General features: G+C 38.9%; 1 protein-coding gene and 1 pseudogene across 1 annotated transcript; one reads left to right on the forward strand and one right to left on the reverse strand.

Moving 5' to 3' along the window:
* Positions 1–806: 806 nt before the first annotated feature.
* On the reverse strand, positions 807–38,252 carry SMC3 (structural maintenance of chromosomes 3). The gene is made up of 29 exons (XM_088019807.1): positions 38,119–38,252; positions 36,986–37,061; positions 31,122–31,160; positions 28,435–28,502; positions 26,931–27,002; positions 26,485–26,564; positions 25,930–26,008; positions 23,061–23,178; positions 21,344–21,519; positions 20,697–20,777; positions 20,297–20,461; positions 19,876–19,997; positions 18,669–18,882; positions 16,134–16,237; positions 15,340–15,439; positions 14,758–14,918; positions 14,275–14,416; positions 11,741–11,891; positions 9,240–9,392; positions 7,443–7,594; positions 6,519–6,677; positions 5,654–5,761; positions 4,700–4,808; positions 3,913–4,160; positions 3,614–3,826; positions 3,080–3,271; positions 2,751–2,928; positions 1,805–1,911; positions 807–1,198 (listed from the first exon to the last, which is right to left on the reverse strand). The coding sequence occupies exons 1-29, from the start codon at positions 38,131–38,133 to the stop codon at positions 1,127–1,129; spliced, it is 3,654 nt and encodes a 1,217-aa protein (XP_087875933.1). The 5' UTR covers positions 38,134–38,252; the 3' UTR covers positions 807–1,126.
* Positions 38,253–61,178: 22,926 nt separating this feature from the next.
* LOC114202907 (5S ribosomal RNA) lies at positions 61,179–61,297 on the forward strand (annotated as a pseudogene).
* Positions 61,298–72,089: the final 10,792 nt, after the last annotated feature.

Here is a 72,089-nt window from a genome sequence, read left to right on the forward strand (position 1 = left end):
TCCAGAACAGGCAAATCCACAGTATGAGACACAAACTAGATTTATAGCTGCCAAGGGATAAGGGAGGCGGGAGATACAGAGGGAGTGCTAATAGGTACAGGGTTTCTTTTTGGAGTAATGAAAATATTCTAAAATTAGACTGTAGAGATGATTTCACAATTCTGTGTATATACTAAAAAAGTACTGAACTGCATAATTTTAACAGGTGGATATTATGGTCTATGAATTAAATTCTCAATAAAGTGATTTAATAAACATAATAAACAAACAAAGACCTCATCTGAGGGGGGAAAAAAGTTTCAACAATAAAGTTTTCCAAACTTTTAATCAGAAAAACAAGGAAACTTTATGACTCAATTTTTTGGCTTAGTGTTCTTAGCTACTCTTAAAACTATCTTCCTAAATTCTAGTAAATACACTGCTCTCTTAAAATTAAAACTACTTTTAAAGAACGATTACAATGAGTTAAAGCCAGGGTTCTAATCCTTAGCAACGGTCATAATTACCTGGGGGAACTTAAGAACTAGCAACAACCAGAACCCCACTCCATAAAGATTTTGATTCAACTGGTCTAGGGAAAAATACACCAGCAGTTTAAAGCTCCCCCCATGGATTTAAGCACGCAGCCAGGACTGGGAATCGTGGATGTATTTCAAAAGAATATGAAGCCACGTTTAAAGAATCTTTTTAGGTAAAGGCAGACCTTTTCTTAGGCAAAACAAAAAGCAGATTATTTAAGAAAACTTTGTTTCTAATCATACAACTATAAATAAAAAGCCACATAAAATACTAAATTAGTCATAAACCAATTATTTAATTGAAGCTATAAAAAAAGGCATTATAATTGATAAAATAATTAGGAAAGAATATTTAGCATGTTTCAAAAGATTTAAAACAGGAGGACACTTTACAAAAAGTTGTGTGGGAAATAAAATTCTTAAACTATAAGTAGAAATGTAACATTACAGAGTATCTTATAAAATACAATGACAGAAATATAAAAAGACTATGTATGCTCTAAGTCTGAAAACTATTAGTAGTGACTACATATTTAAATGTACAGTTCCTGGGTATGAGATTCATATTACTATACACAACTTCCAAACCAGTGGACAATATTTTCCGTTTAACCATGAGTAGTATCATCTTCTACAAAGTCTTTGGCCATCTCTGCTGTGATCACGTCAATATGACTAACCTGAAGAAAAAAATGTTAAAAACTGTGTTAAACCTTAAAAAAATATCAGTGTTCTCACTGTTCAGAGTAATATTTTAAAAATATGGCCAATCACCTATAAATTTTACATATCAAGTCAAATGAGTCTAAAACACTGATGGATAAGACCTTTATAATGTTGTTTGTTGAAAGCATGAGTTTAAAAAATATTCTGCATTTTAGAACTCTGAAGATCTGGGTAAGTACTAATGTCTAAATATCAAACCATGTTTTTTTAGTTTTTATTATTTTGCTATTTCAAAGAATCTTAAGGCTGAAGACATCAGGAAGAGATGTATGGCCCAGCCAAATAGAAATAACCGTATGGAACTGTTAAAGACTGTGCACTAAATAGACCAGACAGGAAGATATTGTCTCTTAATGACAATGAAAATAAAACCAATGCAACGAATGCCACAAAAAAACTAAACTTCACAGGCATTTGAAAGTTTTGTTTTTTTTTTCTTTACAAATTCATAAGATAAGCAACAAATTTCTAAGTTTTCCTTTATGATTTAAGTAACATAAAACAAAAATTTGACAAATACAATACAAACTTAAACTCGATGTAAAAAAAATTTTTTTTACCTTATTTCTAAACTTTACACCATAGAATTTGTCAGCTGACTCAAGCAGTTCAGGCCTAAAAGTAGTTGTAATAAATTGTGCATGTACAGCAAGTTCCATAATCATATCTATAAAAAGAAATAGTAATTTAATAAAACCATTTTCTGAGGAGATCTGAACATTTAAAAAGCAACTATCTTCACTTACCTAAAATTCAAAACAGCCTGTGACTTTATTTTTCATGCATATATGCAAAATTACCAACTTACTCTCTTATATTAGGGATAGACCTTTTACCCAGTATCTTAAAGTTACAGAATATGAAGTAGCGGCTACTTATAACACAGCATTAAAATTGTCAGAGCAAAACAACTTTTCTCACACACAAAACAAGAACAACCCTCCCCTGCTATGCACATCCCCAAAGATCTTTTGAATTTACTAAAGATCAAATATAGATTCTTTATTTATTTTTAAAGATTTTATTTATTTGAGAGAGAGAGCATGAGTAGTGGGGAGAGGCAGAGGGAGAAGCAGGCTCCCCGCTGAGCAGGGAACCCCACTCAGGGCTTGATCCCAGGACTCTGGGATCATGACCTGAGCCGAAGGCAGATGCTTAACTGACTGAGCCACGCATGCATCCCCAAATATAGATTCTTTAAATACAGAATCAACATTTAATGTCAGGGGCTATTCAACCATTGAGAAAAACAAGTTTTAAAAAGAGAGACTTCTGTGTAAAAGTTTAACTGAAGGATTTTCAATTGACAAACACATCGACCTCTCACAGAATTAAACTTTGTAGTCTAATGCTAAATTCTAAAAAACTTACTAAAAGAAATTTTATTTACAGAATATACACCCTGTCTAGTCCCCCCAAATATCTTAGGCAACAAGAATTCACTACCAAAGAGGCAAGTTATCATTTTTAAGCAAGTTCTCATTGTTAAATACAAACCCAAACTACCTGACACAGCCTTTCTGTGCTGGGCATCCAGAGCCTGGTCAATCTCATCAAACAGGTAAAAAGGAGCTGGGTCACATTTCTGAATAGCAAAAATCAGAGCAAGAGCTACCAAGGATTTCTGTCCACCAGAAAGCTGTTGCATTTCTCTCATTTCACCCTGTTTTCCTGTAAATGACACCTAAGAGAACATTTAACTGAGTTAATACCCAAAAGGGGTAGAATCACCATCACCTCTTAAATCACATACAATGCACCAATTTAATATGTAAAATATTCTACAAATGCCACTACGGTAATACTGGGGAAAATTGGATATAAAGGTATTTTACCCTAATTCCAACTCCAGTGAACTGGTCAACTGATGGGACACTGCTTTGTGACCCAGAACCCCTCTCACTTTCACCACTTCCTTCTCCTTCATCCTGAGACTGACTGCCCTCCACATCTCCTTTCTTCATCACCAAAGTAGCTTTGCCACCAGGTACCAACTTCTGGAATACTTCACTGAAGTTCTTGGATACCTTTAAAAAGAATGAATGAACGAACAAATGAATAAATTACACGGTGATTCAAATATAAATTCTGCTTAGGTGGCATTGCACATATTATTTCTTAAGGCAAAGACAAATATTTAAAAGCAATCACAAATATTTTAACCAGAGCAACAGACTGAATCCTTTTAAGAGCTGTGTAGGATATTCTAATTAGTGTGTTAGAAAACTATATGCTGGATTTGTTCACTTGTATTAGATCCAACTATCAGTGGGGAAAAAAACTTAAAAACCTTTACAAAGTGAGTAATAAACTGAGTAACAGCCAAAGCTTTTGTCTTGTGTATGCATTAAATACAAACAGAAACCTACCTGCTTGAAAGTTAACTGAATAGCTTCATATTTTCGAAGTTCAAGTACATTCATCAGTTCCATGATTGATTTGTACCCCCTATCCAACTCTTCTTGTCGTTTTATTAACTTTTCTTTCTGCTCAGAGAAATTTACAAACTGATCTAAAGCTTTTTTGTTAACATGGCTGTACTTCTTCAATTCTGTGTTGCACTGTTCAAGTTTTCGAAACAACTACAAAGAGAAAAATAAATGTATAACTAAATTCACATGAAGAGAAATTTGCATTAAGATTTCAAATTTAAAACTACACAATTTACCTGTTTGAGGCTCAGTGTCTGGTACTTTTCAAATGCTTCCTGGGGAAGTGATCCAAGTTCTCGAATTTTCTTCATACACTCTTCTTTCTTCTTCAGTAGCATGCCTTGTCGATTTGTCATCTTTTCTAGTTCTTTAGTATCATGATTTATAGCATCCATGTGTTCTTTTTCCATATTTTTCCAGCGTTCCATACTCTTCTGAAGCTCCTTAATTCCAGCTTCTGTTTTATCAATGGAATTGTCCAAATCTAAAATACGGGGGAAAAAACAAATTAAGCCATAATGCCTATTTTAAAGCTAGAGTACTAGTTGAAGATTTTAATGGCCAAGTAGATCAAAATAAATAGGTTTTAGGTTTTTTCTCTTTGTTTAAATTGTACTGTGTAAAACCATGAAACATTTAATTCAGGACAAAAATAGGAGTGTACATTAGTCAAGTATATATTTCTCTTTATTAAATGTTTATAAAAAATTTAAAAAATTTTCTTCTTAGCAACTAGGTGATAAGAAACTTAATTCAGCTATTTCACACTTTTGGAAACAAAATTAGTAATTATGGTCTCTCATAAAATTGTCACAAACATTTCAACAAAACAAAGGTTACTATTTATAATCAACCCACTAAACTACATTCATCATAAATTATTTATGGTGATGGAAAACACAAAATCGTTAGTGCATGCTTTTGCCTATTTGGGTATTTCATTTTGTAGTAAACAATTTTATCAAATAAATAAGTTAACTTTTAACAAAATACAAAAAAAATTTTTACTAAATAAAACTTCACCTTCTGATCGTGCCATAGTATCTTTTACTCTTTTATTGATTGCTTCAAGTTCTGAGGTTGTAGCAGTGAGAACAGTACCCCCTTCTGTCTCTCTCAGTTCATTAAGTTCCTGCAAGATAAAAGAAACTTAAGATAACATTAAACCACAGAATATGAATTTTGTTAGTTTCAAAATATTACATCAACAGTTTCCAATAGCTGTTACTTTTTTTGCATTAATATATAAAAATTTAATCATCCAATTGTTGATATACATTTGTATGGTTTTTAGTTTTTGACTATTATAAATAATGCTATGAATATTCTTGTTTTTTTAATCAACCTCAATGAAGTATAATTTACAACTAATAAAATGAGCCAATTTTAAGTACAGAGCTCAGTGAGCTGTGATAATGTATACACCCACATAACTACCACTACAATGAAGATACAGTTTTTCATTAAACCAAGAAGTTCCCTTGTGCCTCTCTATAATCAGTTCCCTCTACTCATGGCCCCAGAAAACTATCATTCAGCTTTCTATTGCTATAGATTACTTTTCCCAATAGCTGTTATTTTGAATAAACATTCAAGAGAGAAAGTACACTCTGTATAATTGCAAATATTTAAAGTATCCATTAAAGGGGAAAAAAAGGTAACGATATAATAACTAAAAAATTTCTCAGCGACTGACATACTGAGAAAACATGAGTTACTAACACTGAGTACCTAGAATTGGCCAGGATAATCATACAACACAGGTTTTACTGTTATGCTCAGTTTTCACAAGAGGAAACTGAGGCTTAGGAATAATACATTACTTGCACAAGATCGTACACTAGATGGCAGTGCCAGAACTCCAACTCAGGGTATGTGCTTTCTGTCCCCAAAGCCCATGCTGTCTATCAAAGCCACTCGTGTTTAAGTTCTTTCAAAAGGTTATAGTCATCAACAAACGCACAAAAAAGAACATACCTGTTCTACTTGGTCCAAGCGTTTCCTCAAATTCTCATTTAGGTATGTCTCTACTCGAGTAATGATACCTTCTAATTTAATTCTTTCATTCAGCAACTGTCTGTTTTCCTAAAAGACAAGAAAATTATTTGTCTACATAGGCATGCACATTTCACACAGGAATGCCTTTAATCTGTCCTCTCCATTACTTGTGTTCAAAGGACCTGCAATAGAAAGCCCTATATTTTCTTCATTTTCTGTCTTACCTATTCAGAATGCTAAGTTTGTGTGCTTGATTCTTTTTATAAGACATGCCGCCAAAAATATTTACCTATTTTTCATTTTTTGGACTTAGTATTTACGTCTCTGTAATACAAAAATCAAATGTTTAACCAAGGGGTGTCTGGGTGGCTCAGTCCATTTAGCATCCAACTCTTGATTTTGGCTTGTGTCATGATCTCAGGGTCCTGGGACTGAGACCCAGGTCAGGCTCTATGCTCGGCATGGAGTCTGCTTGACCCTCTCACCCTGGCTCCTCCCCCCACTCATGCTCTAATAAATAAAATCTTTAAAAAAAAGTTTAATCAAAAACAGTATTAATTATATAAAGGTAGAATGATCAAAAGAGACAGCAAAGCTAACAAGCTCAATCTTACTAGTAATAAAAGTGCATTAAAGAAGATGAAGAAAATGAAGACTTCTTGTATAATCCTAACATACCCAGAATGGTGTAGAAAAACTTACTTACTCTTACAGATATGAGAAGTTCAAGTCTCATTTTTCTATTTTCTCAAAGTTCCCTTCTTTTGCATTCCCTTAGTAGCAAGAAACTTTTTACAACAGTCAATTATAAATGAAAATTTATACTTATATAAATTGTACTTGCCTGCTGAAGTTGACGAATTTCATCATTCAGGGCATCTACTCTCTTCTGATCTTCCAGACTAAGTTGTGAAAGCAAATCAGTTCCCAGTTCTGCTTTCAACGATTCTCTGGTGGACTCCATAGCATGCAAACTTGCCTCCAAACTTTGTAAGCTACGTTGCTATGTGACAGATCATCCATTTATTAATAAACGTGTTAGTCACTGTATTACTTACTAATAGTGAAAAATTGAGAACAATCTATTTGATATTAAAGTGAACTGAATCATATCAACTCAAGTAACTATTAGGTATCCACTTAATTTGATAATTAGAACTAAGTAGCAGTAAGAAAAATACTTATGATACAATACTATCAGGGCATGTGGGACCAATCATATTCCATGACTGAATCATATAAAAATCTTCTTACATATTAAATATTAGTAAGAACAAAAAGAGAAGACTGCTAGAACGTGTTAGGGTGGTATAGTTGGGCAATTAAAAACTATTGTTTTAGTACTACTGATGAACTAAACAGTTTTTGTTAAAGCTTATGAGACTAATGTATTACTTGTAATTTAGCAATAATAGTTCGGCTTCTACCTGTTTAACAGAATTTGGATAAAATATTTAAACAACTCCATAAAAAGTGCTTAACAGACAAAAATGATTACTAACAAATTAATGATCATCAGAAAATACTATTATGCTATAGCTCAAAATGCCTACTTGTTCACTGAAGCTGGACAATCTGAATGTGGACTACAAAATGAGACTTTGGTTACCCATGGGTGTAAGTACAGTATAGATAGGGGAAGTCCAAAAGTATAGGTCTACAAAAAATGGAACATATAAACTCCAGATAATAACCTATGTAACATACGGTCCATCCCAATTCTAAATAATTAAAATAGATCTGTAACAAAAGGGACATACTTACGAACCTTTGGCATAAAGGTTTTCTCTGACTGCTGCCTCTTCTCTTTTAACATCTTCATTTCTGATAATATGCTATCTCGAGATGCTTTAAATTTCCTTTGCTGGGTCTCTATCTGCTGCATTTGGTTCATCAACTGATCAATTTCATTATTAATCCATATACAAGGCTAAGGAAAATTCTCTCTAGTTCTTTTAAAAACATGTGTATCCCCTCCCTTCCTTTTCTTTACCTCCAAATAAAAGTTATTTCCTGAAATTTATGGACCATAACAACGCTAAATTAAATACTACACTGTGCTATATCATAAAGAAGCTTAAAACATTTTACCCCACCATTTCTCTCAAAATAACATATATTTTACTTAAAGCTATATAAAAACAAAAATTCTTGGGAAACCCTAAGAGAATCTGAATGAGGTATATATTTTTTTGTATCTTTTCAAGAAATATTTACTGTGTAATCTATTATGCTTAAAGCACTATAGAAGGTAGTTATGTATGAAGAGGAGGTCTTGTCCAATGTAGCAAAATAATACCACCTAGCTGGATTATTAAATACAGGAAGGTAGTTGATGTATGCTGTCAATATCCTTTTTCTTAGTGTTTCCCAATGTTTTCTTTGCGCCAACATCTTGCCAAATTTGGGCAGTTCTAAATATGCTCTGCAGACCCCTGCAAAATCAAAACTAACATGTTTATTTACCTTTTGCTCTGTGCTGCTGCTTGCACTGATGGCACAGAAGCTATAAACCCACTTAAAAAAAAAATTTGCCACTTTCAATTAAGAATATCCCAGGGGTGCCTGAGTGGCTCAGTCGGTTAAGTATCTGCCTTTGGCTCAGGTCACAATCCTGTGGTCCTGGGATCGAGCCCCACGTCAGGCTCCTTGCTCAGGAGGGAGCCTGTTTTTCCCTCTCCCTCTCCTCCCCTGTTCCTGCTCTCTAGCTCACTATCTCCAAAAAAAAAAAAAAAAAAAAAAAATCATTAAGAATATTCCAACGACTCAGTAAAAATGGTTTTTCTTGATGCTTGAGTACCTATTAGGTAATCTTGGCACCCAATGTGGGGCTTAAACTCATGACCCAGAAATCAAGAGTTGGATGCTCTACCGACTGAGCATGGTAGGTACCCCCCTCAAGTATCTACATTTTTTAAATTGTGTGATGTAATTCAAAGTATACATAAAACACTTTTGCCTTATACCAAAGTACTGGGGTTAATTTAAGAAAATGCAGAGGTACAATGCTTCTGTTGTGAGCTAAACTAGCCACTCTTCATGGAACACCAGTTTTATTTGAAAGAAGTGAAAGTACTATGTTTACTAAGACTTGGATTTTGACAGCCTTTCTCCACTAACACTACATCTGCACCAAATGACCTTGAAATAGAAATCTAATGCACATTTTCAACCCCTATGTTTAACTTCTATGCAGTATGTGGCATTAGAGGCCCCCAACCCTTCTTCGAAACACTAACCTCGTTTTCTTTCTACAATTCTGACCAATCCTCCTCAGTTTCCTCTATAACTTTAAATTTTAGTGCACCTCAGGTTCTTTGCTCTCAGAAATAGACTGACTCACTGCTATCAGTTTTAAATATTAACAGCTAAGGAAAGAATCAATGTTACAAGAGTTTTTTCCTTGTCTTCAGAAGTTAACTTTTGACAATATAAGCTCCCATGCTTCAATAAAAGCCAAATGTGGAATTTTTTCCCCACTGTATGAGAAAACACACTTAACAAGTAAAAGATTACATATTTCAACCCAAACAGTCCTCCACCGTAGCACAAGACAAAAAGATATTTTCAATATTTCTGCGCAGGTTTTCATTGAGCTTTGCTTCAAGCTCACCTAGTTCTTCTTCTGCTTTTCTAACATCTTTTTGCAATTCAAGTCTAGACTTCCTTGTGTCATAATAACCTCCGGTTAGAGCACCCCGATGACTAACTTGGTCACCTATAAACAAAGCACAAGGAAGGTAGAAATTCTGTGTAACAATTTCTTTATTCAGTGATAAATTGATTTATAATCAAACAACTAATTTAAAGGCTTTACCTATTTAATGAGAATTTAAAAGGATTTAAGCCACTATGAAAAACTTTTGCTTTCCAACTGTTAAAATTTGCATTAAAAAAAGGTGCCTTCTAGGTGAACCTGAACATCTGCCAGAAAGGAAGGAAGTGCTAAAGACCAAGAGGGACAGATCAAGAGGACACAGGACTTGGGAGTTTGGAATTCCACTGGCTGTATTTGGGAAAATGTGAACATCAACAATAATAATGGCAAGTCTTCAGAAGTTTTTTGAATGCTTTTAAAAGCATAGAGATAGGGGTGCCTGGGTGGCTCAGTTGGTTAAGCATCTGATTCTTGATTGAAGCTCAGGTCATGATCTCAGGGTGTTAAGACTGAGCCCTGTATCAGGCTCTGCACTGAGCATGGAGCCTGCTTGAGTCTCTCTCTCTTCTCTCTCCCCACCCCTGCTAGCTCTCTTTCTCTTAAAAAAAAAAAAAAAAATACAGAAGCCTTGAAAGAATTTAAGAATCACCATTTGGAAACCCCCAGTGTATTGAGTCAAATCACTGGTAAAAAAATTGTTGGGGTGGGGTGCTTGGGTGGATCAGATGGTTAAGTGTCTGCCTTCATCTCAGATCACCATCCCAGAGTCCTGGGATCAAACCCCACATTGGGCTCCTGGCTCAGCGGGGAGTCTGCTTCTCCCTCTCCCTCTGTCTCTCCCCTGCTCATGCTCCCTCTAGCTGTCTCAAATGAATAAAAATCTTAAAAAAAAAAAAAAGTTGTTGGGGAACCTGATATTCATGTTTTCTTAAAGGATAGTCCCACATATCACTTATTAATTCCGAAGAGGAAAGGGCACCTTTACAACTGAGAGATTGCTACTGGTCAAACTTAGCATCACTAACAGTGGGACACATTGTGTGATGCAGTAAGAATATACATCACTCATGCCAAGAATGTTTAAACTAAATCTCACGATGAGGAAGCAGGAGGACAAATCCAGAAAATGGGACATTCTATGAGAAAGTCAATTTCCTGAGGGTGGGAAAGAACAGGAGCTGTCCTATATTGAAAGAATCCAAAGAGAGGACATTGCATGCATCCCTGATCAGATCCTGGACATAAAATTATTTTGGGACAACTGGGAAAATTTTAATGTACTTTTTAAATGATATTACTGGGTTATGTTAAATTACTTAGGTGTAACAATGATACCTGGGGCTTAGGAGAGTGTCCTTACTTTTATGAGATATACATGCTTAACTTTTAGAAATAAAGCATAATAATTTTTATAACTTATTCTCAGAGGTAGTTCAAAACAGCAAAAAAAAAATATCTATAAAGATAAAGCTGGGGGTGTGTGTTACCTTCTTTCATCAATAAATAAATTATAAAGAAAAGGAAAAAATTGAAAAATGAAAGGTGAACTTATATACCAGAGGTTCTTAACCTAGACTCCATGGATAAAATTCAGGATATCCATGACTTAGGTAGGAAAAAAAATTTACATCTTTATTTTTATTTTTTTTTAAGATTTTATTTATTTATTCATGAGAGACAGAGGGAGAGAGAGAGGGAGAGAAGGAGAGATAGAGAAGCAGAGGGAGAAGCAGGCTCCCAAGGAGCAGGGAGCCGGATGCAGGACTCGATCCCAGGACCCTGGGATCATGACCTGAGCCGAAGGCAGACGCTTAACCATCTGAGCCACCCAGGCGCCCTACATCTTTATTTTTATACTACAAAATGAAATTTAGCAATGCCTTCTGTTATAACAAATAAGAATCACAGTGGTATTATCAGTACTTGTAACTTTGTTACCAAGAGAAATAACAGCTATTTTCTATCAGATTATATTTGTTGCAAATCTCAAAATATTGTTTACATGTATCAGTACTTCCAAGTTTTATTTATTAGACGCACTGCTAAATCTTGTTTTTGAATACTTTTAAGAATAAATTATGTCATATTTGAAAAAATATTGTGATTACCATGTCAGTATGATTGGTTTCGTGATCCAAAGCATTTTATTTTATGCACTTAAAAATATTTTGAGAAAGGGCTCATAGGCTTTACCAAAGAGCCAAAGGAGTCCACAGTGCAAAAAACGTTAAGAATCCCTACTACAGATCAAATGATTATACTTAAGAGACATCAACTAAATATGAAGTGTGGATCCTGTCTGGACTCAAACCATTTAAAAATGATAAAAAACTGGACATGAATTTTGAAATACTCTTAAAACTAAAATGGAATTTATCTGTTCAAAGCTAAGAATTACTATTACAAACCTTCCAGGGTAATGCAGTCCATAGTAAAAGCACGGGCTAGCTGGGTTGAAACTTCCATGCTACGACAAATAAGTGTTTTCCCAAACACATGTTTGAAAGCTTTGTCAAATCTGGGATTGTACCTCAATTTACTTATCATAGGAATCGCATCCTAAAAATGAATATTTTGTCAGGATAGAGATCACAACACAGTTAATTAAAACATGCTAGCAAAATTATGAATTACATCTTTATGAAATATAAACACAAATGCCTTCATTTTATTCTGAAGAAGTTAGAAAAATCACTCTACTGAAATATCCTGGAAATTACATTCATGTAATCATCCAAGTTTTCAAGAGCAGAGAAAAATAACAGAGTTTAGTGGCTCTGGAGTCAGCTCAAGTTCAAATCCTAGTTCTGACACTCATCAGATGTATGCTCTGGACAAGCTGCTTAACTTCTTCATTTAATAGTTATTCATCTACAGAACTGCAGTAGCAGCACTTTCCTGATAAAGTTGTTAAGACTAGACTAGACCAGACAAACTAATAATATGTGAAACACACAGGATAGCATCTCTCACACAGAGGGGCTATAGGGGCACCTGGGGGGCTCAGTCAGTTGAGCGTCTGACTTTTGATTTTGGATGAGGTCACGATCTCAGGGTTGTGAGATCAAGCCCCATGTAGGGTTCCAGGCTAGGCATGGAGCCTGCTTAAGATTCTCTCTCCCCCTCCCTTCCTCTCCCTCCACCTCCCACCTTCTTGCTCCCCCTGCTGGCTTGCGCTCTAAAAAAACAAAACAAAAACAAACAAACAAAAAAAAACGGCTAAAAAAATGTACACTAATACTATTTCCTCAAAATGTTTTCATTTTGTTATATATATGTTTTAGGTATTCAGGAAAATATTTTTTATATAAAATTTTCCCTTTTTACATTCTTCCAAACTATTAGGAAAGGATTTTTCTAATTTTCAAATTAGGAAATATAACCTAAAACAGTGCAATAAATATGTTAAGCTTAAATTAATAATTACAAAGAGAACACCAATATAACTACCACGGAGGACAAGAAATAAAACACTGCTGACACTAAGAAGTGTGCCCTTTTCCTAATCACATTACCTGTTGGAGATGACCACTATCATAACTTTTGTGATAACCATTTCCTTCTACTTCTTTCAAATTCTATCATCTAAGTTTAGTTTTATGTGTTTATTTATAAGATTTTATTTATTTGGGGAGAGTGGTGAGGGGCAGAGGGAGGAGAGAGAGAATCTCAAGCAGACTCCCTGCTAAGTGTGGAGCCTGGTCTCAGCCGATGTGGGGCTCGGTCTCAGGACTATGAGGATCATGACCTGAGCTGAAATCAAGAGTAAGACGCTTAACCAACTGAGCCACCCAGGTGCCCCTGTCTGTGTGTTTAAAGGGAACCATACCACATGCATTCTTCTTCTTTTTTTTTTAAGATTTATTTATTTATTTGAGAGAGAGCACGAGAGGGAAGAGAGTCAGAGGGAGAAGCAGACTCCCTGCTGAGCAGGGAGCCCGATGTGGGACTCGATCCCGGGACTCCAGGATCATGACCTGAGCGGAAGGCAGTCGCTTAACCAACTGAGCCACCCAGGTGCCCCACTACATGCATTCTTGAGTCTTGTTTCATTCACAGCATCACATCTGTGATTACATTTTCCTCCCCAAAACTTAAAGGATAATTTATAGATTTAAAGAAGAAAAAGGTAGACCCTTTAAAGCAGCTTTTAAGACTCTCACTGTACCAGGAGCACCTGGGTGGCTCAGTTGGTTAAGGATCGCCTTCGGCTTAGGTCATGATCCAGGGGTCCTGGGATCAAGCCCCGCGTAGGGTTCCCTGCTCACGGGGGTAGTCTGTGTCTCCTTCTCCCTTTGCCCCTCCTCCCTCTCATGCTAATAAATAAATAAAATCCTAAAAAAAAAAAAAAAGGATTCTCACTGTTCCACTTAAATTGTTACCATTATCATAGAGTTTCAGCTTTAACCTCAGACTAGGAGAGTAAAATAGTTCCTAATACCATCAACATTCTGAAACTAAATGCCTCAAAGCAATTACATTTTTCTCAAGAACACTGAGGAATATTCTCAATCCATTTAAAGTATACCAGCAAGTAACAAAAGCAACATTGTTTTCAGGGCCTGTTATCTTACTAAACATTTTTATTTAATTTATAAGCCATTTAAAAAGTATATTCAAAAAACTTAAAAAATATTTACTTCAAATGACAGTTCCTCAGGGATTTCTTCTCCTTAATTTTGTCACCCTGGGATAATCTCTCAGAGTAGCCTGTACTTACGTATTTTAACAGTTTACACATTTGCAGTGATTTGTTTCATGTGTTGCCTGTGCCCTATCTCCCTTCCCATCCCTACCCAGTAGTGACCATGCTGTAACAGAAGCATGTTTATCTCACAGACCAGTGAATCCTAACGTACAGTGCCTGTGCACTAGCATGTGCTAACCACAAGAAGAAATAACTTACTGAAAGAAAGATAGACCTTCACACACACCAACTCACATTGGTTTCAGGATAGGCAGTATCCCTGACATCTAACTTGTTAAGAGGAAGAAAAGTGACCTCTCCAGGAAGATTCATTTTATTAAACTCCATCAAAATCTTTGTGCTGACTTCATCTGAATCAACAATATGATAAAATAACCTGCATGTAAACAAAACAAGACACATCTTTATTGCTAGACTTTAAAGTGCTATAAACATTTAGGCAAACAATTTACTTTTTTTTCTATGCAAACCAATTTGTACTGGGGTAGGGTGGGAGGGAAACTACTTAGAAAATTCCAATGAGGAGGAGAGGAAGCCCCAAAAGGGATAGTTTTAGCTTCTACAGTTAGGAATACTTAACATGTACATCTTTAAAAAATTAAATAAGCAACTAGGATAAAAGAAGGTAATGGGAGACAGATTACACTAAAATTCCAAAAAGCTGCTTCTTATTCCTTCTTTCCTTCAAAAATTCAAAATATCAAACAAAAACTTTACCTGTTGCCAGCAGTGACTTCCACGCATGTGTAGAAAGCAGGCTCACATTCGAAGTTATTCATCACAATGCCGTGATAGCCATTTTGAACATGCTGGTTTATTCCTTTCCTACGAAAGTGGTCCAGGACTTTGTTTATGCTGTCTATTCCATTTAAAATTGCCTGTTAAATTGTCAGAAGTGAAAAATATTAAAATAATATTTCCAGTGGCACTCCTGCTGGTAAGAAACAAATCCATTACTTTATACATTAAAAAATACTTCAGAGATTAAACTAAATACCCTCCCCAATGCCACATCACCCCCTTGAAAAATGCCAACTACATGAAACATTTTATTATGGGTTCTGTTCTGACACTAACATTAAAAATGAGACTCTTCATCTGAAAATCAAAAGTGTTATCATTAATGCATGGGTTGTAGTAAGGCTGCTTAAACACGACCCATCATTTCAAATTTAGAGGACAAGTGATTTACACTCTTATTTATCACCTGAAACCAAGGACTTAGAGCTTGAAAACTAACAAATTCTTGTGTAATAATTGGCTCAATGTAAACTGAAGTAATAAAAAGAACCTGCTCACCTTTCCTGTTGCTGCTCTAAGAAGTTGCTGTTTCTTTTCAAGATCTTCTCTTTTAGCAGCAAGTGCTTGCTGTTCTGCATTCTCCTCTCTCCACAAGTAACTAATCAATAAAAATTAGACTGTCTTTAATTTTAAAAGCATTAAGATGCACCAACAGTATATAAATTAGGGTAAAATACTGAAAAAAGTATAAAATTTGAATAGTTCATTTACAACTTTTTAAGATTTTTAAAAAGATTTTATTTGAGAGAGCGAGCAAGCATGCGCACAACTTGGCAGGGGGTGGGTGAAGCAGACCTCCCTGCTGAGCAGGAAGCCCAGCTTGGGGCTCGATCCCAGCACACTGGGATCACGACTTGAGCCAAAGGCAAACGCTTAACTGACTGAGCCATCCAGGAGCCCCAAGAGTTTTTTCAAGTAATTTCTACACCCAAAGTGGGGCTTGAACTCACAACCCCAAGATCAAGAGTTGCATATGCTCCACCAACTGAGCCAGCCAGGTACCCCTAGCTCATTTATAGCTTAAAGACCATTTAACAGCCAGTAATTAGTGTTACTCAAAAAAATTAAGGCATCGGGGCACTTGGTGGCTCAGTCATTAAGCATCTGCCTTTGGCTCAGGTCATGATCCCAGGGTGCTGGGATCGAGCCCCACATCGGGCTTCCTGCTCCACGGGAAGCCTGCTTCTCCCTCTCCCACTCCCCCTGCTTGTGTTACCTCTCTATGTCTCTCTCTGTCAAATAAATAAATCTTAAAAAAAAAAAAATTAAGGCATATTTTAGTCTATACTAACTTTCTTTCACTTTGTAATTCATCTTTCTTATTTTTTACTTCGTAGTATTTTCTGTCCAGTTCTTCTACTCGAGCTTTGACTTCATTAAGATCCTGATCCAGTTTCTATGGAAATAAAAATAATTTAAACTTAAAATCCAATTTCAGGCAAACTAGTCCATAGTGAGAGCGAGATCAGTAGTTGCTAGGGGAAGAAGGAAGGGGAAACATTTTGGGGTGATGAACAGGCTTGTTATCTTAAGTGTGGTCATGATTTCACAGATGCAAAACTTATCAACTTATCAAAGATACATTTTAAACACACACAATTTATCATTATGTCAACTGTACCTTAATAAAGCTATTAAAAAATCCAATTCTAACTTTTAAAAAAATGCCTTTAGGCAAAAGAGCACATCAAGAGAAAATATAAACCATAAAATGAATTACTCTAAAAATACTGCTAAAATAGAATAAATTTACTCACTAATGATCTAAACCTTTCTACTAGAATTTTAGAAGAAAACAATACATTCACACAATCTCAAAATACTGCACTCAATAGTTCTCACACCATTCCCTCTACACACATACGACAGATTGAGGATTATACTAAGAAGCAAAAGGCCATTCTACATAATTCAATCAGCACTATAAAATCATCTCTAACCAGTATAAAGGACAGACTTCACCAGTGGAAGGTGTAGCTGAAATACTGCAAATATAATGAAGTTCAAGCTTGAGAAAGAATGAATAAAAACTACTGAAAAATCTTGGCTCTTCACCAGGCTGTTTCAAAAAGAGCATTTGTTGAGGTTGTTTCCATGAACTCATGACAAACACATTTTCTTTCTTTTAGGAAAGGACACGTAGCTATCACAGCTGAAACTACACTAATTTCCAAATAACTAACTACTGGAATCAACCTGTGTTTTCCATTCCCTCCATAAAATATCCTGACCAAAGCACACTGGACTCTAGAGGTTAGGAGGCTACTATCTATTACTCCTGGTCACTTTTCTACCAGTTATTTATGATTACAGAGCCAGTTGGCTTTGCTCCCCACTATGTTTTCATTTATGCTGTGATTACATTGAATATTAAACAGAATATGAAGACAAAGAAAAGAGTTGTTTCTTTAAAAACTTGACTTAGTTCTGGATACACTCAATGGTGACTCACTAAAAATTGAATTAAATGGAGAAATCAACTCTAAAAGATCGAGAAATAACATAATACATAAACACATATATTAATATGTAATATGTACTTTATAACAAAATATCGTAATTCAAAATGTCAAATCACAAAGTTTTAAAACTAGAAAACTGGTCCAGATTACAAAAGATAACAGAAATATGACAACTAAATGCAATACATGATCCTAGATTGAATCCTGAATTCTGTTCTCATCCAGCTTTAAGGAGAACTATATTTACATATGTGGCTCCTAACAAAAAAGTCCCCTGAGAACTCCCAATCACTACTCATACTCAAAAGAAACATCTTGGGCTCTACATGAAAAGACTGGTGTGTACTCCGGTGGGGGAATGTTGATAATGGGGGAGCCTATGCATTTGTGGTAGTAGGAGGTATATGGGAAACCTCTGTACCTTCCTCCCAATTTTGCTATGAACCCAAAACTACTCTAAAAAATAGCCTTAAAAAAAGATTGGTACATGAGCAAACATTTATCTTAAGCAAAATATTTATGATATAAATATATGTATGTTTACATGTGTATAAACACAAATACTATTACATATAAAATTTAATATACATACATATACGAAGATTTTATGCATCTAGTGACTTTGATATAAACCAATAACCAACTGGTGCAGATCTCATGAGGTAAGAGGGTTCCTCTGTGTAGGTACATACATAACTTCTTCACCCTACACTCGTCCTACATAATCCCTTCTCATCGCTTCTATCATCCTATATACAGCCACACATAACACTTCACAAAGCATTTTCCCCCTTTCTCATTTTAAACAACATGAGATCTTTCTTATTCTGGAAGTGATTTTTATCTTCTACTTCAATTTTTAAGAAAATGCTACTAAACATGCACAGTACATAATGTTTTATTCATTTAGAAAATCTTGTAAAATCACCACTGCCTTAACCAACAAAAAATATATTCTGCAGTAAGTTATTGACAGAGAATTGTAAAAGACTGTAAAAATGGAAAAAAAATTAGTTACTCTGAAATTATATTTTAGACTTGTTTATCACATTAAAATTAAGGGTAGTTCAGGAACATTCTACCAATTCATAAAAAATATATTTTAAAATATACTCGATCTACATGAACACTCACGGATATGGAAAAAAATCTTCCTTGAAAAGGAAAACTACCATATAAATATTAATGTATATGTATAAATATTATGTATATAAATATTAAATTGTGCTGGTCTTTTCTAAACAAGTACCCGTTTTGTGTATTTTAAGAGTAGCAATGTATTGTTCAAAAATAAAACTTAAAGAAATAGGTAAAATGTACATGTCTTCTGAAAAATTTTCACAAAGCAGCTATAAAAGTTCTTACGTTATACTGCTCCAGGTTTTTCTCTTTATTTGCCTCAGTGTCCTCCAAATCCTTATGAATAGCAGCAATCTGTCTTTTCTTGTCATTAATAGCCTGATCTAAAGACTTGAGTTCCTTTTTAATCCATTTATCCCTTTCTTCCTTTGATGTAAACTGGCTTCCTCGACCCTGCTTTGCATAAAGATCTGTTCTTTCCTGGGTAGCTTGGGCCAATCTATATAAGACAGAAGAAAAGAATGGATTAAAAAGGAGACGAGAAAATAAGTTTAACTACAATTGTTATGTCAAGAACACAGAGATAACAGCCATTTTCAAAATTCCGTAAAAAAATATAAAAAGCAACTGGTATCTAATAGAGCTCCTTGGGCTAGTACTATATAAATTTCATTTTGAAAAGTCACAGTTAAAGTCATGTGAAACAGCCCATATCCTAAGGATTTCGGGCAATGTCTTTACTCCAGTTCTGGGTTAGTCAGTAAAGCTAGAGACAGTTCTAATATCCTATCTCAGAAATTTTCAAACTATATTTAACTATATAAACATTTCTAATTCCTTACAATAGAAGACACTATCAAGGCTAAAAGGCAAGAGAAAGACAAAGAAAATATTTACAATACACAGAATACTAGAACAAATACAGATTATAAACCACCTTATCAAACAATAAGAAAAAAAATCAGAAAAAAGGGGCAAAGTAAATAAACAATTCACTAAAACAAATACTGGTGGCATAAAAACATAATAATGCACTAAACCATGAAATCAGCAAAAGCTGGCATGTTCAATCTACATATAGATACCAAAATGTCTAGATGCTAAAACAGCAATAAAAAAAGGAAATAGGATGAAACAAAGTAAGATGTCATGTGGGTAAAAAACAAAACAAAAAAACAAACCACCATCCATGTTTTAAGAAGTCCAACAACATCTAGGCAAGTTATTTATCTTAGGCAAGCTATTTAACCTCCCAGAGCCTCAAATTTGAACTTACAGTGAGGACAATGTGAATGTCTTAGGGCTTCTAAGTGAAAAAAATGTACGTGATACGTATACAGTAACGCTTGGCCCACAGTAGCTGTTTAACACAGGCTATTACTTTGAAATTGGATTTAACTTTTGCCCTTAACTGTGTCTTAACTCATAACTATTTAGCTTTCACAGAGAACTATGTAGAAAGGTAGAAGTGTTGGTGAAAGAAATCCCAGACCTAGCAATTCCTCGCTCTTCTTTTTCTTTCACACTGTTGAATTTAGGTTCTGTTTCTGCCAGTTCTTTCTGCTTTTCTTCTATTTTTTCAAGCAGTTTCTGCCTCTCTTTTAATAAGCGTTTCTGTAAATAAAGCAGGATAAGTAAAAATGCAACCTTAAAAATTTGTTTAAGTTTAGCATAAAATATTTTCTCATGAAAAAAAATTCATGAGAAAACTAATCCTGCAACATAAAACTAATTTTTAAATAAAAGAAACAAGGAGACAGTATCGAGTTGCTACTTAAGTGAAAATTATTTTAATGTGCCAGATCTACAAAAATATAAGCATGCACCCCTGTCACAGAAAGGATGGTTTTCTGTAATACCTATTCAACTGAACACTTATGTCTTTCATTTTTATTTTTATCATTTTAACTTACCCTTTGTTCACTATTGCCTGCCAATTCATCTTGTAAATCCTTGGCTTTAAGCTCTAACTTAGTCCTCTGCTTAATCTGCTCTTGTCTTTCAGCGCTGAGCTGCTCCTTTTCTTCTTTCATAGCTGAAATTTTTGTTTTCAGTTCTCTAACTTGGCGCTCAATATCCTAGTCAAAAAGTATGAAACAGAAATGAGTCAGACAATTAGAAGTATAAAAGCAGAGTTTTAACACCACTAGTTCTGTCCCTTTTTCCTTCATTTACACTTTCAGTACTATTCTGTCTTTCCAATACTCAATCCCAATGACACCCGTTTGAAGTTACCATTCCATAATTCTGGTACAAAAGGATTTACTGTGGTCAAAAAATATAAGTTAACCTAAGCCTAGTTTATAATCTTACCTCCATCTTATCTCTTGCATCCTGCTGGGCATCTCGCAATTGTCTGGATTTTTCTCCACTAGTCTCTCGCTTAGCAGAAAGCTGGGGGGAACAAAAAGCTGTAATTTCTAACTCATTTTGTATTTTGTTTAATACTTCATAACATGTAGTAAAACTGTAAAATATCTGCTAAAACAAAATCATTCACTTGTTTTTTTAATTTTTAGTGGTTTTAAAGTAGAAAGCTCCTTTAGTTTTAAGTATTACTAAAAAGCCAAGAAAAAAATTCATGAAGTTTTTTTATTATTAAGTAAACTCCACCCCCAACGTGGGGCTTGAACTCGTGACCCCGATATCAAGAGTCCCATGCTCCACTGACTGAGCCAGCCAGGCACCCCTTCATGAAGATTTTAAAGGTGGCTTCCCTCATTTTGGTTTGCCTTGCACCACCACCTGATTACATTTCAGATAAAACTATAGCAAGGACCATACAGGTGTAGGCATTTTCCTTGGAATAAATTGAAAGAACAAATTTACTGACCAATGATTTCATTAAGAGGTTTAAAATTTTTTTTTAAGTTTCTATTTAAGAATCCCTGAAAATAGAATGAGCTTGACCTAGTCATTATATAAAATCACTCTGAATTTAAATAACAAAATTCTTTTACCTCATCAAGTTTAGCACGAGTCTCGTTAAGTTCCTGGTTGTAAATGGTATATTCCAGGGCTCGTCTCATTTTATCCCACTTTTGATACTGAGCTAGTTCTTCCTTTTCTTCCTCTAAGGTATGTAATCTCTCTTCAATGTATTTTAACAACTCATTGATTTTTTCCCGTTTGCCCTCTTAAAAAGAAATGAGAGAGGGGTGAAGGAATTGAATAAAATTCTTATGTAAATAATATCTATTCTCAAATATACCATGAGTTAAAATCAATCTTAAGAACTACAGCATTATAGAATAGTATGTGGTAACCAAATCTAAGATACTAAAATGACAAAATGCTTTATTATGAAAAGCATCAGAGAACGTTACACATGGTGACACTTAAGTTTTTATTATTTTAGTTCATATAGAATGTTGTATCAGTTTCAGGTACACAGTACAGTGATTCCATAATTCGATACATTATACAATGCTCACCATAAGTGTAGTTACCATCTGTCACCACATGATGTTATTACAATATCACGGGCTATATTCCCTATACTGTACTTTCCATCTCTGTGACTTAATTTATACATGAAAGTTTTTCCTCTTAATCTCTTTTACCTATTTTACCCATCTTCCCCCTGCACCACCACCCTGGCAACCACCAGGTGGTTCTCTGTATTTATGAGTCTGTTTTGTTTGCTTGTTTTTTTTTAGATTCCAAATATTAGTGAAATCATGTATTTGCTCTTCTCTGACTTATTTCATCAGCATAATACCCTCTAGGTTCATCCATGTTGTCACAAATGGCAAGATCTCATTTTTTTTAAAAGTGGCTAGGGAATACTCCATTGTATACATATACCACACCTTCTTTATCCACTCGTCTATTGATGGACACTTAGGTTGCTTCTACCTCTTGGCTACTGTTAAGTAATGCTGTAATAAACATATGGGTGCATGTATCTTTTTGAACCAGAGTTCACTAATTCTTTTATTACATGTGGTTAAGGGCCACAGTTTAAACTTCCTTTAAAGGCAACTGTGCCTTCCCACAATATTTAAAAAAAAACCCTACTAATATCATTGATGTCACTGATTTTCAACTTTTATAGTAATAGCATCATCTATAACTGCCATATATTGAACACCCACTATATTCCAATCAGGGTGCTACTCTGCTCCTCTACTCACCACCATAAACTATGAAAAAAAATTTTACAGATGGAGAGGTTTTAGACCAGAGAGATCAAGTCACAGTGTCAGTTAATTATTAGTTATTAGTCAGATTTTGAACTCAAGACTGTCTGACTCTTAAGACATGACAGAACACAGAATTTGAAAAGCAAAGTAGGGTTTCCATAAATACATGTACTAAAAAAGATCCAAAGTTTTCCATTTACTTGCTCCTAAACAACTTAAAACCTAATGCCAGCTGACACTTCCAGCAATTTTTTTTGAGGACTGCATCCAATTCTGTTATCCTAACAATGAGGACAGTGGAGGCACAAAATAGTTGACCTACAAAGGCATTATTATCTAACAGCAATTCTTTATTTAAAGAGAAATTATTTGAAATCTCAAAACTTAAAATGTCACAAACTAATTTTCTCTCCATTCAATACGTAGGCAAATTACCAAACAGTATACTGGTGAGAATAGATAGAAGCCTTTCAACTATAATAACACAATGAAAAAGTAATTCATAAAATAAGGCAGAATCACATTTCTTTACCTGTTTCTTTCATTAAAGATATGCTTTCTTCTTTTCGTTCATCATATACTCTAGTACCAGCTACTTCTCTTAATAGTTTCAGTCTCTGAGAATCTGGTGCTGTGGCCATCTGGTTGATCTATAAATTTTGGAAAAATAATTATTACGTAGCTACAGATTGCTCTTTAAGAACTCTACCTTGAGTTTTCACAAGCTAAGTTTTGAGTATCACTTCAAGAATGTAATTTGTGCATTGCATATACCTACACACCTATATGTCCTTTATTTAAATGAAATTTATCAAATGCAAATCCAAATAGAATTGATACATTCATCAATCTAATTTTTGAATAAAACTCTACATTAAAAATGAAGGAAGAACAAACATTCCATCACCATACTTTTTCTCAGTCAACACCGTAAGGTATAAAAGATGAACTCCACTTGGAAAGAGCAAAGTATTTTTACAAGGGGGAAACTATCACTCTATATTTTTAAAAAGCTATAATGATACTATTAAAAATATAACAGGGGCACCTGGGTGGCTCAGTTGGTTGAGCGTCCAACCCTTGGTTTTAGCTCAGGTCATGATCTCAGGGTTGTGAAATCAAGCCCTGAGTCCATCTCCATGCTCAGTGCAGAGTCCACTTGAGATTCTCTCCCTCTGCCCCTGCCCCCACTTGTGTGCACTCTCTCTAAAATAGAATCTTAAAAAAAAAAAATAAGTAAATATATATATATATAAAACAAAAATGGTATGCATTATTATTACTTTTTAAGTAATACACCCAATATGGGGCTTAAACTCACAACCCCAAGAGTCACACGCTCTACTGACTGAGCGAGCCATCCAGGTACCCCCAAAATGGTATGCTTTAAAGAGAGGCAGATAAAAATAACAGGAGTAGCAACCATTAAATAAAATAAGCAAAAGCATCCTTAAAATCTTAAAAATATATGGCAGGGCATCCAGGTGGCTCAGTCAGTTAAGTGTCCAACTCTTGGTTTTGGCTCAGGTCGTGCTCTCAAGAGCATGTGATGGAGCCCCACATCGGGCTCCACGCTGGGCACAGTCTGCTTGAGATCCTCTCTCTCCCTCTGCCCCTTTCCCCGCTCGCACACTCTCTAAAATAAATAAAATCTTGAAAAAATATATATGGCCAAAAAACCACAAAAGGGGTACAAACTGTCATGCAACTTTAAACAACAAGCATGAGTTTACCATATTCATAAAAATAAAACTAATCATTAAAGGCAAAAAATGCTCTCACTGCATTAAAAAAGTGAAGTGAGTTACTCTCACTTTCACATAAAAAGAGAACCAGCTCTGAACTAAGACAGTATGGTCTATCAAAAGCATATAAATCAAGGAATCCCCCTTCAGATCCTTTTTTCTTTTTTTTAAAGATTTGTTCATTTGAGAGAGAGAGAGTGCGAGCACACACACTCGTGTGGGGGGAGGGACCAGGGAAGAGGTAGAGAGAGAATCCCCAAGCAGACTTCCCAGCAAACATGGAGTCTGACACAGGGCCTGACCTCAGGACCTGGAGATCATGACCCAAGCTGAAATTAAGAGTCAGCCACTCAACCGACTAAGCCACCCAGGCACACCCCCTCCTTCAGATCCTTATCCTTGATTACCCCAATTATGGTCATTCAACGTATTCACTTAAAAAATACTTAACAAATGCTTACAGCATTATGCCACTCTTCTGGGCACTGGGAAAGGAGCAATGAACAAACAGAAAAGGTCTTTCCCTCCTGGAACTTACATTCCATGGAAGACAACAAGAAATAAATATACACCAGTACAGTCTAACTGTTAGGAAAAACACAGAATAGAGAAAACATGTAGGGCTGGAGTAAAGACAATGCTCTTTTAGTTAACTCCTGGATGGCTTATATGAAATGACATATAAGTAGAAACTGAAATGAAGTATAGGGGCCTATGCTGTATGTGTGTAGGGAAGACTCAGATAAGTAGTCTTTCATAATCAGCCTCCTTTTAAAGAAATCCCTTGCTTATAAAGCTGGTCTTTTCAAAAACTTGTTCTGCATTTCCCAAATGCAAAACACCATACTCTTCCTAATCACTTCTCCTGGATGCTACCTTTCCAACACATATCTAAAAATCCTCCAATATGAAATAAGTGGACATTTAAAAAGAATCCAAAGTCCAAAAAACACTACAACAAACTATGAGAACACTGTAGGGTATGTTCTAAAAAAAGAAATTACCTTAAAGTATATGAAGAAACAGTAGAAAGTTTGTAACTACTAAAAACTATAGAAAATATAATCTCTACAAGAAAAAATAATATGTGGCATTATGGTAGATTTCTGGCAATGTAAGCTAACTATTTTAGCTGTGTGATATATTAAGTAAGAGAGAATTAATTTTAGGAAGTAATTTTTTTCAAATGTTATTTTTACAGAATTTCTATAGTATATATATTTTTTTAAGTTAGGCTTCATGCCCAGCATGGAGCCCAATGCAGGGCTTGAACTCACAACCCTGAGATCAAGACCTGAGCTGACATCAAGAGTCGGACACTTAGCCAGCTGAGCCACCCAGGCACCCCTCTATACTGTTCTTAAATATGATCGTTGTGACTTTCACAAACCAAAAATGTCTTCCAGTACAAGACATTAAGTAATATAGGCCACCAAGAAGACAAAATCCACCAACTGCTGAAATGTTTCTATCCCACTATACAACAGATCTACTTTGTACTTTAAAAGGTAATACTATCAATACAAAATAAATCAATGAAAACAAAAGACATTTTTGCTTCAACTTAACCACTAAAATCAATAAGCCAAGTTCATCATTCAAGGGAATATACTCAGAAAACAAATTCTATAAAAAAAGGACATACAATTTTTTTACCTTTCCTTGTTTTACAATATAATAAGGATTGCTTCGAGAAAAACCAGCACTTTCAAGGAGATTCATCACATCATTTTTCCTGTTAATAAACATTGAAAAAATTTTTTCAGATAAATAACCCAATAAGCAAAAAAACGAAGGCTGACTCCTGGGTTAAGGAGCATGAGGGACTATAGTCATTAAACCATCTATTGTATCAGCCTCAGAGAATCCTGATTCTTTCTTTTCCCCCCCAAATGATATTATCTGTTTGACAGAGAGAGAGAGAGCACGCGCACACACACAAGCAGGCAGAGCAAGAGGGAGAAGCAGGCACCCCGCTGAGCAGAGACCCCAATGCGGGGCTTGATCCCAGCCTCCTGGGATCATGACCTGAGCCAAAGGCAGATGCCCAACCAACAGAGCCACCCAGGTGCCCCAAGAATCCTTTTTCTTATGTTAATGCTCTAAATACTGGTTTGTTGAACACGAGGCATATATAAAACCCATATAATGAGCTAAGTAAAATACTTTCACTCTTTTGTAAAGAAATTAAAATGTAAAGAAAATGCTTACGTGACCATTTTCTTGTCTAGGAAATACTGATCCTTTTTGGCACCAATAACCCTTCTAAGTGAAACTTCTTCTTTATCAATCTAAGAAAAAATGTAAAAGCCTAAAATTAATTTCACAGTAAAAGTGGTAAACTTTTTAGTTAATAAGGTCATTCTAGAGTCCCTAACCATAATCATTATTTTGAAACTTCAATTCTCACTAAAGATATGCTATGAATATCAACTCTTAAAACAGACGCTTTTTCACAACAGCTTACACACCCCCATCTGTTTACTAGAATGTTCATAATTTTAAGACAAAATTAATACGTAAACTGTATAGCTATTTTAGCATAAACTAAATTATAAAAGCTTAAGTACAGTTGTAAATGTTTCAAAGCTTGGAAGAAAGTCAGCTGCATCAATAAATTCTCAACATTATTACTGGGAAAAAAAGCCATTACTCACTGGCAACCGGTTGTCTGAATTATCAAAAATAATCTCCACAAAAGCAGAAATGACACGAGGACCAGTACCCTCCTAAAACATGCAAAAAATAAACATCATTTAAGTGGTATTTTCAAATTCTTTATCTTTTTTTTTTCCTTTAAATACCTTTAAAATTTAGTGCATGGTAACAAACCTAATTCAATGGAGAAAAATTTCTATCAGACTAGTAATATATCCTTCTTGTCAAAAGAGCAAAGACACTGGCTTAGGATAACAATACTTCTCAACCAAATGGCTTTAGATTCTAACTAAAAACATGAGGACTATTCAAGAGATATCAAAGTGAGATGTATTTCGATCTTGTTCTGAAGACCACTTTATTAGAACCTAAAACCCCAGGCCCACCTAATTCTACCTATTTGCTAATATCTGTAACACTTGAGGCTTTTCTCTTATAGACTCATTTAATGCTGGAAAGGAACCCTAACAAATTATATAATTACTGGAACTCAGCTTTTTAAAACAATTTACAATATGCTACATAATCCTAAATCTGCTATGAAAAGACACACATTTAACATGTGTCACATATAGGCCAACTTATGACCCAGCTACTGCTATACCAAGTCCAGAGAATTTCCAGAGTTTAGAAACTGTTACTACATAGTGATTCAACACAATAAAGAATGATACTTAAAGAGGCTATTCTTTCAAATGCCAATCTTAGAAACCTAAAAAAAAATTTCATCTAAAAATTCAAGTTTGAGAGAGCAAAATAAAATTCAAGTTTATTTATAAAAAAAAATTCAAGTTTAAGAGAGCAAAATAAAAGATAATGGTTAAAAAAACAAAAACAACCAAAACACCTCCCTAATAACTGTGAGATACTCTATTGAGATATACTAAGGAATTTCACTTTCTGGTTTTAAAACTAATCATAAGCCACATTCAAACCAAAAAGAAATCTTACCATTTTATTACAGCCTTTTATAATTTTTTATCCTTAAATTTCTTTAGTTCGTTATTCATAATTATTCAATGAAAAATTCTAACAATTTTATTTACTATAAATACACTTACCTTTCATATTGGAAAATACTGTTACCATTTGACTTACAAATATGGCCAAAAATAAAACAAGTATGTTGTTTAGTTTGCAACTGTTGCTTCCCTATGCTCCCAATTAACTTCTGGTTCTAAGTCTCAAAATTCCTAATTCCCAATCTCAAACTCTTTTTTTCTCCTCAGCAAACCTGCTTCTGAGCATTACCAGATCATAATCTTAATAAAGAATTTATATGGAAGACATACCCATCTATAGAAAAATCCTACAATTTTCTTACCATTATATAAAAATCATGCATTAATATAGTAGGCTAAACTCCACAGAATACACTTAAGAGAGACTGTATCATGTTTACAAAAGATCTGAAGCCTGAACAAATGATTTTATTTACCAGAATCAACAGTGTAGTTTAAAAAATACATAGTATCAGTAACCTCTCAAAGCAATTTCACTCACATGCAACAAAGCCAATCGCTGTTCCGGACGAAGATGACTGAACTCATCACTAAGAACAAACTGAATTGCTAAAAATACAAAAACGTAACTATTAGTACAGTCTAAAAAAAGATCTGTGCCTTATTTATAACTCCCCATACCTTCTACCAGGTAATGAACAAGGCAGATAAAGTAGATTATCTATTCCATATATGTAGAAGATTTGCATGTATTTCAGACTAATTAGCTTGGAAATGATAAGAAAAATACTAAGAAGTTTCCACTGAAACATTTAAGGGAAGAAAAAGAGAACACTGAGGTAACAAAGAGACATGCAAACTAAAGTCTACCTCTTGATCCAAGTATACACTGAGTGGTTAACACTTTGTTTTTACCCACTAGATATAAATAATACACATCAAAATATTTATTAACAAAATAGAATATATTCCTAGAATATCCTAAACTGGATACTTTTCATCAAAAGAAAGTGAACTAAGTGGGAAATACAGGGACATCATTTCAGATTCCCACCTTCTACTGCAATGCTTGCACTGCCCTTATCTGCTCTAAGAAGCTATTCCTGCTTCCATATAGGGTACCTAACTGGACCACCCTGCCCTAGAAATGAAACTACTCAGCTGTCCTGTTTCCAGTCCACCCAGGAGACCTTTGACATTCTAAGAGTTGAGTGTGCATGTATGAATGTGTACGCTAAGGGTGGAGTGGTTTATCTTTTATAATCACCTTGGGAGAATAGATTCAAATTGCCTTCATCCCCTGGAGATAATGAAGTACTTCTACTCCAATCCCATTCTCTTATCATCACCAAATTACAACCACTGAAGGCCTATTGATTTGTGAGCAGAGATGGGATAGAACCTTTGTTCTTACTAAGTTCCCCGCTATTCCTCAAGCACTACTCAACTAAGAGGTTCAAAAATTTTCAACTTGCTTCTTGTATAGTCCAAAACTATTAAAATGTATTTTCTCTCCGAAGGATTTGTTAACAGAGGCATTATTATACTTAATTGCATTTTTTAAAGATTTGTTTATTTATTTGAGAGAGAATGAGAGTGTGGTGGGGAAAGGCAGAGAGAGAGGGAGAGAGAGTCTCAAGCAGACTCCGTGCTGAGTGCAAAGCCCAACGGGCCAAGATCACAACCTGAGCTGAAACCAAGAGTTGGACGCTTAACTGACTGAGCCACCAGGTGCCCCACTTAATTTTCAAAGCTATTTAACTATTTTTTTTTAAGATTTTATTTATTTGAGGGCGCCTGGGTGGCTCAGTTGGTTAAGCGACTGCCTTCGGCTCAGGTCATGATCCTGGAGTCGCGGGATCGAGTCCCGCATCGGACTCCCTGCTCAGCGAGGAGCCTGCTTCTCCCTCTAACCCTCTCCCTTCTCATGTACTCTTTCTCTCTCTCTCATTCTCACTCTCTCAAAATAAATACATCTTTAAAAAAAAAGATTTTATTTATTTGAGAGAGAATGAGATAGAGAGAGCGATCATTAGGGTCAGAGGGAGAAGCAGACTCCCTGCTGAGCAGGGAGCCCGATGTGGGACTCCAGGATTATGACCTGAGCTGAAGACAGTCGCTTAACCAACTGAGCCACCCAGGTGCCCCTATTTAACTATTTTCAAACTGACAACAGTCTTTTGTTGAATCTGTGATTTTTTACACCCCTCCATCCTTCCAAAAAAAAAAAAAAAAGATTTAGAAAGCATTTTTTTAGAAGATGAAACAGAGGGGTGCCTGACTGGCTCAGTCAGTAGAGCATGTGACTCTTGATCTTGGGGTCATGAGTTCAAGACCTAGACTGGGTACAAAGCTTACTTTAAAAATAAATAAATAAACAAAACAGAAAGATAAGTCATTCTCCAAAACAGTATTAACTATTCTACTGCATTTATATATATATATATTTTATATATATATATATATGCGCATTTGCAAAACTTAGATACTGCACTCAAGTTTAAAAAGCACTTCCATTTGTATTATCTCATGATTCTCACAACCCATCAAAGTAGGCAGGTCAAAGACTTCTTTTTATGTTTTTTTTTTTTAAGATTTTATTTATTTGAGAGAGAGAGAGAGAGAGAGAGAGAGAAAGAGACAGCATGAGAGGGGATAGGGTCAGAGGGAGAAGCAGGCTCCCCACTGAGCCAGGAGCCCAATGTGGGACTCGATCCCAGGACTCCGGGATCATGACCTGAGCCGAAGGCAGTAGCTTAACCAACTGAGCCACCCAGGGGCCCTCAAAGACCTCTTTTTGAAGTGCAAAGAGTACCTTAAGAGATTGTTTTGCCCAGTTTTTCAGCTAATTAATCACTAGGTATAGAGAACTCAGATCATTATACCATTATACTTGAAATCCTCTACACTAAACTACAACCCTGTATGAAGAAGTATTTGAGTTTCATGCAGACACAACCTCAGAAAACCAATTTTTCTAAGTAGGCTCCACACCAAGCATGGAGCACAATGAGGGGCTTGAACTCACAACCCTGAGATTGAGACCTGGGCTGAGATCAAGAGTCAGATGCTTAACCAACTGAGCCACCCAGGCACCCCTCAGAAGGTGCGCCTCAGAAAACCAATTTTTATTTTTTATTTTTATTTTTTAGAAAACCAATTTTTAAAATAAATTACCTTAAGATACCCAGGTCTTAACATATTTAGAATTTAAAAAACAATACTTACCATAAAAAAAGTTACTTTTTCCAGATCCATTTCTGCCCACTATAAAATTTCAAAAAGTACATGTTACTTTGCATAGAAACCAATAAATTTAAAACTTTACTGAAAGTATTAAAAAATTTATATTCTACTAACTTAACATCTTAGTATTTGAAGTTAAATACAAAAGAGTAAACAAAAGAAATCAAAAACAAGAGCTTCAATCAACAAATGAGTACAATTTTTGTATAGACATCAGATGGTTTTTTTTCTTAAATTTATTTCATTGATTCTTTTGCTCTTTTCTATTTTTTTTTGAAGATTTTATTTATTTATTTGACAGAGACAGGGATAGCGAGAGCAGGAACACAAGCGGCAGGAGAGGGAGAGGGAGAAGCAGGCTTCCCCCCGAAGGAGGGAGCCCGATGTGGGACTCGATCCCAGGACCCTGGGATCATGACCTGAGCTGAAGGCAGACGCTTAACGACTGAGACACCCAGGTGACCTTTTGCTCTTTTCTAATAGTTTAAAATTAATAGGAATAACCAAACGTTACCAGGTTTTCATAATTACAATCATTACTATGGACATATAATTCTTTTTAAATTATATATAATAGAATATTTTTAATAATTTAAAGATTTACATGTTACTTAAATTTTTAATTCTTAGTCATTTTAAATTCTCAAACTATTTGCTTATTAAAGTACTTATGATCAGCCCTACATATCACATATAATCTCAGAATCACAAAAGTATAGGTAAGTATAAGGCACTTTTTTATCAACTACCTGAATTCAGAAATAAACAATTCTATACATAAAAAGATATCAATGCTTCAGACTTAATGAATTCATTTGAATTTTGTTGTTCAGCAAAATTCCCAATCTCTCTCATCTTGACCAAGATATCCTGAACAAGTTAACCCTTACAGTTATCATCTTTAGTGTAAAGCCTAAAAAAAAAAAATCATTTCTGTTGTGCCAGAAAGTAATAAATCACTTTTTAAAAAAGGCATATGACTGGGTGCCTGGGTGGCTCAGTCGTTAAGCGTCTGCCTTCAGCTCAGGTCATGATCCCAGCGTCCTGGGATTGAACCCCACATCGGGCTCCCTGCTCGTCAGGAAGTCTTCTTCTCCAGCTCCCACTACCCCTGCTTGTGTTCCCGCTCTCGCTCTCTCTCTGTCAAATGGTAAGTAAAATCTTAAAAAAAAAAAAAATTCTTAAAAAAAAAAAAAGGCATATGACACAGAGGTCAGCTTGAAAAAGATTTCTACTGGCTTAATCTAAGAAATCTGAGCACCAAAATAATTGGATGAATTATAAATTTGTGCTGGAAGGAGGAAATAATCCATCACTCCAAACTGATAATAAAATGATAAATAGCTAAGGAAAGAGAACTCTTGCTCACAGAATACCACACAGTAAATGTGAAAGGAATGCTGGAAATGGAAAATCATCATTTTGTAACCATCAGAATAAAGGCAATAATTATCAATGGATGCTAAATCTAGGGGGAAATTTTGAAAAGGAGCACAATATTTGCATGGTCCAAAAGTATTTCCCATCCTCATACTATTTATTACTTGCAAGAGAACAAACACTATACAGTAGAAAAACCAGATAACTACCTAAGACTGGGTGATCAAAAGTAACATCATTTAAAAAAAGTAGAAAGAATGATTCTTTACCTCCAGATGTAATATCCTCAGAGGACCACATCATTTATGTAGTATTTTTTTAAAAACAATGTTATAAAAGACAAAGAAAGGCTGTAGAATTGATCCAGATTAAAGGAGACTAAAGAGACATGACAACTAACAGCAGTACCTAACGCTAAATTAAATTAGATCCTGTACTAGAGGAGGAAAAAATACTATAAAGAACATTTTTGGGTCAATCAGTATAACTGGAAAATGAAGAGCAGATTATTTTATTAATGTCAAATTTACTGAAGTTTGTACTGTGTTTTATGTAAGAAAATATCCCTATTCTTAGAAAGTATACATTGAATTCAAAGGTAAAGGACCATGACCTATATAACTTACTGTTTGAAAAGAGAAGTGTGAGAGTGAGTGCATATGATAAAGCAAGTGAAGAAAATGTTAACAGGTAGTAGGGTAATGCAGATAGGAGTATTCTTTGTATTGTTCCTTATACAACTTTTCTATAAATCTGAAATTATCTCTAAATAAAAGTTTAAAAAAATAATTTATCATTAAAAGAATTACATATGGGGCGCCTGGGTGGCTCAGTCGTTAAGCGTCTGCCTTCGGCTCAGGTCATGATCCTGGGGTCCTGGGTCGAGCCCCGCATCAGGCTCCCTGCTCCACGGGAAGCCTGTTTCTCCCTCTCCCACTCCCCCTGCTTGTGTTCCCTCTCTCGCTGTGTCCCTCTCTGTCAAATAAATAAATAAAATCTTAAAAAAAATAAAGTAAAAAAATTACATATAGTTCAAACCAACATCTACTCATGAATAAATAACTTAAAATTTTTAAATTTCCCTTTAAGAATTACTCTTACCCACAGAGTGAAATACTATATAGCAATTTTAAGGATGTTGAATATTTAATGATTATAGAAAGATATTCAAGACTTTTTTTTTTTTAAGATTTTATTTATTTGACAGAGAGAGACACAGCGAGAAAGGGAACACAAACATGGGGAGTGGGAAAGGGAGAAGCAGGCTTCCCACGGAGCAGGGAGCCCGATGCGGGGCTCGATCCCAGGACCCCGGGATCATGACCTGAGCCGAAGGCAGACGCTTAATGACTGAGCCACCCAAGCGCCCCAAGACTTATTCTCAAACAGAAAAAATAGATTACCAACGGATTACACTACAAGCCCATTTTTATTTAAAAAGGCTTATTTATATAGATGTACACAAGGTAAATCCAGTTTATATGTGCCCCAAATTCACCTGCCCCAACCCAAGTCTTGGTTGCCTGTCAATGGAGAGGCTCAGTATCCATCACTGTAGGTTGTTTCAGCCTACCCTAAGTATGCACTCAGGTCAGATCTGTGAAAAACCAAAGGAGGCTATAGTTCCCTGACTACTTCAGCGGGGGTTAGTCACCAGAGTAACACCATCCAAGAGCATGGGGGAAATTAATGCCCTGTGTGGTAAACTTTGACCAGAGACAGAGACTATTCCTTTCCAATCTGATCTTTCCCACACATGGTGGGTTCCCAAAGTCTGTCTGGAAGTCATCTAATTTGACCACAAACCAGCTGTGCCTTCTTTATAAAGCTATGACCAGCTTTCCCCCTCACTCTTGCCCTCCGACTGCACCTTCCCATTAAGACTTATTAGTAGCTGAGTGCACCCTGCACTGTTTTCTAGGAAACCAGGTTTAACACAAGGATAGATTGTTAATATTAAGAATGGCTATTTCTGGGCAGGATTACAGTTTATAGTTTTTTTTTCCTTTTAGCGTTTAAACTCTTCCATAATGTTCTATAATTAACATATATTTCTTTTGTTAAAAAGCTACAGAAAAGGTAACCTTAAAAAGGTATATGCTTGGGTGGGGCACCTGGGTGGCTCAAATGGTTAAGCGTCTGCCTTCAGCTCAGGTCATGATCCCAGGGTCCTGGGATCGAGCCCTGCGTCAGGCTCCCTGCTCAGTGGGGAGCCTGCTTCTTGCTCTCCCACTCCCCCTGCTTGTGTTTCTGCTCCCCCTATCTTTCTCTCTGTCAAGTAAATAAAATCTTAAAAAAAAAAAAATATGCTTGGTACATTCAAGCATCATTCAACTATTAAAACAAAAGTTTCAAACATCAAACATCACCACAAGAGATACCTGCCTCCCAATCTTTTTTTTTCAAGGTCAAAATCATTAAATAACCAAAGTAGTATGCTTTTACAGGATATTTTTAATGTCCATCTCACTCTATACTACTTTGGATCTTTCTTATATTATTAAGGTACCGGTTTTTAAAACACGTTTAAGCAGTAAAATCATATTAGGTTTGTTAAAGAAAGGAAAGAACACTTAGACAATTCCCTTTGTAACTATTAACAACACTAATGTTGCAAACAAAGTAGTAAACAGCTATCTGGCAACAGCTAAAACAAAAATATTTGATAGATCCTACAGACATAATCTAATCATCATAGGTAATAATGGTCATCATTATAGCTCATTTATAAAATTATACCATTGATATAATTAAGATATCCACCTACTTTTAACCTGTAAGTTAAAGAAACAATATAAACCTAGTAATTATTCATTTTTCTCCATTTCTAAAGATTTTCTGATTGATGAGAATCAGAAGGCACCTGTAATCAAAATGTAAGTAAAATATTGGATCAAGCTATCCTTATGACACACAAATTATATTAACTACTCAATAGGTACAGAAGGGAGGAAAATGTTTTCTTTATTTCCAACTACAAGCTACAAGTGATGTACTGAGGGTAGGTTTTTTTCTTGCCCTCAATTTTTTTTTTTAACTGAAGTATAGTTGACATTCTTGCCCTCAATTTTTAAAATTTATTTTTTATTTCAAAATAATGTTTGCCCTTTACTAATCTTGGTGAGTGCGACAGACTGAATTGTGTCACTCCCCGCCCCCATTCATATGTTGGAAGTCCTAATCCCAAATGTGATGTATTTGGAGATGGGGGCCTTTGGAAGATAAGTCAGGATCAGGTCAGGTTGTGAGGGTGGGGCCTTCACGATGGAATTAGTGTTCTAATAAAGAAGAGGGAGAGAGAACCAAAGAGGTCCTGTGAGCATGATGATGAAGATGGTGACTTCCAGAATGTGACTCTGCTGGCACCCTCATCATGGACTTGAGTTTCCAAAACAGAAAATTACTGTTGTTTCAGCCACCCAGTCTATATTTAATGGTAGACCTAGCAGTCTAATATACCAATAAACCATGCAAGGGGGACAATGTATGGAAGTCTGTTTATAAGAGTTTCATCTAGCCTTTAAAAATTCAGCAGGATGTCAAAAAACACTTTTGCTGGCTGTATCAGCAAAAAATGGACATTCTCATCCGAAGAGTCTTTAGACTAAATACTGTATTTCATTTTCTTTTTAAAGATTTTATTTATTTGACAGAGAGAGACACAGCAAGCGCAGGAACACAAGCAGGGGGAGTGGGAGAGGGAGAAGCAGGCTTCCCCCCAAAGGAGGGAGCCCGATGTGGGACTCCATCCCAGGACCCTGGGATCACAACCTGAGTCGAAGGCAGACGCCTAATGACTGAGCCACCCAGGCGCCCGTAAATACTGTATTTCAGAACAATAATCATTGCAGCTCTTTATCCTCACACATACACTTTCTCATTTAATTTTCCCAACGGCCCTATAAGATGGGTATCATTAGCTCCACTTTACAAATGAGAAAACTAAAGCCCCTCCCAGAGTCAAGTCTGAAAGACTATGTATCAGAACTGGGATATGAAACCCATTCTGTTATGCTCCAAAGTTTATGCTCTTCCCAACAAGATGCATGGTGTGACTTTAAACAGTATGACAGAAAAAAAAAACACCTGGGAACAATCTAATTTGCGAATAAATAACGGTCATCTTTGAAATAAGGCAACAGTGGGCATTTTAATTAGGAAATGACATACCAAGAACAGAATAGCTCAAATGTTAAATTTAGTGTCATTCGCTATGATCATAAAGACACACTTTCACACATACAAGGCTACCTAAATAAAAATGAGTAATGATCGTCTTATGCAAATATTTTAAACGTATAAAATAAGCAATTCGTCAGTGTAGATAAAAGAGACATGCTATTTCATATAGAAAAAAATATATAAATTCATGTAATATTCAAACCCAAGTCCTCTTTCCTTAAGCCTAGACAGAATTTAAATGGTCTATACATATCAATCTGATTTTGTAAACCATCAACACTTACCGATAACATTATGTTTTGAGCTGAAGGGATCTACAATTGTTTGATCTCTGTAACTCCGAAAACCCTGGATAATAACCTAATAAATAAAAAAGATACTTTTCAGAGTATACATACTAAAAGAAGTAACTCCTAAACTAACATTTTTCCTTGGCTCTTCTCTTTCTGGTTTCATGTAACGCAAGATAGCTTTCTATTTCTTGTAAGAGAAACTCATTCTGAAAAGTGGCGATTAAAAATCTTTAAAAAACAGTCCGTTTATTAGTAACCACTGGCACTGTAGTGTTTTAGGAGTTATAGTTAGTAGCCTGTTAAGGAACTCTCAAAATCAAGTACACTGTATAAGATTCGTTGGAATGCTAAACACGACATTGCTTTAATAAAAAAGTGTCAAGCAGGCAGGCTGGCCCCAGCTTCCCTTACTCCAGGAGCGGTGGGCGCTTCTTTCGGACACACCCGCCAGCCAAAATAAGCAGCCGTTCCAAGAAAAGGGTGCTTCAAGTCCAACACACCCAACAGAGAAACTTCTCCCCACGAGCGTCAATGGGCTCATCTTTGCGGTGGACTCTCGCGCGGGAAGACCATTTTGACAGGAGTAAACAAGTGAACGAGGCGGCGCTACCTATTCTGCAAGGAGGAGGGTCCCTTTCACGTCTCCCGTAATTCGGGGACAAAGGCCCCGGGCTAAGCTGACACCTCACCCTGAGCCCCCCAGGGGCGCCTCCGGGCCGGGGAGACCACCTCTCCATACACCCCACGCAAATGGCCCGCGCAGGACAACACAGCTTCCCGCCCAGCCGCTGCCGCCCCCGGCGCGGCCTCCAGTCAGCTCGGGGCTGGGGGCCCTCAGCCCGCACCCGGCCCACCCGGGAAGGCCCGCTCCCTCCAAACCTCTCGGAGAGACTGCTCCGGCAGACGAACGCCCTGCGAGGAGGCCCGCGCTGCAGACGGGCGCCCCAATTCTCCGCTGCCCCCCGCGCTCGCGGGGCGGGGCCTCTCCCCTCCCCCGCCGCCCGCGTCCAGCTCTGGGTCCACCCTGCCGGGAGGCGGGAGGCCCGGTCGCACGGCGACACCCCAGCCTCAAGGAGTGGTCCTCAGAGGCCCGTGAGGGGGTGCACGGGGCGCACAGGCCTCACCTGTTTTATGTACATGGTTCCGCGCCCCTCGCCGGGGAGAACTTCCCCCCGAGAAGCGACAGCGCGGCCGTGGGGTCCAGTGAGGCGCCTACAAGACCCCTCCCCCAAAGCGTCGCTCGCTCTCGTCCAGCCAAACAAAATGGCGGCGCCCGTGGAGGCGGAGTCCGCGCCTTAGACGGAACCATCCTCGCGGCCCCTACAGAGCGTAGGGGGAGTCAGGGTCAGGTCTGTTCTTTCCTTTTGGCCAAAGGAGCCTTCTACAGCGTCCCTAAGTGGGTTTCATTTGATTGCTTTATTTATAGCTGAACTTTTCCTGAGAATTAGTCGGAAGCTTCTTTCGGAAAAGCCTTAATCGTAAGGTTGGCTCGTATTCCCTCCGAGAGCGGAGCTAATGGTTGCGTCCACAAGGGGGAAAAGGTTCGGCGCCAAAGCCAAGTGTGAGAGTCCGAGGGCCAGTAACAGAGCTGGCCGGTTACCACGTGATCTCTGGCTGTTTAAAAGTTTTTTTTTAAGATTTTTAAGTATTTATTGAGAGAGAGAGAGAATGGTAGAGAGAGGGCATGAGAGGGAGGAAGGTCAGAGGAAGAAGTAGACTCCCTGCTGAGCAGGGAGCCCGATGCGGGACTCGATCCCGGGACTCCAGGATCATGACCTGAGCCCAAGGCAGTCGCTCAACCAACTGAGCCACCCAGGCACCCTCTGGCTGTTTAAAAATGCTCACCCCGCGCAACGGGTGCCTGCCCTCGAACCTGCGGAGTACCGCGGACGTGTGGGATTCGGCGTGCAGAGTTCTTGTTGCTCTATTTAGTCTCCTCGCTCTGGGAACTTGTGTAAACTTAGAATGGCCCCCTCTGGCTCGGGACCCGCACACTCACAGCACACCCCGGAAGGGGCTTGACGCTCCAAAATTTCTTTTAATACCGTGATAATTAATACCCTGGGAGCTCTTACTACTTTTCTGTTTGTTGTAAATCTAGTCAGACATGGAAAATTGCAACAACAAAAAAAATATTTAGGTAAGAATAAAAGCTCTTTTGGTTGCCTGGGTGGCTCAGTTGGTTAAGCAGCTGCCTTCGGCTCAGGTCGTGATCCCGGAGTCCTGGGATCGAGTCCCACATCGGGCTCCTTGCTCAGCGGGGAGTCTGCTTCTCCCTCTGACCCTCTCCCCTCTCCTGCTCTCTGTCTCTCATTCTCTCTCTCTCAAGTAAATAAAATCCTTAAAATAAAAAAATAATAATAAAAGCTCTTTTGTTTTTTTAACAGCCTGAAAGATAGTAGGTGCTAGCAGCACCCTAGATGTATCTAATCTCATCGGTCTTAAGGGAAAAACTTTAGTTAGAAATTGGATCTCTGAAAGGGGAACCCTCCTACACTGTGGGTGGGAATGCAAGCTGGTGCAGCCACTCTGGAAAACAGTATGGAGGTTCCTCAAACAGTTGAAAATAGAGCTACCATACGATCCAGCAATTGCACTACTGGGTATTTACCACAAAGATACAAATGTAGGGATCCGAAGGGGTACGTGCACCCCGATGTTTATAGCAGCAATGTCCACAATAGCCAAACTGTGGAAGGAGCCAAGATGTCCATCGACAGATGAATGGATAAAGAAGATGTATATGTACACAATGGAATATTATGCTGCAATCCAAAGGAATGAGATCTTGCCGTTTGCAACGATGTGGTTGGAACTGGAGGGTGTTATGCTGAGTGAAATAAGTCAATCAGAGAAAGACATGTATCATATGACCTCACTGATACGAGGAATTCTTAATCTCAGGAAACGAACTGAGGGTTGCTGGAGTGGTGGGGGGGTGGGAGGGTGGGGTGGCTGGGTGATAGACATGGGGAGGGTATGTGCTATGGTGAGCGCTGTGAATTGTGCAAGACTGTTGAATCACAGATCTGTCCTTCTGAAACAAATAATGCAACATACGTTACGAAAAAAGAAAAAGAAGAAGATAGCAGGGAGGGGAAGAATGAGGGGGAGTAAGTCGGAGGGGGAGACGAACCATGAGAGACAATGGACTCTGAAAAACAAACTGAGGGTTCTAGAGGGGAGGAGGATGGGGGGATGGGTTAGCCTGGTGATGGGTATTAAAGAGGGCACATTCTGCGTGGAGCACTGGGTGTTATGCACAAACAATGAATCATGGAACACTACATCAAGAACGAATGATGTAATGTATGGTAATTAACATAACAATAAAAAAATTAAAAAAGAGAGAAATTGGATCTCTGGGCTGCTGTAAAATTACCTGCCATTCAAATTGGTGGTCCTTTGCTGCCCCTCCGCAGCTGTGGGCTGTTCCAGCCACAATTATTTCTAGATGGAACTATTTTTAATAGCCTGCTAACTTGATCCTTGTCAGCACTCCTTGGTGCTGGCAGAGTCCAATCCTTTACAGCTCTTGGGTTAAAAAAAAAAAAAAATCTCTTAAACATTTCTCCAGGATTAGTGTCTCTGCACTGTCAGTTTCTGTGGGATTGTAGGCATATTAATAAAGTTCAAAACCTCCAGTTCCTATTCTATAAAATGAGGATGCTAAAAATCACTTAATTTTTAGAATTAAAAATAGAATCTATAAAATAATTATATTTACTCAAATTGTGGAGATGGATGCCCCTGAGGCTTGTATGAAATTGCAGTCTGGCTGACATCTTGATTTCAGCTTAATGACACCTGAGGAGAGGACCCAATTATGCTTGCTCAGACTTAGAACGGTATTTCAAAAAATTCTGAGGCTGTAGACCTTTTCTCACAAATATTAACCTGGTTTACAGTATCTGGAGCAATAAAGACTCCAAGGACCCTGAAGGTGAAGTATAGGGCAAGGGCTAAGTACACACATGATATAAGACCCTGGATGTCATAGTTTCTCATTCTCCTCCTTGTACTCCTCCGTTGTTAAGACATTCCAAAATAAAGCTCTATCTCTAAGCTATTGTCAGTTCACAATCGTTTACATCCCAGGAAGGAATCACAGACCGAATTTATCTCTAAGTTACTTCTCCCAACCTCTTAAAAAAGATTCTTTTTTAAAGTGTGCCCTATCTATTCTTAGGCTAGACAGATTTTCTATGGGTACCTTCCAGTCCAATGATCAGGAAGGAAATATCTCATTATTGCTCAGTTCATTTTCAGTTCTTAGGGTCCCTAAGAGATAGAACTAGCACAGCAGAGATGATCCCAAATTACAGTTTTCTCTTGGTGACTCCTTGGTCAAGTCCCAACTCACCTAAGAGAACCTAGAAAACTCTCATCCAAGCAAGATAGAACTATAGCATTTGTGGGAAGATGAGACTCAAAAGAAAGACAAAATCTTTTATTGCTTCCCTCCTGGATATACAGGAGACATTGCAAAACTTCTTTAGCGAAAAAACTTGGGAGGAAGCCTTTTCAGGTACCATGCCCCAAAAGCCAAGACTAAACACTTGATACTGTTGCAGGATTTTTTCCTCTGTTGGTGTCCCCGTCACGCCACTTCAAAGAATGAAAGAGGTAGACCAGACAGAGTGGTGGACAGCAAAGCAAGGCTTATTGAGCAAAATCAAAGTGATAGCACAGAGGAGGAGGGAGAGGACCCGAGAGGGTTGCCATTGGGGTTTCTAAGTCTAGGGGTTTTTATGGGCTTTGTTGGAGGGCTGTTTTAATCTGATTAACCCTCCCTGTACCTGTCATCCAATCAGGGTTTTGTCATCTATCTATCACATGGGAAAGGGTGGAGGGCTCCTTCCAGGGTGGGTGTAAAATCCTTTAAAGGGTGGTTTCCTCTTAGGGCAGGAGGCCTCCTCGTCCCTGCCTGCCTTTCTTCCAATTATTCTTCATCAATACCTCACAGCAAGTAAAGATTCTCATCCCTCATTCTCATTCCTCTACTGGATGATGTTGGGGAAATTGTCATTTTTGGAAAAACCCATTCAAAAAACAACTGCCTGAAAAACCACCAATAACCTTCACTTTGCTTCCCTATTTGTGTTATCTTTATGCCACAGTAATCTTCATATTTTTATTTTTAAAAACTCAAATTCTCATGTAAGCATGTGTCAACATTCTATTTAATTCATTAATGAGAAGCTCAATAAGATGATGAAGCTGGTTTAAAAGATCAAAAACTGAAATTTAGGGGGCGGAGCAAGATGGCAGAGGAGTAGGAGACCTAGATTTCGTCTGGTCTCAGGAATTCAGCTGAATAGGGATCAAACCATTCTGAACACCTACGAACTCAACAGGAGATCAAAGAGGAGAGTAGCAACAACTATCTGAACAGAGAAGCAACCACTTTCTGGAAGGTAGGACGTGCGGAGAAGTGAATCCGAGGCGATATTCGGGAGGATAGATGGCAGGGGAGGGGCCTCCGCCGGCCAGTTCTGGCAAGTGCTAGAGCCGCGGAGCACAAAATCGGAACTGTTACAAGTCGGCTCCGCTGAGGGACGTCGCTGCAGTGGCTAAGCAGGGGGTGGAATCCTCCCGGGACAGTGTGGTCTCAGGACCCTCGGGGTCACAGAAAGACCGGGGGAGCCTGAGTGCGCCAGAGCTCCCAGGGATTGGAGCGGGGAAGCCGGCTGCAGAGACGGAGCTGAGGCGCGGGCTCTCAGCTCGGGGTTGCCATAAACTGTGATCCGCGGCCCAGTTGGGCCACTGCTCCTCCAGCAGGGACCCAACAGGCGGCAGATCCGGGGAGACTCCCCTTCCTTCCCGGGGAGGAGCGGCGCAGGAACGCACCACAGGGATCTGCTGGGTTTGGAGACTCCACACGGGGTCGGGTGCCAGAGATAGCAACGCTCGGTCACAGGCCGGGTGAGCACGGAGAGCGGCCAGAGACCGGGGACAAGGGAGTGACTGCTTTTCTCTGTGGGCGCACTGAGGAGCGGGGCCCCGAGTTCTCAGCAACTCCGGGTGGAGATTGGGAGGCCACCATTTTTGCCCTGGTCCTCCAAGGCTGTACGGAGAGCTTGCAGGGAACAAAAGCTCCCAAGCAGCTTGCTTAGCCCGGACCGACAAGGGCGGGGCAATTCAGCCTCCGGCAAAGACATTTGGAAACCACAGCAACAAGCCCCTCCCCCAGAAGATCAGCCCGAACAGCCAGCAAGCCAAGACCAAGTTTACCGATCAAGGAGAACGGGGAAACTCCAGTGCTAGGGGAATACTGCACATAGAATTCATGGCTTTTTTTTACCATGATTCATTAGTTCATCAAAGTTAATTTTTGTTAACTGTTTTTTTCTTTTTCCCTTTTTCAACCAACATCTTATCAATCTCTTTTTAAAAAAAAAAAAACCTTTTTTTATTTTTCATTTTTAGAGTCATATTTTATCCCTTCATAGTAGTTACCCTTATTTTTGGCATATATATATAAGTTGTTCTCTCTTTAAAATTTTGAGATACAGTTTCTTCTAACAGATCAAAATATACCCTAAATCACTAGTGTATGGCTCTGTTCTAGTCTCCTGCCTGATCACATTCTCTCCTTTTTTCTTTTTTTTTTTAAATCTTCTTTCTTTTTTCAAACAACTTCTTATCTTATCAAGTCCTTTTACAAAATCTTTTATAATTTTCATCTTTACAGTCATCTTCTATCCCTTCATTGTATCAACCCTTATTTTGTACATATATGTCTTTCTTCCTGTAAAATTTTAGGAGGCACTTTTTTCTAACAGACCAAAATACGCCCAAAATCTAGTGTGTGGCACTGATCTATGCACTAGCCTGATCATATTTGATCACATTCTGCTTTTTTTGTATTGTTCTGTTTTTGTTTTTATCTTTTTTTTCTTTCTTTTTTTTTTTTCTCTTTCTTTTTTCTTTCTTTCCCTTTCTTTTCCCCTGGTTTCAGGTCTTTTCTGATTTGTATACAGTATATTTGCTGGGGACGTTGTAAACCTGTTAGCATTTTGTTCTTTCATTCATCTATTCTCCTCTGGACAAAATGACAAGACGAAAAAAATCACCTCAGCAAAAAGAACAAGAGGTAGTACCGTCAGCCAGGGACCTACTCAATACGGACATTAGTACGATGTCAGACCTAGAGTTCAGAATCATGACTTTAAAGATACTAGCTGGGCTTGAAAAAAGCATGGAAGTTATTAGAGAAACCCTTTCTGGAGAAATAAAAGAACTAAAATCTAACCAAGTCGAAATCAAAAAGGCTATTGATGAGGTGCAATCAAAAATGGGGGCACTAACTGCTAGGATAAATGAGGCAGAAGAGAGAATCAGTGATATAGAAGACCAAATGATGGAAAATAAAGAGGCTGAGAAAAAGAGGGAGAAACAACTACAGGATCACGAGAGCAGAATTCGAGAGATAAGCGATACGATAAGATGAAACAACATTAGAATAATTGGGATCCCAGAAGAAGAAGAAAGAGAGAGAGGGGCAGAAGGTATATTGGAGCAAATAATAGCAGAGAACTTCCCTAACGTGAGGAAGGAAACAGGCATCAAAATCCAGGAGGCACAGAGAACCCCTGTCAAAATCAATAATAATAGGTCAACACCCCGACATCTAATAGTAAAACTTACGAGTCTCAGAGACAAAGAGAAAATCCTGAAAGCAGCTCGGGAGAAGAGATATGTAACCTACAATGGTAAAAATATTAGATTGGCAACAGACCTATCCACAGAGACCTGGCAGGCCAGAAAGGACTGGCAAGATATCTTCAGAGCACTAAACGAGAAAAATATGCAGCCAAGAATACTATATCCAGCTAGGCTGTCATTGAAAATAGAAGGAGAGATAAAAAGCTTCCGGAACAAACAAAAACTAAAGGAATTTGCAAACACGAAACCAGCCCTCCAAGAAATATTGAAAGGGGTCCTCTAAGCAAAGAGAGAGCCTAAAAGCAGCAAGGATCAGAAAGGAACACAGACAACATACAGTAACAGTCACCTTACAGGCAATACAATGGCACTAAATTCATACCTTTCAATAGTTACCCTGAATGTAAATGGGCTCAATGCCCCAATCAAAAGACACAGGCTATCAGATTGGATTAAAAAACAAGACCCATCGATATGCTGTCTGCAAGAGACGCATTTTAGACCCAAAGACACCCCCAGATTGAAAGTGAGGGGGTGGAAAACAATTTACCATGCTAATGGACACCAAAAGAAAGCTGGGGTGGCAATCCTTATATCAGACAAACTAGATTTTAAAACAAAGACTGTAATAAGACATGAGGAAGGACACTATATCCTACTTAAAGGGTCTATCCAACAAGAAGATCTAACAACTGTAAATATCTATGCCCCGAACATGGGAGCAGCCAATTATATAAGGCAATTAATAACAAAAGCAAAGAAACACATTGACAACAATACAATAATAGTGGGGGACTTTAACACCCCCTGACTGAAATGGACAGATCATCTAAGCAAAAGATCAACAAGGAAATAAAGACTTTAAATGACACACTGGACCAAATGGACTTCACAGATATATTCAGAACATTCCATCCCAAAGCAACGGAATACACATTCTTCTCTAGTGCCCATGGAACATTCTCCAAAATTGATCACATCCTAGGTCACAAATCAGGTCTCAACCGGTACCAAAAGATTGGGATCATTCCCTGCATATTTTCAGACCACAATGCTTTGAAACTGGAACTCAATCACAAGAGGAAAGTCGGAAAGAACTCAAATACATGGAGGCTAAAGAGCATCCTACTAAAGAATGAATGGGTCAACCAGGAAATTAAAGAAGAATTTAAAAAATTCATGGAAACCAATGAAAATGAAAACACAACTGTCCAAAATCTTTGGGATACAGCAAAGGCAGTCCTGAGAGGAAAGTATATAGCAATACAAGCCTTTCTCAAGAAACAAGAAAGGTCTCAAATACACAACCTAACCCTACACCTAAAGGAGCCGGAGAAAGAACAGCAAATAAAGCCTAAACCCAGCAGGAGAAGAGAAATAATAAAGATCTGAGCAGAAATCAATGAAATAGAAACCAAAAGAACAGTAGAACAGATCAACAAAACTAGGAGCTGGTTCTTTGAAAGAATTAACAAGATTGATAAACCCCTGGCCAGACTGATCAAAAAGAAGAGAGAAATGACCCAAATCAACAAAATCATGAATGAAAGAGGAGAGATCACAACCAACACCAAAGAAATACAATTATAAGAACATATTATGAGCAACTCTATGCCAGCAAATTAGATAACCTGGAAGAAATGGGTGCATTCCTAGAGATGTATCAACTACCAAAACTGAATCAAGAAGAAATAGAAAACCTGAACAGACCTATAACCACTAAGGAAATTGAAGCAGTGATCAAAAATCTCCCAAGAAACAAAAGCCCAGGGCCAGATGGCTTCCCAGGGGAATTCTATCAGACATTTAAAGAAGAATTAATACCTATTCTCCTGAAACTGTTCCAAAAAATAGAAATGGAAGGAAAACTTCCAAACTCATTTTATGAGGCCACCATTACCTTGATCCCAAAACCAGACAAAGACCCCATCAAAAAGGAGAATTACAGACCAATATCCTTGATGAACATGGATGCAAAAATTCTCACCAAAATACTAGCCAATAGGATCCAACAGTACATTAAAAAGGATTATTCACCACGACCAAGTGGGATTTATCCCTGGGCTGCAAGGCTGGTTCAACATCCGCAAATCAATCAACGTGATACAATACATTAACAAAAGAAAGAACAAGAATCCTATGATCCTCTCAATAGATGCAGAAAAAGCATTTGACAAAGTACAGCATCCTTTCTTGATCAAAACTCTTCAGAGTATAGGGATAGAGGGTACATACCTCAATATCATAAAAGCCATCTACGAAAAACCTACAGAGAATATCATTCTCAATGGGGAAAAGCTGAGAGCTTTTCCCCTAAGGTCAGGAATGCGGCAGGGATGTCCACTCTCACCACTGCTATTCAACAGAGTATTAGAAGTCCTAGCCACAGCAATCAGACAACAAAAAGAAATCAAAGGCATCCAAATTGGCAAAGAGGAAGTCAAACTCTCACTCTTTGCAGATGATATGATACTTTATGTGCAAAACCCAAAAGACTCCACCCCAAAACTGCTAGAACTCATACAGGAATTCAGTCAAGTAGCAGGCTATAAAATCAATGCACAGAAATCAGTGGCATTCCTATACACCAACAACAAGATAGAAGAGAGACAAATCAAGGAGTCGCTCCCATTCACAATTGCACCCAAAACTATAAGATACCTAGGAATAAATTTAACCAAAGAGGCAAAGGATCTGTACTCAGAAAACTATAAAATACTCAGGAAAGAAATTGAAGAAGACACAAAGAAATGGAAAAACGTTCCATGCTCATGGATTGGGAGAACCAACATTGTGAAGATGTCAATGCTACCTAGAGCAATCTACACATTCAATGCAATCCCCATCAAAATACCATCCACTTTTTTCAAAGAAATGGAACAAATAATCCTAAAATTTGTATGGAACCAGAAGAGACCCCGAATAGCCAGAAGAATATTGAAAAAGAAAAGCAAAGCTGGCGGCATCACAATTCCAGACTTCCAGCTCTATTACAAAGCTGTCATCATCAAGACAGTATGGTACTCGCTCAAAAACAGACACATAGATCAATGGAACAGAATCGAGAGCCCAGAAATGGACCCTCAACTCTATGGTCAACTTATCTTTGACAAAGCAGGAAAGAATGTCTAATGGAAAAAAGACAGTCTCTTCAATAAATGGTGTTGGGAAAATTGGACAGCCACATGCAGAAGAATGAAACTGGACCATTTCCTTACACCACACACAAAAATAGACTCCAAATGGTTGAAAGACCTAAACGTGAGACAGGAGTCCATCAAAATGCTAAAGGAGAACACAGGCAGCAGCCTCTTCGACCTCAGCTGCAGCAACTTCTTCCTAGAAACATCGCCAAAGGCACGGGAAGCCAGGGCAAAAATGAACTATTGGGATTTCATCAAGATAAAAAGCTTTTGCACAGCAAAAGAAACAGTGCACAAAACCAAAAGACAACCGACAGAATGGGAGAAAATATTTGCAAATGACATATCAGATAAAGGGCTAGTATCCAAAATCTATAAAGAACTTATCAAACTCAACACCCAAAGAACAAATAATCCAATCAAGAAATGGGCAGAAGGCATGAACAGACATTTTTCCAAAGAAGACATCCAAATGGCCAACAGACACATGAAAAAGTGCTCAACATCGCTCAGCATCAGGGAAATCCAAATCAAAACCTCAATGAGATACCACCTCACACCCGTCAGAATGGCTAAAATTAACAAGTCAGGGAACGACAGATGTTGGCGGGGATGTGGAGAAAGGGGAACCCTCCTACACTGTTGGTGGGAATGCAAGCTGGTGCAACCCCTCTGGAAAACAGTATGGAGGTTCCTCAAACAGTTGAAATTAGAGCTACCATTCATGATCCAGCAATTGCACTACTGGGTATTTACCCCAAAGATACAAATGTAGGGACCCGAAGGGGTATGTGCACCCCAATGTTTATAGCAGCAATGTCCACAATAGCCAAACTGTGGAAAGAGCCAAGATGTCCATCGACAGGTGAATGGATAAAGAAGATGTGGTATATATACACAATGGAATATTATGCAGCCATCAAAAGGAATGAGATCTTGCCATTTGCAACGACGTGGATGGAACTGGAGGGTGTTATGCTTAGTGAAATAAGTCAATCAGAGAAAGACATGTATCATATGATCTCACTGATATGAGGAATTCTTAATCTCAGGAACAAACTGAGGGTTGCTGGAGTGGTCGGGGGTGGGAGGGATGGGGTGGCTGGGTGATAGACATTGGGGAGGGTATGTGCTACGGTGAGCGCTGTGAATTGTGTAAGACTGTTGAATCACAGATCTGTACTTCTGAAACAAATAACGCAACATATTTTAAGAAAAAAGAAAAAGAAGAAGATAGCAGGAGAGGAAGAATGAAGGGGAGTAAGTCAGAGGGGGAGACGAACCAGGAGAGATGATGGACTCTGAAAAACAAACTGAGGTTTCTAGAGGGGAGGAGGGTAGGGGGATGGGTTAGCCTGGTGACGGGTATTAAAGAGGGCACATTCTGCATGGGGCACTGGGTGTTAGGAACAAACAATGAATCATGGAACACTACACCAAAACAAATGATGTAATATGTGGTGATTAACATAACAATAAAAAATTTAAAAAAAAACAAAAAAAACAAAAACTGAAATTTAGATAGTCATTGCGAGAAAAAAAAAGAATGCTAAAATATTATTCCTAAATTAGAGGGGTGCCTGAGTGGCTCAGTTGGTTAAGCAACTGCCTTCGGCTCAGGTCATGATCCTGGAGTTCCAGGATCCAGTCCCGCATCGGGCTCCCTGCTCAACGAGGAGCCTGCTTTTCCCTCTAATCCTACCCCCTCTCATGTACTCTCTCTCTCTCTCATTCTCGCTCTCTCAAATAAATAAATAAATCTTTAAACAAAACAAAAAAAACAAAAATAAATATATAAATTAGACACAAAACTGGTAAATACAGGGTGATAAATTATAACCTTTAAAATAATCTAGTCTACTAGTCAAAAGAGATTCATCACATGTTATCGGTTTTCTTCCAGTTTTTACAAAATTGTAAACTATTTGGCCCCTAATCAATTGTGAATACTAAGTTGTTAGTAACATTAAAAGGTCATGCAATCTTTTTTTTTCCCCCCTGTAGTTCCAAGTTTGGTCATTTTTCTGAATAAGGACCTTGACAATAAAAATAAAACTTAGAGATAAACTTTCTTGGGTACCTTAAATATTCCCAACAAGTTAAGGACCAAATTCTCAACATCTTACAGAATGTACAGTCACTGTCCCTCCATAGAATCAATCACATTGGGGAAATTGGAGCTATAATGAAAAACTTAGTCATTGGAAAAATAGTTGCCTGAATAAACCTTGGGTTAACTTCCATAATTACCTCTATACTTGCACCAAATCCCCACAGCTTTCATATTCCATATAAATGATACTATACAATATGTGGCCTTTTGTGCCTGGTTTCTTTCATTTAGCATAATGTTCTCAAGGTTCATCCATGTTGTAGCCTGTAGCATACAGTAATGGTACAGGCTACATTCCCTCTTATGGTTGAATAATATTCCATTGTATGAATAGATCACATTCTGTTTGTCCATTCATCAGCTGATGGACATATGGGTTGTTTCCACTTTCTGACTATTAGGAATAAAATGGCTATGAACATTCATGTTCAAGTTTTTGTGTGGATATAGGTTTCCATTCTTCTGAGTATGTCCCCAGGTGTGCAAGAGCTGGGTCATATAGTAACTCTTCATTTACTTTTTGAAGAAGTGCCAAACTGATATCCAAAGGGGCTGTGCTGTTTTATTTATTTGTTTTATTTATTTATTTATATTTGACACAAGCAGGGGGGAGCAGCAGAAGGAGAGGGAGAAGCAGGTTCCCCTGCTGAGCAGAGAGTCCAACGCAGGGCTCGATCCCAGAACCCTGAGACCATGACCTGAGCCAAAGGCAGCCACTTAACTGACTGAGTCACCCAGGTGCCCCAGGCTGTGCCATTTTATATTGACACCAGCAATGTGTGAAGGTTCCAATTCTTGGCAAAACTTGTTATTGTTGTTTTTTTTATTTTAATAGTCCTAGTGGATGTGAAGTGGTATCTCATTATAATTTTGATTTTCATTTCCCTAATGACTAATGATGTTGAGCATCTTCTCATGTCTTTCATGTTAATTTATGTATTTTAGTTGGAGAAAATACCTTGTCCATTTTTAAGTTTGTCTTTTTGCTGCATTGTAAGAGTTCTTTATGCATTCTGGACACTAGACCTTTAGGTCAGATACAAGATTTGCAAGTATTTTCTATTTCTTTGGGTTGTCTTTTCCCTTTCTTAATAATCTCCCTTGAAGTGCATAAGTTTTACATTTTAATGTCATCTGATTAATCTGTTTTCTGATTTGGTTGCTTGTGGTTTTGGTGTCATATCTAAGAAATCATTGCCTAAATTTTAGTCCAATTTTGATAACTGATATCTATGAAAGGAGTCAGCTACTTTACACTGCCTAGAAAACACTTCTACCCGAAATCTCCAATACTCACCCCTCACCTCATTTAGGCCTCTGCTCAATTTTAACTTTTCAGGAAGGTCTCCTTTGACTACCTTATCTAAAGTAACACTACCCCTTGGTTACTCACCATCCTTGATACTGCTTTATTTTTCTTACAGCACTCTCTATCTGACATTCTCTCTCTCTTTCTCTGTCTCTCCTCTTTTTCATTTTCATTTATTGCATACCTCACTCTCACATTGGAATGTATGCTCCTGGAAAGAAGGAATTTTTGTTTACTTTGTCAACTGTTGGTTACTCAGTGCCCAGCATAGACTTGTAATAGGTGATCAATGATACTTTGTTAAGTTAATGATTCCTCAAATCTCCAACGCATTCTTAACAAACTTTTTCATCTTTGCCAATCTGAAATATGAGAAATGGTATTTTAACATCTTTCAATTTGCATTTCTATTTCTGTGAGTGAGGTTTAGCACTTTCTCATATATTAAAAAATCATCAGGGCTCCTGGCTGGCTCAGTGGGTACAGCATGTGACTCTTAATCTTGGGGTCATGAGTTTGGCCCCACATTGGGGTAGAGACTACTTAAAAATAAATAAATAAGTAAAAATGATTTTTAAAAAATCATCTTTCTTTCTGTGTAAACATCATTGTTTTCAATAGATGCTATTTTAATAAGTAAATACATTTCTTTAAAAGGATTATAGATGTCACAGAGTTTGGTCATTCTTTACTTTATCAGGGTTTGGAATAGTGCCTGTTGAATGAATGAAAAATAACTACCGGAGACAACTATGAGAAGGTGAGCAGAGGCTCCATGAAACTTTTCGATGTTTAAAAAGAGTCCTCCTAATTGAAGGGGATCTCCTAGGCTAAAATACAGAGAAGAAATGATTAGCTTCCTTGGCAGCTACTCATGGACTTTCTTTTAGTTTCCCTGCACTAGCAGAGACTGAGAGTAGGATTGGGGGCAGGGAGTGAGTGGTCCCAGGAAGCAGAAGTGATACAGTGAGAAGTGACAGAACAGGAAGGAAGAAAATTCGAGAACGTGTGCAATGGTGAAAATTTTGCTCACATGGGCACTGATGATCAATCCTACTGGGAGACTCCTGAGGAAACATGTACCACATGCCTCAGGACTGTCACACCAAGGACAGAGAGACTGAGGCATTCATCTGCCAATTCCCATCTCCCACTGCTTAAAAAGCACCCTTGGATGTGTATCTCACCCATGTTTGGGAACTGCACCTGTAGTTAGCTGTGCAGCCTTCCCCAGCCTCAGAGAAAGAACGAAGGCAGAAAACAAGACAGTTGTACTGGCACACCCTTGAGGAGAGAGTCTGTCGACATGTATGGAATCTCTAGTCCCCTGCACTGAGAGCATGTGTGTGGCCTTTGTGTTGTTACTCTTTAGTCTTCTATTGGCTTTGAATGTTTCCACGTGCTTTTGTCTTATCTCACCATCTGGATTTCACACTCTTTAAAGGCCGGTCTATTGGCCACTCTAAGGTGTATCATACGGTCTTTGGGATTATATAATGACATACACACACTTGTTGATTGTTTTTCATTCATTCGTGCATTCGTCACAAAATGTGATGATCATGGTTCTGCGAAGAAGAAAGGAAGATATGCTCTTCGAATTTTTACCTAGCTACCTTGCTTTTTGTTGTCCAGGGTCCTGGATTTGCCTTTGTCCCAGCATTTGTGCATCCCAGAGAAGGAAACTAGACAGCCTCATCAGCCCTAGACCAGATGTCTAGGTGAACATGAGCTACAGAGTGTACTGGGCCAAAGAATTGGAAGTCATGAAATGAAATCTTTGCTGTCTGCAGATCATGTCTGAAATATGTTACCTTCTCAATTGATTTGTTAAAAGGAGAAAGGAGTGGTCAGTGGGGTCCTGATTATATTATCTAAGCTGGTTTTATAGTCTTAATAATGACTTCTGTGGGAGGAAAGCTGGTGAGTGTATTATATGGAAGAGGACTGTGTCCCTGTGCCCAGGTTTCATCCTAGTTGGTCTAGACAATGCCACCAAGTACAACTGGGTAGACTGCACCGCACAGCTCCTGGGGGCACCATTCCCATAGTTGTGCAGTATGGAGACCTATAGATAAAAATCGCAAATGGAAGCTCCTTCTCAAACAGGAAAGACTGAGAGAAGTTTGGTAGGTGTCTCTGCTCATTGAATGGTGCCAAGTAACTGACCCCTCCCCACATGACTTTACCCTGGGGAAGATATTGAAGGCTGGGAAGCTGGTGGGTGAGATCTCGTCTCCCTTACACCAGTCAGTTGAAAATAATAGTTGTGGCATCTACTCTACACCAGACTGTGCTAAACAATTCATGGATAATATTTAATCCTCAACAACCTTGGGAACCTTGGGCAAACCACGCAGGTCTTCAGGTCAGTACTACTTCAAGTGCACTCTGAGTCCTTGCAGCCTATGAATTGCTCGTTACCAGTTCACAAAGAAAGCAGTACAGAATTAAGAGTAGGCTTTTAGAAAATTTCATAGTCATTTAATATCCAAGTGCATGATCAGGGAACTTATCTTGTTGAACAAGGGATAGACCAAGTACTGTCCATGAGTCATGTGTTTTGAGAGCTGTGTATGTAGTAGGACCATGTTACCATGTGTGATATTTCAAGGTTAGTTGGTAAACGGTAAACCGAACACATGTAAAAATCTGAGAAAATAAAAGTATTTCTTTAGATTGTTTCTTATTTTGACCTATTAAAGATACCTTCTTTTTGTAAAAACTGTATTTAAAATTTATCATTTAAAAATATTAGCTAAGGGATGCCTGGGTGGCTCAGTCAGTTAAGCGTCTGCCTTCAGCTCAGGTCATGATCTCAGGGTCCTGGGATCGAGTCCCACATCGGGCTCCTTGCTCAGCAGGGAGCCTGTTCCTCCCTCTGCCTGCTGCTCCCCCAGCTTGTGCTCTCTTTCTCTGACAAATAAATAAAATCTTTAATAAAAATATTAGCTAAATTAGGGAAGCAAATTTTCATAGTAATATTTAACTATAATTTGCATGTGTCAAACTTGACTCAACTGCTTTTAATCAAGAAAAAACATACTTTTCCTACCATGCAAGTAGCAACAATAGTGCAACAACGACTAATGAAAGTGGTTCTGAAGAAATTAAAACCAAAAGAATTTGTACCAGTTTTACTTGGAAGTATGGTTCCTCATGTATTGAGCTCAGTTTTGTAGCCATAATTGCTACTGAAGTGCTGAAACTCTAGTGTGTTATTTGCAGAGCTGTATTAGCTGATAAAGTCAATAAATAAAGTCATCGAACTTAGGTAACATTTACATAGAAAACGAAGTACATTCAAAACCTTAAGAGAGAGGGAAACAAATGAGAGACTCACTCTCTCCCCTTTCTCTCTCTCTCTCTTTTTTTAAGAACACTTGGGAAGAAAGACCATTGAATTTAAAAAACTGATAGAAGCAGAGGTTCCATATTTCACATATAAACATTGGAAATTTGTGTCTTATAAAGTAGCATTTTGAGATGCTAAAATTTCAAAAAAATAGACATTAGTGAGGACTATCTTAAAGATCTTGGAAATTATGGCTGAATCTGTGCCAAAGAAGGTAAGTCAAGTATTATTTTTCATAGCTAGATAAATTTATCAACCAGCTAATGACATGGCAGATTAAGTCACAAAAGAAATACAGCCAGTAAAGTATTTTTCATTGCACGTTGTCGAATGTTCACATACTGCTAACATGACAATTACTTTAGTGTATAGTACATGGTGGAGATAAGAGGGAGAATTTTTTTTAAGATTTTTTATTTATTTACTTGACAGAGAGAGACACAGCGAGAGAGGGAACACAAGCAGGGGGAGCAGGAGAGGGAGAAGCAGGCTTCCCACGGAGCGGGGAGCCCAATGCGGGGCTCGATCCCAGGACCCCGGGATCATAACCTGAGCCGAAGGCAGACGCTTAACGACTGAACCACCCAGGCGCCCCAGGGGAAAATTTTTTTTCAGCTTCGTTGATGACAAACACAACTAACAATGAACCATATAAAACTATGAAGAATTATGTTGTTAATGAATGTGGTTTGAGTTTAAGTTTGGTGTAGGAATATGTTCTTTTTTTTTAAAGATTTTATTTATTTATATAAAATATAAATATCTCTCTCACAAAGAGAGAAAGAGGAATCACAGTAGACAGAGTGGCAGGCAGAGGGAGAGGGAGAAGCAGGCTCCCTGCTGAGCAGGGAGCCCGATGCTGCGGGGTAGATCCCAGGACCCTGGGATCATGACCTGAGCCGAAGGCAGACACTCAACCGACTGAGCCACCCAGGTGCCCCTGGTGTAGGAATATGTTCTAATGGTGCAGCTGCTTTGACAGAAAAACATCCTGAAATTATTACCCAAATTAAATAGCTTGCATGAGAATGTAAATCAACACACTGCTTTGTTCATCAAGAAAATTTTACAATGAAAACATTTCAGTTAAATTAAACAGGGTCTAGTTCATATCAAAAAATTATGAATTATGCAAAAGCTAATGTATTAAATTTGAGATTATTCTCTTTTTTATGTGATAACATGGAAGCTGATCATCAACAACCATTGTTGCATACTGAGATAGGGTGCTTCCCAAAGGGGAAAGTTCTATTAGGGATGTTTGAATGTAAAACAAACTTTTGGTGTTTCTAAAAAGTAAAAACCACCCACCCTTATAAGGCCCCAACTTTTTGAAAATGTGGTTTGAACAACAGACTTGTTTATTTGTGTGATATTTTTGGCATTTTTGATGATGTTACTACTTCTTTTTTTTAAAAGATTTTATTTATTTATTTGAGAAAGAGAGAGAATGAGAGATAGAGAGCACGAGAGGGAAGAGAGTCAAAGGGAGAAGCAGACTCCCTGCCGAGCAGGGAGCCCAACGTGGGACTCGATCCCAGGACTCCAGGATCACGACCTGAGCCGAAGGCAGTCGCTTAACCGACTGAGCCACCCAGGCGCCCGATGTTACTACTTCTAAGCAAGGAAAGACTACAATATGATTTTCAATGGCAGATAAGATCAGAGAGTAAGAATAAAAGCAGCTTGGAAGAAAAGAGTTTCCACACTGTTATACCATGCTCCATCATTTAACAGCGATTACCAAAAAAGTAGGCGATGATCTTGTTATTGCACATCTGTAAAATGATGTAGCGAAATGACTTACAGATTTGACAAAATTGTTTAAATTTTATTTCCATCAAAAGAAGATCCGTGCATGGGAAATTTACAGATCCTGAAACCATTGCTTTCATTGAAAAATAATTTGCTGCACTATCAACAATAGCCAGACTATGGAAGGAGCCCAAATGCCCATTAACTGATGACTGCATAAAGAAGATGTGGTAAATGTATATATACAATGGAATATTACTCAGCCATCAAAAAGAATGAAATCTTGCCACTTACAACGACATGGATGGAGCTAGAGTGTATTATGCTAAGCGAAATAAGTCAGTCAGAGAAAGACAGATACAATATGATTTAACTCATATGTGGAATTTAAGAAACAAAACAGATAAACATTTGGGAGGTGGAAAAAAAGGAGAGAGAGAGAAACCATGAAAGACTCACTCTCTCTCTCTCTCTCTTTTTTTTAAGATTTACTTATTTATTTTAGGTGGGGAGGGCAGAGGGTAGAGGGAGAAGGAAAGACAGAATTGCCCACTGAGCGTGGAGCCCAACTCAGGGCTCTATCTCATAACCGGGATGAGATAGAGCCTGAAATCAGCTGAAATCAAGAATCAGACGCTTAGTTGACTGAGCCACCCAGGGGCCCCAACAGGGACTCTTAACTATAGAGAACAAATTGAGGGTTGATGGAGGGAGGTGAATGGGGGATGAGATAGATGGGTGATAGGTGTTAAGGAGGGCACTTGTTATGATGAGCACTGTGTGTTATATGCAAATGATGAACCACTGAACTCTACTACTGAGCCAATATTGAACTGTATGTCAACTAATTAAAATTTAAAAAAGATAATTTAACTGTACAATTGTTGAACAATACAGGTTTGAACCGTGCAGGTCCACTTCTATGCAGAGTTTTTTCGGTAAATACAGTACTGTCAATGTCTTTTCTCTTCCTTAGGATTTTCTTTTTTTTTTTTTTAGAGATTTTATTTATTTATTTGACAAAAAGAGACACAGTGAGAGAGGGAACACAAGCAGGGGGAGTGGGAGAGGGAGAAGCAGCTTCTCGTGGAGCAGGGAGCCCGATGTAGGGCTCCATCCCAGGACCCTGGGATCATGACCTGAGCTGAAGGCAGATGCTTAATGACTGAACAACCCAGGCACCACTTCCTTAAGATTTTCTTAATGACATTTTCCTTTCTCCAGCTTACTTTATTATAATAACACAGTATATAATACATATAACATACAAAATATAAGTTAATTGTTTATGTTACCAGTAAGTCTTCTGGTGGACAGTAGGCTATTAGTAGTTAAGTTTGGGGGAAAGTCAAAAGTTACACAAGGATTTTCAACATCATGGGTGTTCCCAACCCCCACGTTGTTCAAGGGTCAGCTGTATCACTTTACAGTATAAATTGGTGGAACTGGCAATGGATGGAGAGGTGAGATGTATTTTGAAAATCAGAATCATTTGCTTCATTTTGGGTAAAAGTATAATATGAAAATCCTGAGCTTCGTGGAATTGCTTTAAAATTTCTTCTCCTAGGAGTGCCTGGGTGGCTCAGTTGGATGAGCATCCGACTCTTGATTTCAGCTCAGGTCATGATCTCAGGGTCATGAGATAGAGCTCCAAGTTGGATTCTGTGCTCAGCGGGGAGTCTGCTTGAGATTCTCTCTCTTCCTCTCTCTTCCCCTCCCCCCAGTGTGCTCACGCTCTCTCTCTCTCCAAGATAAATAAATAAATCTTTAAAAAAAAGTCTTCCTCCATTCCCATCAACAAACCTCTATGAGACTGATTTCTCCACTAAAGCTCTTATTAAGACAAAACATAAAAGCAGTTTTGACGACCATTGTACGTTGCGAGTAGCATTATATTCGATTCTGCATGGATTAAATAGGCTAACAAGCCATAAACATGTGCATTTGTCCATTAAAAACCCATAATCTTGATATACTGTTTATTTGAAGTAGGGAATCACTATATTTCACTTATAATTTTCTGTTTAATTGTGAATGCAGAACGACAAAAAGTCATTAGCAATAGCAATTCTCTATATTAACGTCTATAATATGCACACTGAATGAACAACATGTAGAGATTTTGCATTTATTTTACTTTTTCCTATGTTATGTTCGATTATATTATTATATTACATTAGGTTTTAAAAAGTTTTGTATGTAATATAATTTATCTAGTAACTCATTTTTTTTAAATTTTACAAATGGATTAATTTGCAACAGATAATTTTTTTATGTTGAAAATGTAATTTTATTTTTTTATTTTTTTTATTTTTTTAAGATTTTATTTATTTATTTGAGAGAGAGAATGAGAGATAGAGAGCACGAGAGGGAAGAGGGTCAGAGAGAGAAGCAGACTCCCTGCTGAGCAAGGAGCCCGACATGGGACTCGATCCCAGGACTCCAGGATCATGACCTGAGCCGAAGGCAGTCGCTTAACCAACTGAGCCACCCAGGCGCCCTGAAAATGTAATTTTAATAGATAATTCTTCATCTTACATAGGAGCACAGTAAAATACACCACATTCTGAAGAAACTCCAGAAGTGATGAGAATCAAGAGTGGGGGAAATTCAGACGGGCTACAATATCCATCACCTTAAATTGCGAGAGACAAAGGTTCCAACCTGCAGGTTAACATTTACATACTCAGGACTGGCTACACTGATGACTTACAAAGAACAAGGATAGGGAATTCGATATGGAGAAGGGTGGGAAAGAACAGTTTTTTGAGGGGAGGAACTCTGTCAATGCAGAAAAAAATTACTGAATATCAAACAATAGGAGCTCCCATAGCAAATACTGAAGGATGAAAGAATCATTAACTGAGGATCTGATACTCTCAAAGGAAGAAACCTTTCAGATGACACTTACACAAGGTGGCTGCTTGAGATCTGCTCATCAGGTCTACAAGGAAGCCTCATAAATGCCTCAGCAACCCCAAATGATTATCAGATTGGTGTTTCCCTAGTAGCACATACCAGTGGTTACACATGAAGTTTCCAGACAAGAACTAAGAAAAAGGTCATATCCCAAATGCCAGACACAAACAAATGTGGCACAACATGTGAGTCCTACACAGTCAGTCACAACTGCCACTTTGTTGTGACTTTCCTGTACAGTAAGTTTCAAACATCATGGCAAGACACCTATGATCATCTAATCAGACAACACAAACACATTTATTCAAATTTCTAGGAGGTAAAAAAAAATATCAAATACCAATGCTTTATGCATGCTCAGGGCCAGCTTATAAATACTCCGTTCAGTGACATCTTAACACAAGTTTGCATCAGGGAAAAGAAACTGGCAAAATCCACCTCCTGCCAGATCAACTTGTCAGATGGTGAAGACCAAAAGAGAATGTTCCATCAGTTTTAATTTTTAAATACGATTGTCACATTGGGAAAATGAAATAAACACAGTAAAATAAACTGTACAAAGGCAAAGTAGAATAACAAAAAATATTTTACTAAAACATAAGATTTACAGAAGTTTCCAGACAAGCCATACAAAATGGTCACAAGCTTTTTCTTGAAGGAAGGATTCTACACTTGACAGCAAGTCACAATGTTATTAGTGAGGGCTGTGATGTTTGTTTAATGTTCCCATTTTGGTTCAAACAATCAAGCTTGTCCATCTACAGTGTCTAAATAAAGTTAGACTTGGCTAGAGAGCATATTCTAAAGAACTGGTTAGCTGCTTTTAACCAATGCAATTAGATCACCATAAAAAGGGGGAAAGGAGCCCAAAAAATTAAAATAAAACTACCTCTCCCCCTCAAAAAAAGTAATAAAGAAAAACACCCACACCCCTGCAGCTAACCCTGACAACTACCTTCACTCACAGTGCTTTATACTCAAACCATGATGGGGAAACGAATAAAAGCAGAGAAGGGCCACTGCTTTTAAACGTTTCACAACAATCCGGATGGTACTTCTAGCCTCTGCTCATGCTTTACAACAGTGAATCAGGACAAGACATAGGTTTGCTAATGTGCATTTAATCACCAAAGGACTGAAGATGTCTGGGCTTTTATTCTGTAATGTTTCTAAGACTGTGTCCATTAAATGCAAACAAAAAAGGAAGAAGTCTTGGCAGAACAGGAGAACAGGAGAACTTGATGATCAGATCGATTTTAAATATTATTCATGGCATATAGCCTAGTCCATGCTCTAGCTGTTTCTATGGCTTGGGCTTCCTTGGTCTTCCACTGCTTCGCTACATCATTTGCTAATGGATCATCTGGATTGGGAGCACTTAACAAAGCCTGGATCGATAGCAGAACTGTGCGGATCTGCAGTGCTGGGGACCACTTATCTTTCAAAATATCTAAACTCATTCTTCCCAACTTGTCTACATTAGGATGATAAATTTTGGTCATGAAACGTACTTTCGGGGCTGCCATCGGGTATTCTTCTGGTAGGAATAGCTCAAGCTTAAAAGTCCCTCCCTCAAAGGGGGAATCCTGGGGGCCAGCAATGACCACATGAAAATAACGGGCGTTGCTCTCAAATGCTGGGTTTCCTTGATAATCCTGAGGGGCAGCCCGGCCATCTTGGGTCAGATCCCGAGTTCGGCCTCTTGTCTCGACTCTGGCTCCGCTCGCCTCACGCACGAGTGGAAGTCCAGGGCTCCACTTCCGGCAACAGATAATTTTTTTAAATACTGGTTCTTCACCATAGTGTGAGAAGCTCTGTACATGTCACCTTCATCTGTAAGGTTAGGATAAACTGCCAACTTGAATCCAACACAGTTTTGGATGGTGTAAAGTCCAATGAGTTAGGGAAAAAAGGACCACTCAGTCTATGGCCATATCATCCTGAATGCACCCAATTTTGTCTGATCTGGGACGCTAAGCAGGGTCAGGCCTGATTAGTACTTAGATGGGATTCCGCCTAGGAATACTAGGTGCTGTGGGCTTAAAACAGAACAAAACAAAACAAAAAACAGAAAGGGACCACTCATTCCTGCAGGAAAGAGGAGCTGTTTGGGGTTTCACTTTTTCATGTTTCCCACTAGAGGGCAGTCAAGAAGTACTTATAATTGACGGTGCATCTTAAAGCCAAAATTGCTCTTAAACCAAGAGACTGAAACGTGTAGGAAACAATAAAACAGAGCAAGCGCAATTACCCAGTGACCATTTATTGGGTATAGTTAACACTACCAAACTGTACGTTTAAAAATGCTTAAGATGGTAACATTTGTATTATGTGTATTTCCACACCACTGAGAGAGAGACAGAGAGAGAGAGAGAGAGAGAGAGAGAGAGAGACTCTTCAGGCCAGAAACCCGGAGTGGGCAGGAACCATCCACATTGACAACTCCAGCTCACAAGATGTGGAGAGAAGTGGAGACACACAGGCTGACCCATCACAGGGGCAGTTGAGCCTCTTTTCTGGGGCACACACACTTACACACACATGTACTTTTATTCCGGTATTGCTTTACCCTACTTTTCCAAAGTCAACTGTTTTAGGACCCCTCTCTCCATAATTAGTCAGTTCATTCAACATTTACCAACGACCTCCTTGTTCCAGGCACCTTGGAAGGCTCTGGAGGACAGCTGTGAATGAGCTTCTGCCTCAAGGTGTTTAGAGAAGATAGTTCTTTCTAGTTTGGGGCCTTGAAGTTCCTGCATCTCCTTCAATCACTGGCAAGTGGGCCAGTTGGAGCTGTTTCTCAAGTGTTCTCTTGAGAAGGTGAAGAGACAAGGAAGCAAGAGGGAGAAGAGCTCCAGAACCACAGAGCGATCTAGGGCTGCCTTGACAACAAGATCGGGGCACATGGCCAAGCCCTTGAGGTGCCAGGGCTGGACTCAGCCTTGGCCAACTGTCCGTGGAAGGATGTCAACTTTTGACTCTAACAGAACTTCACTGAAGTGATTCTTTGAGACCCAAAGGAAGAGGGGCCCACGCTTTGAGAAACTCATCCCACGTCTATTCCAGCCTTTTTCCGATTCTGTAGGAACACAGGAATGTCCTACTCTGAAGGTGGGCTGAGACCTTCGGGGGCAGTGTCGGGTATGGGTAAGGGTTTGACTTAAGAATCAAACAAGCTTTAGTTAAAACTCAGGCTGTGCCTCGTGGTAGCTAACCTTGCACAATGTCTCTATGTCTGAGCCCCACTATCTTCACTTTTAAAGTGGAAACAATATTAGTAGCACCTCAAAGGGTGTCGTAAGGATGACATTATAAAATGTATGTGAAGTTCTCAGCACAGTGCCTGGCATGCAATAAGCACACAATAAAGCTGAACTGGAGCTCAGAGTGCATCCTACCCCACTCCATTCTACAGATGGGAGAACTGAGGCCCAGTAGCGTCGTAATGGTGGAAAGATGATGGATTCGGGAGTTAGACCTGGTTTGAATCCTGACTCTACCCCTGGACTTTAGGAAGTTCCCTTAATCTCTCTAAACCTCAGTTTCCTCATCTGTGAAATGGGACAATCAGGCTGTTCTGAGGACTAAATGGAAGATATTCTGTAAAGCACCTGGTATCAGGGCCTGGCATATAGTAGTTGCCCAGTAAAATGTTCCTTTGGGTCCTTTCTTCTCTTTGGTTGTCCAGAGTCATATTTGGCTCACCCTTTCTTTCTTTCTTTCTTTCTTTCTTTTTCTTTCTTTCTTTCTTTCTTTCTCTCTTGCTTTCTTTTTCTTTTTTTTTCCAGTAGGATCCGTGCCCAGTATGGAGGCCAACGTGAGGCTGAGATCAAGACCTGAGCTGAGATCAAGAGCTGGACTCTCAACAGAATGAACCACCCAGGTGCCCCGGTCCTAACTTTAAAAATGCAAGCTTCAGGGAGTTCATGCTGACATTCATGATGCAAACATGGACGTCAAGCAGCTTTATCTCAACTCAAATCCAATTCCTGACCTTGGGCAAGTTGCTGATCCTCTTTCTGCTGCATTTAACTTGTCTGTAAAATGAGGATAATAATAGTACCTAGCTCCTGGTGCTGGGTGAGGATCAAGCTCTTTTGAAGTGACCCATAAATGTTTATTAGCATGTTCTGCAACCACGGCTCTGATCTGTAAGAGACTCTCAGGTAGATAAGTAGTAATGCCCATATTCCTTCCTTCTTTTGGTCCTTCCTTCGTTCCTTCATTCCTTCCTTCCTTCATTTTTTGTTCATTTGTGCGCCAGGCTATTAGAGCTGGGATTCACAGAATTAGACACAGAATTCATTCCCTGCTCTTGAGTTGCTCACAGTCTACAAAACTTAAACGATGGCTACCTGATTGTGTGTCAAGGGCTTTGAGGAGAGGCCAGAGTCTGCAGTCAGACTTTAGCCCTGCCACTCTGTGTCCTTACCCGAGTGACTTAACCTCTCTGTGCCTCTATAAAATAATATAAAATGGGGATTATCAGTCCATTTCATTCATGGGATTGTTATGAAGTTTGAATGGTTTCGTAGTTGCAATGTGCGTAGAACAGACTGGCACATGGTAAGCAAACTATGTGGGCTTGTTCAGTCGATAGAAGCATAAGCAGAAATGACATCAGCAGCATTCAGGGAAGAGGGTGGAGTCCTAGAGGAAGAAATAGTGAAACCCAAAGAAATTCAGTGCACTTCCTACATGTAAGTCCCCCTACATTTCACGTTTCGATATAGTCCCACCAGCCAAACCTGGAAGGGACCCTGGAGAATATTTTGTTAAAGATTCACGGTTTGAAGATGAGAAAACTCAGGTCAGGTGAGGTGAATAGAATAATGACCCCCAAATATGTCCAAGTCCTAATCCTCAGAACCTATGTTTATGTGACCTTACATGGCAAAAAGGACTTTGCTTGTGTGATTAAATTAAGGATTTTGAGTTGGGGAGATTATCCTGGATTTTCCGGGTGGGCGCAATGTAATCACAAGGGTCCTTGTAAGGGAAAGAAGGAAGCAGGAGAGTCAGAGAAGTCAATGTGATGATAGAAACGGGTTGGATTGATGTGGGGCCAATGAGTCAAGGAACTCGTGCATGTGTGAACAGGGAGCTCTGATTTCCCCATACCCCTTTACCCCATGGGTGCCCTTCCATTGATCTGAGGCTTCATTCCCTGCTGATTGTTCCAGGAACCAAATTTGCTACTTTCAGCTTTGATGAAGTGCCCTCCTCCCCACCCCCGCCTTTAGAGACAAAGCCAGAGCTTTACTCTCAGAAGTGGAAACTAGGAGTGCCAACAGGAAATGAGTGCTATTAGCTATCTGGAAATCTTTTCAAAAGAAAGAACTCTCCCTAGATGAGATTGGTGAACAAGGCTGATGAGATTTGGGAAATGTAGCCAATAGCAGATAAGCAGTCTTCTAATTGTCATGGGTCCTCTGTGAGAAAGATTTGGTGGCTGGCTTGGAAAATTGAGAGGAGACAATAATCAGAACTTGTGCCTCCACAACTACACAGGGCAGAGGAGGCCTTGCAAGGCCGGGAAACCAAATTTATATATTTGGACAGGAATATCTCTAGAGTGGAGAAGAGAAAATAGGCTACTGCTGCTGGAGAGAACGCAAGGGTTCACCAGTGATCAAGAAAACAGGCCCTACTGGACTTGGTAGATGGGAACACAACCGGACATCAAGCTCTTGGAAGGCTCTTTGTTAGTTTCTACCAAGAACTCTCTTTTAGGAAACTCATCATAGGGGACACATAAAAGATATTCAGCTGCTAAGATGTTCATTTTAGCATCATTTATCTTGGTGCAAATACTCAGCAATATGGAATTGGTTAAATAAATGATGGTATGGCTATGTAGTAGGACACTATGCCAGACATTTTTTTTAAAATGTCGAAGACCATTTTAAGACATGAGATGTTAGTACACACTCATAATTGAAGAGTGGGTTGTAAGATGGCATGAGAGTGGGATCCCATCTTTTTTGTTTGTTTGTTTTGTTTTGTTTTTAAAAAGCATACAAAGCCTGGAAGGACAATTACTAAAATGCTACAAATAGCACCCTTTGGATGATGGGATTATGGGAGGTTTTAGTGTTTTATCTTTTAGCTTATAGGATATTTTCAATATTCAATCGTTAGCATATGTTACCTTTGCAAATGAAAGTTATCTATAAAAAATAATTAAAAGGAAGTGACCAATTGGTTATATCTAGTTTGTGCCTGGATCTTCTCATACATTATCTCACTTATACTTTAACACAGTATGAGGGGGCGCCTGGGTGGCTCAGTCGTTAAGCATCTGCCTTTGGCTCAGGTCATGATCCCAGGGTCCTGGGATGGAGCCCCGCATCGGGCTCCCTGCTCAGCGGGAAGCCTGCTTCTCCCTCTCCCACTCCCCCTGCTTGGGTTCCCTCTCTCACTGTCTCTCTCTCTCTGTCAAATAAATAAATAAAATCTTTAAAAAAACAAAACAGTATGAGTTAGGTGTTATTGTGCCCACTTTATTTACCGGGAAACTGATACAAAGACTTGCTCAAGGTCACACAGTTAAATAAGGGCCGGAGCCACGATTTCAAACCAATTCCTTCACACTCATAGGCCACCCTCTTTCTACAACACCACTTGCTTCCCCCATAAAGAATTGCCAGTTCTCTCTGTGCTCTTTCTGTGGTCAGAGCAACCCTCAGCTTCTATAGTAGCTTTGGCTTGCCTCATCCGCAGGAGAGGGAACAATACTGCTGCTGTTGCACTCCAGGAATCGCCTTATAAATGAATACCTTCACCTCATTCCCACTCTTGTTATGCCTTAGAGTACATCAGTCCCTCCAGACCCGATGAGGGCTGGGGGACCTGGTGGGTCAAGGCCCAGGGACCATGCTCACTCACAGGCTCTGCCACCCAGCTGCTTTCCTGCTTAGCCTCCTTCACTCTAGCATCCAGTGGGTCATTTGAAATAAGCTGGGGCTTCTATAAATACCAGAAGCTGGGTGATCCCCGCCCCCTCTGCCCCCCCCCCCCCCCCCCCCGCCCCGCATGCGGTAACCCAGGGCATTGAGATAAACGCTCAGTTTCCATTGTGCAAGTCGACCTGGGAGGGATGTATCTGAATGGACTCAGTCTCCACACCACTTAGCACAGTGCTTGGCGTGGAGAAGGCACCCCGTCACTATCAAATGTATCCATGGCTACAAGGAACCAGCCAGGTCACTCTCCCGGCCAGCAGCTTTCCTCTTCTCTCCCCTTAGGTCAAACATTGTCCAAGTGGCAGAGAACTGAGCAAGCCGCTAATATATTCTGAAGACCTCCTACTATCCAAAATGACTAAAGAGAGGGTGACAGAATCGAACAATTATTGAGTGCCTGCCTGGGATCAGCATTCTGCTCTTTCTCGTATTCATTCATTCCACAAATATTCAGCTTGGTGAATGTCTGTGGGCTAAGCCTTGTACTGGATGCCACAGAAAATAAACAGGTAAAAAAGGATATGTAAGGAGCCCCGCATCGGGCTCTCTGCTCCACGGAAAGCCTGCTTCTCCCTCTCACAATCCCCCTGCTTATGTTCCCTCTCTCGCTGTGTCTCTCTCTGTCAAATAAATAAATAAAATCTTTAAAAAAAAATAAAATAAAATTATTATACAGTAGAATTGATTTCTTTCCTTCTGATGTATGTTCCATGCATTTTAGTACGTATAGATTCATGTAACTAGCATTACAATCAGGATGCAGAACGAAGTGTAGGAATTTTAATTTCCATTTGGCTATTGAGGAAATTGAGGTCCAGAGAGTCTGAGTGATGCCCCGAGGACAAACACCCTGGTGTTAACACAGATGACAGAAGGAAATTGGGATTTTGCTGTGGAGTCCGAGAGAGGCTAAGGAAAGGATCTGGTTCCAGGTATTGGACCTTGAAGTAGAAATTTTCATTTTTCCAGGGATGGTTGCAAACGTCCATGAAGTCTATTCTGAAGATTTTAAGAAAAACTTCTGGGAATTTAGAATTTAGCTGGGTCCATTGATTTACTCTCTCTGATTACCTGCCCAGCCTCGAGGTCTATAGCTTGTCTGCAATAGCTGATTTTATGAAGCATTTGGATTCATTTTCTTTAAAAAATATGAATACATAGTAATCTTTTGCCAATCACTCCTGGTCATATTTGTGACTGTAGCTTGATTACCCAAAATGAAACAATCGCTTTTCTGACTCCTCTCTTGGGGAAAGCGTGCTTGGCTGCCCTTATCACAAGCCTGCTTTTAACTTGATGTGTTTAATGAGTGCCATCCTGGAAAACATTTCAGTGTTGTGAAAATGTAAATTAAAAGTCACTAAAGTAGATTAAAAGGTCGAGAGTCTCTTCCAAGGAGTGTCATGCACTCACATCTAATACCTCTCAAATACCCACTGTGGTTGCTGAAAGTTTATGTAATTAATAAATACACATGGTTAAAACTGATATTAAGTGACCAATAATTTCCTTCCCACCCCACCCCCAGACCCTAGTCCCTTGGTCTCTCTTTCCAGAGGCAAACATAATGACCAGTTAACTGTGTATCCTTTTGGGAAGTTACTAAGCAATCAAAGGTATTTTATTTATTGTCTATAGAATATGTATTTATGTATTGCCTAAAGGAAATATGCCATCCCATTTTTCCTGACACTATTCATTCAGGTAAGTCAACGGAGGGTGGGCACCAGGGATTCAAAGACAAATACGGCAGCTGTGATTTTCAAGAGCTCATAGTAGAGCAGAAGGGAGCTTATGTGTAAACAGGACTGAACACAGAGTTCTTAGATTTGTGGCCCAGATGCTCCTTGGTCCCACCCATTTGGGTCCTGACCCATCCACCACTGGTGCCATCTTGTGGCAACGGCTGGTTTTCCAGACGTAGTTACATACAGGGCTGGTCTAAGGTTTCCAAGGCAGGGCTAAGCTTGCCTTCCCAGTGGAAAGGGAGATTCTTCTCCTCAAAGTCCCCAACAGGAACCCAGAAGCCCACTCCCACAGCTGGTGACCTCTAGCCTGGAGTAAGCCTCATGAACAACCTCTTTCCAAAGTGCTTGGAATTCCCACCCTACCACCATTGGGTGGGAAGGGACTTTAGAGAGTGACCCATCTCCATTCCAGACTTCCCCTCCCACACATCCTATAAAATGGGTCTTCTGGCCTTGGTGGGGGTGAAACACATCAGTGAACAAGTACTCCCTCCCTGGGGCAGCCTACATCTGGACTGGTCACCCAACACAAAGGGCTGGAAAGATCTTCCCTTTATTAGCTGACACATGTGGCCCTCTGACAACCATCCACTGTCCCCAATGCAGGATTATCCAACAGACACACCACATACAGCTTATAGAATCAGCAAAGTGGAGGCCACTGAAAAAAAATTTTTTTTCAAAGAACATTGATAATTGATAAAATTAAAAAAAAGCACTGAAGTGGTCATCAATGGAAAAATCAGCACGTTACTAGACTTCCTTATACTTGTTTTTAGGATTTACATGGTTTTATTTTGTATTACCTATGGGGATAAGGGTGGGCAGGAGATATCATAATCTTTAGAGGTTGAAGGCCCCTAAAGATCTTGAATGTGCTCCATCGACTTAGATTCTGCGTTGACTCAAAGGAAGTCTCCTTCTCAGATAGCTTTCAAATATCTGATGACTTCCTCCACTCTCACACTCAACTTTGCTGAAGTTTGTCAGCCTCCAGGAAGCCCTTTTTGAGCAACTGGGAGAGAATTGGGGTTTCCCCCAAGATACACAACCCCATCTGTATTTGTCTTACTCGGTGTCCTGACCCATGTACAAGGAGACAGCAATACTCCTGAGCGGGTGCCCACACAGCGCCCACAGAGTCAGTGACTACTCCTTTACTTCATGGCTGAAGCTTGAACATCCACCCACCTGTCCCCATCAGCCTTACATCACCAGTCTGGAGGGATGGGGATCATCCCTTCACCTCCTTACACAACCGCAGGACAACCAGGCTCTCCCACCAGGCTCTCCATAGTAGGGCTGTGGAATGGGGCTGACGTTGAGAGTTGGTGCCCCTCAGCCTGTTAGGATGAGGGTATAAGAAGGGGTGACTAAGCCTTTCTAGCAGCCTGGGGCATCATAAATATCATGGCTCTTATTACTAAACAGGGTATGGCAGAGAGAGGGCTCTGGAGAATAGGGGACCCTGAATGGAACAGGAAGTGGTCACTGTGATTCAACCACAGAGCTTTTCCCTGAATGTTGTCTGTTGTGTGACACAGCATTTGGGGAAAGTCACTGTGCTGAGGTGGGGGTGTGGGTGGGTAGAGAGATGTTCAAGTTATGGGCTGGTCCTGCCACAGAAACTGGGCAGCGAAACCAGGAAGGAGAGCTCCTGCAACATTGGTATCTCCAGGGGGCCACCGCCAGCCCAGATCCCAGCCCTGTGGGAAAATGCTTCTCTGTAGGGGTGGGACAGCCCCCGGGAGGCAGCATCTCTCTGACTTCCCTGGGTCAGAGACCCAACTTACTAGAGCTGCCATTTGGACAGGTTACTTTACTTCTCTGAACCTCTATTTCCTTACCAAAGTAATGGGAATAATAATGGAGACAACTAAGCGGGTTGTTGTGAAATTCAAATGAGATGTTACATGGTTATCACTTTGAAGAGAGATTGGCATAGGGTAGGTGGTAAGAAACAATAGCTATTGGGATGCCTGGGTGGCTCAGTCGGTTAAGCATCTGCCTTTGGCTCGGGTCATGATCCCGGGGTCCTGGGATCGAGTCCCACATCAGACTCCCTGCTCCGCGGGGAGCCTGCTTCTCCCTCTGCCTCTCTCTCTCTCTCTGTTTCTTATGAATAAATAAATAAAATCTTTAAAAAAAAAGAAACAATAGTTGTTATTATTTTGTGTATATTATAACCAGAGACTCTGAATAATCCATTTTAAAGAAAAGAAATCTGAAGTGTCAAGAAGAGAACTGATGTCTCCACAGGGTCTCCACAGCTGTGCCTAGAACCAAGGTCTCCTGCTTCTCAGCCCTTTTGTCTCTTTCTCTTCCCCTTTCCCCACCCCTCCTTCATCACACCATTCACTGTGTCAACCATTTTATGTATGTGAGATCGTTAAATACCACATACATTAACATCGTTAAAAGGTAAGCAAAATTGTTCCATCTTTCGGATACCATGTCATTCAGAATGCTTCTATCCATCTTCTCATCAGTTTCTCTAGAACTCTGCCCTCGCTGCCCTCCCCTTTCCAGGAAGTCTTCCTGGATGAAAACTCCCCCAGAACTCGAATCCCTCGGAGACACTGTATCCTCTCAGCTATTAGTGGACAGCCTGCTCTAGCGAGTACTTCTGCAACCATCAACAATTGACCCAAACATACAGGGGAAGTCAAACATGGGCCTTTCAGGGGTGCCTGGCTGGCTCAGTTGGTAGAGCACGCAACTCTTAATCTCAGGGTGGTGAGTTCAAACCCCATGTTAGGTGTAGAGCCTACTTATAATAGAATATTTTTATTTTTTTAAAGATTTTATTTATTTATCTGAGAGAGAGAGAGAATGAGAGATAGAGAGCACGAGAGGAAAGAGGATCAGAGGGAAGAGCAGACCCCCCGCTGAGCAGGGAGCCCGATGTGGGACTCGATTCCAGGACTCCAGGATCATGACCTGAGCCGAAGGCAGTCGCTTAACCAACTGAGCCACTCAGGCACCCTATAAGAAAATATTTTTAAAAATGGGTCTTGCAAATCATAACTTTAAAAAAAATTATTAAAAACTGGGGCATCTGGGTGACTCAGACGGCTAAGCATCTGCCTTCGGCTCAGGTCGTGATTACCGGGTCCTAGGATAGAGCCCCGCATCGGGTTCCCTGTTGAGCGGGGAGCCTGCTTCTCCCTCTGCCTGCCGCTCCCCCTGCTTGTACTCTGTCTCTCTCTCTCTCAAATAAAAAATAAAAATCTTTAAAAAAATCTTTAAAATCTTTAAAAAATTATTAAAAATACTTTTATAATAAACATAAAGTAGGAATAATAGCCACCTGTTTTTTTGAGTGTTTATTTTATGCCAAGCTTTCTTCTGGGTGATTTACAGGGAATATTTTTAAATCTGCATTTATAGTATTCTCAGCAAGTGAGGAGGATTCCTCAACAGCTTCCATCCTTCCAGGGTTTTCCTGGCTTCTGGCAGCTCACCCAAGGCAGTAGCAGCCTGTGGGCAGCTTCCACTCTCAGGAGACGTCCAGTCTCAGATAAAGCCACAGAGCACTGGGATGGGGGACAAATACCCCAGGTACATCTGGGGACAACCAGTCAAATACATTCACTGTGGTTTTAAGCATATTTCTGAGAGAAGACCTGCCCTCTCTGGTTTGGTTCTGATCCCCTCAGTTTCAGGGTCAGCCTGAGGACAGGGGCCAGGTCTGTGGTGTAAAGTCTGAGATCTTCAGGGTACATTCTCAGCGCAGTGGGAGAATCGCTCCTTCCCCTCTCCCTAATCTCTGAGACCTGGTCACTCACCACTCCTTCCCCTGGCTCCTGACCCTGTCTCTCTTACACCAACAAGCTTGTTGCAATTTCCCCCAATATACCTGGCGGTGTCCTACATCTGGATTTCTGCACATTTCCTTCCCTGCCTCGAACACTCCTGCATCCCCTGCTCACTGTCTGAGGACATTCCTGGGGAATTAAATAAAGATTCCATGTGGGCCTGTCTCCCCGGACAAAACAGGGACTGGGATTTAGTCTTTTTTTTTTTTTTTAAGATTTTATTTGTGTGTGAGAGAGAGAATGAGAGATAGAGAGCACGAGAGGGAAGTGGGTCAGAGGGAGAAGCAGACTCCCTGCCGAGC

The sequence above is a fragment of the Eumetopias jubatus genome, unplaced genomic scaffold, assembly GCF_037043125.1.
Source record: "Eumetopias jubatus isolate StellerSeaLion01/CBP00866 unplaced genomic scaffold, mEumJub1_p1.0 scaffold_17, whole genome shotgun sequence".
NCBI classification, from domain to species: Eukaryota; Metazoa; Chordata; class Mammalia; order Carnivora; family Otariidae; genus Eumetopias; species Eumetopias jubatus.

Coding starts and splice junctions, on each gene's coding strand:
- SMC3 (XM_088019807.1), bottom strand. Junction 7,595..9,239: donor CCTGCGCAGAAATATTGAAA/ATATCTTTTTGT, acceptor AGCCTTGTATAT/GGATTAATAATGAAATTGAT. Junction 3,272..3,613: donor TTCAGTTAACTTTCAAGCAG/GTAGGTTTCTGT, acceptor TTCTTTTTAAAG/GTATCCAAGAACTTCAGTGA.